Here is a 72,089-nt window from a genome sequence, read left to right on the forward strand (position 1 = left end):
TAAAATGGGCCGTGGAAGACGCATTGGTAAATCTGCGGCCACCTTTGACTCCCTTTCCCAGACTTGGCTCTGTCAGCCCAAACTACCCAGCCACGAACACAGCGCCCTTCTCCCGACCCTCTCCAATTCTCCCACGCCAGCCTGGCTTGCTGTTATGATCTGCCAGGGATTCAATTAGACTTTTACACCTGACTAGCTTTGGCGTGAATGCCTGGAAAACGAGGGGGGTGGGGGCGACAATAATCCGAACACTCCTCTTAAGTTGTGATTAGAAAGGCAGGAGGGCGACGCGGCGGCGGCGGCGGCGGCGGCGGCGCGCGCGGGGGGGGGGTGATCAGCAAGCCTCCTTTTTGAGTGACGTGGTGAAGGGCCATTGGAAATCTTGCAGGGGAGCTCCCAGGTCTGTGTGAAGCTCCTTTTAAAAATCCTTCCTGAATCCTCCTCGCCCAGTAGATGGCAGCTTTGCAGGACCCGGAGACAATTGGGAGCCCTACCAGGCAGGAGGAGAGGCCGGAGTCAAGCGAGCGCTCCCCTTCCGCTCTCGACTCCAGGCGCGTTCTGGACGCTCCCGAGGAAGAGCCTGAGTCCCGCTCGCCAAGGCCGACGGCAGCCAAGCCAGGAGACGGCAGCCCCCGCTGGAAAGGTACGGTCCCTCCCCGGCTTTCCCCTCCCCTCGGTTGGACAGCAACGCCACCCGGCGCCGCACCTTTGCCCAGCGGGGCAAAGAGCCCTGGAAACCCTTCGGCAGGCGCGCGGGGTTTTCCAGGGCTTCTTGGCGAGCCCGAGCGGGAGGGCAGGCGCCCGCTCACCGGCCAGAGGGATCGTTCTGGGGTCACAGGGGAGTTTGATGGGATTGGCTTGCGTGGCTCCTCTCGAGAGGTGCGAAGCCCTGGCTGGATCTGCGGTCGTCGGGGCTCATTGCTTCGCCCAAAGTTTCCCAGGTTGACGCTGGGACCTTGGTGGTGCCTTTCCTTCGATCCTCGGGGACTGACTCGCCCAGAGGCGTCCGATCTCCCACGGCTCCCTCTAGTATATCGCTTGCCAGATGGCTGGGCTGCCGTACATTCCGCCAACTCTTTCTCCTTCCCTTTGAACGAGCCGCTTTTTTTGTTTGTTCCAGGTTGCCTTCATTTGGGAAATACTAGTTTGCCCTGTAAACGTTGGTTTTAAAAAAAAAAATTCCTTCCCCCCTCCCTGTTTACTTAAATAGAGACAAATCTCTTGCCTCGCATTTCAAATGTAACGTTTAGCAGATGGTTCGAGGAATACAATTCAGGCAAGCAGATTCATTTGGTTAAAGGCTTTTTCGCTCACGAGGAGGCGGCCGGCGCGCCACAAATGGTTTTAATACTCCCGCTTCGAATCTTCAAACTTGTCAAGTCTCTCCATCTCCTCTTTGAACTTTCTCCCCTGCTCATTTTTCTAGGGGAAAGTGAAGGTCAAGGTTTTATCTGGGTTTTGTTTTCTACCCCGCCCCCCTTTAAAAACTTTCTTGTCCCGCTCTTTTCTGCTGCCCCTCGCCTCCTGCTCATTTGCCAAAGGGCATACATACAGTTAGTAATGCATTTCTTCGTTTGTAGTGATAGGGTGGTAAATTTCACCCCTATTTACATAACGATGTTTTAATAAGCTAAACAGCCCTGGTGAGGCCACGAGAGAAAGAAACAGGGCGCGGGGGGGGGGGGAGCGGGGGGGGCAGAGAGACCAAAGGCGAAGAGAGGACTGGTGGCAAATATTCTGCTAATAGCCGAATGCAAGGTGGGGACATTGTTTGGGTTTTGTTTTGCAGCTGGATGATAATCGGTAAAGAGAATTAAAAAATGCTGGGCATGAGAAACGCCGTCTCAGCGCAGGGGGTGAGCTAGATGGCCCCGAGAGATCCCCCTACGCTTCCCTATTCATAGGAATCCACTTTAAACTCTGGCAAACGACTTGAAGTTCAAGATACTTTGGATGCATCGTTGTTAGTATTATAAATACACATGGAGTCGCTCGAGTCTCTGCAAATGTTCCCTCTGAAGCTAGTCAGCATAGGACTTTCTCCCAAGAAAGTGCGCATAAGGTTGCAGACTCAGTAGGTGCTGAAGTGCCCAGAAACGCGCACCGGGCGACATGATTTCAGCCATGGCCTTTAACGGGACTTCATAGGTAGATGGAAATTCGCCTTCAAGTTATGGAACGCCTTCACTGAATTATGGAACGCGCCCTCACTGCTGGTTGTTTCCCTGACCAAACCAGCCAGTCCCACCCAGTCTCCCTCTTAACCCCCCACCCACCCCCGGTTAAAGATCTGCCTAAACTCACGGGGCGAGAAGATTTGCATTGGCCGAGCCCTGTTGATAAATCGGCGGCTGGGCAGGCGGGACCTATTTGTGCCTCCGGCGCGCTGCGAACCCAAACGGAGACCAGCCTCTGCAGCATATTTTAGAGCCGGTCCCTTCATCCGTCTCTCAGCCAGGGTCTTCCCTCGGGCCACGGGAGAACGGATAGGCAAGGCTGGGCCAAGGATCAGCGCGGGAGCCCGCCGAATCCTTCTCTCCCACCAAGAAAAGTTCCTGTTTGGCTAAGGCACATCTCCTCCCTCGTCCCAGGTAATCAGGCCATTCACAGGGGAAAAAGCAGCCCTTCAATCGCGCGAAGTGTGTGGGTGTTTGTACTAAATCTGTATGTCTGGCTTGGATCCAGGCAGATGTACATTTGCATATGGAGGGGAGGGGAGAGCGGGAGTTGCCGAAACTCAAGACACGGGCTTTCTTTGGTGACTGTCGGAACCTATACGTCCCGTTTCTATGAGGTCCGTTGAACTTGGGGAGACGTGCGCAGGATCGGGTTGCACACCTTTCACCTTTTCACCTTAACAGCATACTCTAATCGTTTCCAGAGGTGTCACAAGACTCTGTTCTTTATACTCCATTTGGAAGTCCGTTCTTTTGTTAACAATGGAAATTACTTCTGAGTAAGAAAAACTATGCACGGTTACCACGGAGTCAGTCCCATTCTGCTCAATTGCATTTCTGAGTATGGCTAAACTTACTTACTTGGGAGCAAGCGCCATTGAACGCAATTGGACTCACTTCCAGGTAAACATAGGATCGCGCTGTTTCCTTCTTGGAACCCGTTGGAGTCGGATCCTAAGGGGCCACTTAAGATCAGGACGCATGATTTATTCGCTAAGAAGTTCAGGGAGAGTGAGTAGAAATTGTGCGACTGTTTCCAAAAGGCAGAAAGAAGGAAAGAGCTTTAAAATACAGGTCTACTGATTTTTCTGACCAACACCAATGGCACAAAAAGTAGCTTTGTGTTAGTTTTTTTGTTTCCCTCTCCCCGTTTAAAGTAATACTGCGGAGAAGGTGGGCAGGTCTGGGAGACGCAGAAAAAGTGTGGGAAATAGTTTTCAGAAACTGCTGCTGAGAGGAGGCAGAAAGATGGAAACCAACCTGAAGAAGCAACACTCCGATGTTAAAACACATTTTCCTGAAAGGCTGTCTCGGCGATTTCAATAGGGGTAATATATATAAGGATGATCTGCGTGTTAAGTTACTGTCTTTTAGATGGACGTTGAAACCAGCGGGATTTGTGAACCTACCTGCTAGGTGGAAGGTATTTGCCACCGGGTCTCTTAAGGAGGGAGGCCCCGCAATCCCGCGTCCTTAACAAGCCCCATCCTGGACTGAGGTCCACTCAGGTCCGCCGGCCTCCCGCACTTCGATTGGAGACACGTTTCACTGGGAGGAAACCCAGTGTTTCAAGGGGACTTCGTTAACGTCCATTAGATCGGCCTCGAAATGTCAGGCTGTCCTCTCGAGCAACAAGTCCTGTGGACTTTCCCAGAGAATAAATGCGTCGAAGGACCGCAGCCCGAGTCGGACAGCTGCGAGGCTTCTCCTTCTAAAGGGCGAACTGAGGGGTGAAGAAAAGGCTTCTTGAAAGAACAAAAGTACCCTACCCCCCAAAAAGGGTTGTAGGTGATTCTTTCCAGGAATCCCTTCTCTTCTTACGGATGTATCGATCAATAAAGAACTGCGCTCGAGATACTGAACTTTTAAACTCTGATTCTGCTAATTTTATCCCCACACAACCGTGAAAAGACAGGCCTGGAATTCTCCGCCAGCAACGTGTCGCAGACACAGGTTGAGCTGTTGTCTGGGTCCAGTAAAAAGTTATCCCCGGCCCCGTTAAGCCAAAGTACTTGGGTGTAAGCCGGTGTGATGCCACTGACGTCCAAAAGCATTAAAAGGCTCCCATCCCAGCACGGAGGTTTTACGGGATTGGAGATCGGGCTCGGTAAACGGGTCTCGTGCGATTATTAAGTAGAGGGTAAAACTGATTCTGAAGGTGGATTGGATTTAAGGACAGCCGCCTCCAAAACGAATGTCGTTGAACTTGTAGATCAACGCCTCGGTACAAGGGGTGGTTTGTTTTTAAGGGACCGGGACTCCAAGCTGAATCTAATTAGAGATGTGAGGGATATCCGTTTGTCCGTAAGACAGTGCGAAATAGCAGATTGGTTTGCACGAATAGACCGTGTATATGCAGAGGTGAGGACACCAGCGTGAACGCTGGGAAGATCGCCCGTTAACTTTTCGCATCGCTCTTCCCCACGGTCTTACGACAACTTCCACCGCTCCGGTTCTTTCCGTCTGTTTAGATCCGGATGAAAAATAGACGCCCCCTCCCCTCCCCTCCCCTCCCCTCCCCTCCCCTCGCCCTCTACCTTTGCTCAGAATGAAAGAACTCTACGGCTGCAAATCGATCTTCTCTCCGGACCTCTACCTCAACCGCACCCGGAGGTTTTGTTTCTACTAGCCATATATATGATATTGCCCAGTATTCTAGGAAGGGAATAATTTTTGTCACCGGCATAACTTTTTTTTTTTAAGGAGAAATGTGGGCGAGGGGAGGCAAACACAAGATAGAAGTTGCGTCCTCTTACTGAGGCTCTGTGGAAGCTGTGTTGAAATACAGCCGCAGAGACCACTTTTGAAAACAGAATCTCTTTCTCATGTCCCGATGTTCACTCCTCCTCCCCATTACTAACGTGGAAGCAAATCCCAGTCATTTCCATCAGGACTCTCTTTTCCGACCAACCGCGCCATCCGGTTCAGGCTGCTTGCTCCTTCAGTGGGTCGTACTCCTACTATGCACAGGACTGCAGCTTAATTTTTTTCAGCTTTAAATGACTTGGATTGCAGATTAAGGGGCGGGGAGGGGAGGGGCGGCGGGGGAAACAAACTTTTGACCGAGATAAAAGCAAAAAGAGAGGTGCGTTGTGGTGGAATAACAAAGGTCCCCCCCCACACACACACACACACTTTATTGGGTGGGAGCAGCAATTTTGCAACACGTTGGTCAAGAGTGAACGCTCGCGCTTTTGTTCCGCTTTAAAATCTTTGACATCTGTTTTGTTCGCGGAACTTCACCCTGCTCTGTCCTGTCTCTTCACCCCAACAGCTAGGATAACAACGTGGTCCTCAGGTTCGCGCTGGCTCCTATTGTAGATATATCCGACCGACCTATCGCCCCCTCCCCTCCCACCGCGCTGCCTTCCCTTTCGGTTCCACTTGATTCACTCCTCAAATTTTCCATGTAAATGACAGTAATAAATATCTAATCATGTCCCGCAGCTATATACGGCTTTCTGAGCAGCCCTCATTAATGAAACATCAAAGCAAGGGGTGGGGGACATATATATATATATATATATATGCGCAAGAATTGTATAGAACATGGTTTGCTAAGTAACACAGTTCACAAGAGATCGTGTCAATTTCAGCGTCTTCCGTGTGTGTTTTAAGTAACCAAAAATACTTATTTGGGACACTGTTTCATGGCTAGGTTTACGATAGTCATGATTGTGACTATAAATGGGGGGAGGAGGAATAATGGTCTGAATAAATAGAAATCGCCATTTAAAGAGGGGGGCGGGGAAAGGACGATCCAGGAGGCGATTCTCCTGCGCAAGCCCCTTCGGGCTGAATGGGAGCAGAGAGAGAGGGTCGCTCTGTTCAGTGAGGCTTGCGCAGGAGAACTTCCCGGCGGATTCTGCCACTTCTCTTCTGCAAGATGGGAAGTAAGAATCTTAGTTAAGTCCTTCAGAGAGAGCTTCCAAAATAAAAACATAATTTTCAACGCTTTTTTGCGGTAAAACAACAAAAACCACCTGCAGTTTGGGTGGTCTCTATTAAACGGCCTGTTACGGGTGGAGGGAGGAAGAAAACTATCCGTACCTGGTATTGGGTCAACTCTCTGTGGTAAAACGATGCAAGGTTTGGAGTCACTCAGAACTCTTCATCAGGCTTCCACCTACGGAAAGGATCGAGGCTACATCAAAGGCCCCGGCGCGCGGGGTGGGGGGGACGTTATGTACTGACAGAAGAAAAGATAAGAAGTTAGAAGTGGGGAAAGTGAAATATGGAATGGATGTAACGCTGAGAGCAAAGGTTGAAATGAGAAATAGGCAAAACCAAAAATAGAAAAAATCCAACACAACATAAGCAATGAAAGCTCAACGAACTACTCCTTTTGAACCAACAAAAATCTCGCCCTGCTTCATTTGTTGTGCGGAAATACAGTAACTAGACTCCTAAAAGAAATATTTGAAATAAAGTGGTTTAGCGAGTCAGGATGGGAATCCGTCTCCCAAGGGATTGTTGATTCCTTCCCAACAAAACTGGCATATGCCCATCAGTGGCGTGACTCCCAAACAATTAACTGGACCCACAAAGCGCTGTTAATGCCGACGGGGAGGGGAGTTGAGATAAGTCTGAAATTAAAGCATACGAGTTTGATATTGTTCTCCTAAAGCTAAACAAATGGAGTGATTACATTCTCTCCAAACGCATCAGTCACACTACATTTAGCAGCAGAGAGCTAATTATCCCAATTAGGAGGCTGATTTATAATTAATGGCTTGGACCAAGTGATAATTGGATGTTAATGGATAACAGTTTTGTCTGGAAGTAGCCCCTAGCTTCCCTAAAGGCACGCGTGCCTTTCCTTTTCCCTTCCCCTTGGCTCACAGCAAACAGTTCCTTGAATCAGTGAGAATAGCAAAGGCTTGAGGGAAGGTGAGTTTAGTCAGTCTGGGCAGCGTTAAGGGGAATCAGTGGGACGCTGAGACTGGAAATGAACTGTTTCAATTATATATAAAAAATAAAATCCTAGGGCTGAAAGGGATGATAAATTATTTGTTTGCATATATCTTCCAACTGTACCCGGTCAATCTTTTTCTCTCTCCCTGTTAATTATGTGTATAGGGCTATATCCACTTACCTGGGAGTAAGTCCCATTGAACTTTAAGTATTTAGTCAGAGGACAGGAAGGCCTGGCGTGCTATGGTCCATGGGGTCACGAAGAGTCGGACATGACTTATCGACTGAACAAAAACTCCAACCCAGAAGCCGCTACTCAAATAACAATTCCTCCAAAGCGGCTCACAGCATAAAACTAGAAATACTAGAATATAGTTAACAGCAGCACAAAACATTAATATTGAAAACAAACGAATTAACACAATCACAAATTAAAAGTTCAAAGTCGGCCAGAGAAGAAGATGGTGCCACAATTGCACTGTAGGTTTCTGAAATTAACTGGATATAGGATTGCAGTAAATTCAGTATTCTGGAAGCGAGCCCTATTGAACTCAATGGGACTTTCTTTTGAGTGGGCATATAGAGGATTGCTCTGTGAATATATGTCTAATCCAGAGCTTGTCTGGCTGCCTGCCCATTCTTTGCTACTGTAGCATTAGATTTCACTGTCTTGCTGGTGTGTCTCAAACGTTTGAAATTTGGAATATTTCAGTATTGGTGGGGGGAGGCGGGGAGGAAATAACATGTGGTGAGGCACTCAAAAGAGGCCTACACATAGCATCGTAATGGTGAAAACAAAAGAGAGAAAAAACATTCTGGCGTGTGCAGAAATGAAGTGAATATTTGTAAATATTTCTAAATAATGTGGATGAGCCCAGGACCATTGGCCTTTCCCACTATCGTACTATGTCTTGTTCAGCATCTTGTTCCGGGCTCTTGGGTGAAGTGACCTGCTTCAGCTAGCACCATGGGGGACAAGAGTAGGTGAAGTTATGAATTTGTCCCTGAATGGTGCAGCAAGACTTTTAAAAGTGTTGGCCTTTGCTGGGCACCAATTAGACTCTGCTTCTGGCAGCAAAAAGTCTTGTGCTGGCCATGATCATGTTCATTAAATATAAAACAATGACTCTCCTCATTTTCTTCTATCACATGTTGTGGAGTATGTCATGACTCCCTGCTTTGAGAGAGTTTCTTCCCAAAATACACTTGCCTGTTCAAAGTGTGCTGCAAAACCAGGGGAGCAGATGGGAAATTGATGTGTTCTCCCCTCCAGCTTTCTCTAAGCTGGTGCCCTCCAGACATGTTGGACTACAACTCCCATCCTCCCCAGACAGAATGGCCATTGGAATTGTGGTCAAACACATCTGGAGGGCACCAGGTTGGGGAAGGCTTAGATCATCAGAGTATCAGTCACTGGCACTGGAAATACGCACTTTTACCATGCAAACCATAACAATTGCCATTGACATCCCCACATGTGTCTGGATAACTTTTTGGTCACACATCTGCAAAGTCATGTCTTGATACAGAATACTAGATTCTGGTCTGGATTAGTGTTGATGCTAACATTGCATCTTTGTACAATGGGACATGTATTTGTGCACAAGAATGTGTGTATAAGGATGCTGGAGAAATCTGCTGCAGACTCCAATGAGTCCAGATTCCCAAGAATCTGACCTGCGGAGTCCGCAGTGGACCAGCCCCCTTATCTGCACATCCCCTGGATTTCACATAGGACAGTTCTCTGGCTTTATAAAAGGTGAGGGTTTTTTGTTAATTTATTTATTTCTATATGGTGCAATAGCTGAAGCTCTCTGGGCAGTTCACAAAAATTAAAACCACTATTATGAGGAAAATTATGGCCATAATTGGCATATTCTATGCTATTTGCAGTCATAGAGCACTTCTACTTAAATTGTGGCTGTTTATGGGTGCAATTTAGGTAGAAGTAAGTGCTTTATGGCCACAAATAGCATAAAATACACAAATTATGGCCATAATTTTCCCACGATAGGTAGACTAATGGCAGCTGCCATTAGCCCATTTCACCTTTTACAAAGCTGGAGAGCTGCCATGCAAAATCTGGTGGACTCACCAGGTCTCCGGGCCCCAAGCAGCCTGGATTTCTCCCTGGCAGCCCCCCCCCCCACCCACACACCAGACATTGGAGGATGTGCCCATCCCTAATTATGTATCATGGGAATGGTCTCACCAAAATATCTTATATGTCTTAATACATACTTGGGGAGCAGATGATAAGTACCTTTTAGATATGCTCAGGCATTATGTTATATAATATGAACATTGTTTATGTCTATGCCACCTTTCAGCCAAAAAGTCCCTGTGTCAGCTCACAATGTTTAACCTACAAAATCCCAACAATAAAGTGCAATTTACAAAAGTTTAAGTCATCAGTAGCTCAATAACATCTTTAAAACAAAACAACAACCCCCGACCTAAGCACACCCTTCCCCTGCCTAAAAGGGGAAAATAGTCTCCCCCAAATGTCCATAGTAAACATTCCCCTGCAATAGGGTTGCTGCCCCTTACTCAACCACTCAAAGGCAGCCCACCTTCATGAAAACAGCTCTGTATAAGAGTCCCAGGCAAGATGCGTGAGGCAGAGCAGATGGAAAAGCACACCCCTGGTGGTTCCAAATGCAGCCGTCCATTCTCAAGTTTCATGCATGAGTGCAGACCTGCATGTACAGAAATATAACTTGTGAATCTGCTTTGACACTTATATAAATCACTGGTAATCTCTGGCCACCCCAGATTAATGAACACTGTCTTCCCCTCACATAACATCCTCCTGAAAAATCTGACCTCCATGGTGCCATCAGTTTAATGCCCAGATCTGATCCTGGGCCTCATCTACACAATCATTTATTTATTTAGTTCATTTTATTACACTGATATCCCACCTTTTTTCCTCCTTAAGGAACCCAAGGTGGCATACATAATCCTCCTCCTCTCCATTTTATCCTCACAACAACAACCCTGTCAGGTAGGTTGAGCTGAGAGTCTTTGAGTGCCCCAAATTCACCCAGTGAGTTTCCATGGCCAAGTGGGGACTAGAATGTGGATCTCCTGACTCCCAGTCCAACACTCTAGCCACTACACCACGCTGCTTTATGAATGTACTCACCTAACAGGGGCAGTATCACTTCAGAATGTGTATTAACAATAGATCTAGTTAGCACGATGCTGTTGTTTCATGGAGCACACTCCAATGAACAAAGGATAGAGTTCTATCTGTCCACTTTGCAGACTGCAGTACCTGTCATAGCATAATGCCTATTAGCGGTGCCCTCAAGGGACAATATCAGAGACTACTGGAAAAGGCTCCTTCTGTTCTGGATCAGGAGAAGTGGCCACTGGCAGGAGAGTCCAGGAACATTTTTTTTAACACAGCATTGGTCTCTGTAGCCTGTGGATAACTGTAATGGGTTTTGTCCCTAGAGTCATCAATCTCTCCTAAACACCAAACACATCATAACAAAAGCCAGAGAAACAAATTCAGTGCCCAAACCAAAATGAAGACTTCTGGCTATAGCAGCTCAGCACATTGTGTGAGGGTCAGGATCAAATTGATCAAAGCCAAACAAGCCAGCACATCTGCATGAACATTACTGCAGGAAACAAAACTTCCAGATGAGCTGCCTAAAGTTAGGTTCCTAAAGCTGTGCTAAGATACCTAAGCACCAGTGGCAAAGCTTTTTTCTATTTATCACTTATTTAGTAGTTCTTTCTCTTGCTTACATTAGGATTTGCAAGCAGTGGTGGTGGCGGTTGTTTTTTACTGCATGGAGCATGTAGATAAAAAATGTATGAGTGCAAAGGGGCCAAAATATTATCAATGATATATACCTTCTGGTAATGGACCTAGTTTTCAAAGAAGTCTGCTGAATTTCAGTTGCTAGCAAACCTTCAAATCCCTGTGGCTTTTTGTTAAAAGGTCGATTCTCACAGTTTTGTAATTTTAGCTTCTAGATCTCATGGTTCTACTGTCAATAAAAATGAATTGTAAGGTAATGGCGCTAATCCCTGGGTTATTTAAACCATGGTTTGTTGCCCTACCCTGGGTTTGTTTGGCAGACAATCAAGCAAACCATGGTTTGTTTTCTCAGTCTTTGGATTTTCCCTCCTCCTTTCCCTGCTCCTTCCCTGTATCCCAACTGCCTATGTGGCACTGCAGTAGTGGCATGTATTGAGGCTGTGGCTTTTTTACTGCTCTTCCCTGCTGCCTCTGTAGGCCTGGTGATTTAAACAACCCACAATTCTGGGTTCGCATGTAAGGACAACCCATGATTTAAACAATCCACAACTCAACAACAAACCATGGGTTCTCTTCATGGGTTGTTTGTAGTTAACAACCCATAGTTAACCCATAGTTCCAGGTTCACATGTAATGACAACCCACAATTCAACAAACTATGGTTAATTAAATAATGGTTTGTCGTTATGTGCAAACCAGGTAATTGTGTGAAATATTTTAATCAATATTAGGCCACTCTGTTACTGTGGAAATAACATAAGATTGTACCAAGTGCTTAAAAGTACAATATTTTCAGGGTTGTTTATTTTAAAAACATGAAAATATCGACATCTTTAAAGCTTTAAAGTCTGATCCACACGAGGTTAAACCAAAACATATAGATCCACACAGCTGATTTATCTCAACAGAAGTCAATGGAGTTAGCAATACATCATGTCCCTATTTTTTCTTCTTTATGGTGCTCCCCAACACGCAGAGAAGTTAGGGATGTATGGATTTTGTTAAATCCCTTCCGTGTGTGTTTCATTTATTGACAGGTGCCTTTTGTTCCATCATCTGCTCATTGATGGAGTCTCTCAATTTCCCCAACTTGCATTCATGTGCACTTGTGCAAATGTCCACTTGTGCAAAAGTGCACTTCTGAAAATATACAAATCCCCCTTAAATGTGCAAATCCCCCCCGCCACATTTTCACACTTTAGCCTATGGGGGGAAAGTGCATTTTCAGTGGGGGGTTTGTTTATTTGTTTGTTGGTATTTTACTACAAATTTGCATAAAATTCTGGAAAGTAAAAAACTGGCCCACAAGTCTGTGGAATCTGTGCAACTCAGGAAAAAACAGTCTGCAGAATCCTCAGGTCAGATTAACAGAACTCTAAACTCATTTGAATCTGTTGCAGGTTTCTCCAACATCCCTAAGAGAGAGAGATGTAAAAAGTGTCTAACATGTTATTATGGTAACATGCTTCTGCATATCAAACCGGTGAAAAGTGTACAAGGGGGTGCTCTTCACCAGCTCAATATATGGTGGAAAGAAAAGTGTTACTGGGATAACATACTTTGCACATGCTTCTCCTTGGTAGGGACTACTATGCAAAGATACAAATAGTGTCTAATATTGTATGTATGTATGTATGTATGTATTTCTATACTGCCCAATAGCCAAAGCTCTCTGGGCAGTTCACAAAAATTAAAACCACAAAGTACAGCATAAAATACAATATAAAATATAATAGCTTAAAACTACAGTATAAAAGTACAACCAGTATAAAACCTAGCAGCAATGTAGCAAATGTAAAATAACAGAGCTAAAAGACTAGAATGCTAAAATGCCTGGGAAAATATAAAGGTCTTCACCTGGCACTGGAAAGAACACAATGTAGGCACCAGGCGAACCTCTTTAGGAAGCTCATTCCACAACTGTGGTGCCACGGCAGAAAGGCCCTCTTCCCGGTAGCCATTTGACTCATTTCGTTTGGCAGGGGCTCCCAGAGAAGGACCTCTGAAGATGATCTCAAGGTCCAGGCAGGTACATTTGGGAGGAGATGATACTTCAGATAACCTGGCCCCAAGCCAGTTAGGGCTTTTAAAGTTAATACCAGCATTTTGAATTGGGCCCCGATACGGACTGGCAACCAGTGCAGCTGGAAAAGCACTGGCATAATATGATCATGTTGGCCAGACCCCGGTAACAATCTCGCTGCCCTGTTTTTGAGCAGCTGAAGTTTCCAGACCATTTTCAAAGGCAGCCCCACATCTAACACACTGCAGTGATCCAAATGAGAAGTTATCAAAACTGTAGCTAGGCTATCTCTGTCCAGCTAAGGGCATAGCTGGTATATCAGCCTAAGCTGATAAAACTGGTGCTCCTTGCCACCAAGTTCATCTGTGCCTCAAGTGACAGTTCTGGGTGTTTGAAGCCACTCACTGATAGTAATGGAATTTATGTTCAAGTAGGTTTGCTTAAGATTGTTTTCCCGTATCAGTTTAAATTCAAGAAACTTGGCTTGATTGGTGTTGTGTTGCAACCAGGGTATAAAAAGCAGAACCTCTCTTTATGACAGATCCAGATGAAAAGCATTAACGCTGATTCTGTCTGTATAAACCATCTCCCTAACAGGTCCTAGGAAAGCGTGCTCACAGCAACATGTCTCTGGAAGCGTATAGTCACAAAGTGTCAGAAACCCCCCCCCCCATCATTCAAAAGAAGCAACTTAAGTCTCGTTGATTTCAATGGGTCTACTCTAAGAATGACTAAGTCTAAATCCAACTAAGGGCGCAATCCTAACTAGATAGGTGGCCGCCTCTGAACTCGGAAGTGACCGCCTATCCAAAGCAGAGCAGGAGAAGCACGGAGGAGATTGTTCCCTCCGCACTCCTCCTGCCCTGCTTTTTCGGCTAGACAGCCGATTGAGGCTGTCTTGCCGTGGGAGCACGGAGAGGGGAGGGAGGATGCTGAACAACACACAGAATGTGGTATACAGGCAGTTACGATCTTCCCACCCCAGAACGCCCCCAGCCCCACCCCTTTCCAGCCGCTCCATGCTCCTCTTGCGAGCGTGGAGGACGGGGCTGTTCCGCACTGCCTCCGAGGCAGCGCAGAAGTGGGGGAAGGTCGGTTCCCAGAAAACAGGATATCCTAGGGCTGTCTAGCCGCTGTCTAGGGGCCACAGGATTGCTCCCTCTGTGTCAATGGTGCAAAGTATAATGTATAATAACCACAAAGAAGCAGTCACTTTAAAATGGAACTGTGCAAAATTATTGTCAGACATTATGTAGCGAACAAGCCTATACTGGCAGAGTAGATTATCTTTTTCATCTCAGGTTCCTGCAGTGCTGTTGAGCATACTGGATATAAGCATAAGGAGAATGCACCGCTTGCCTCTGAGTAGTGCACAGGCCATACAGCAGTCTCATCCTGCTTACAACCAAATTATTTTACAGTTTTTAAGTTCCTTGCTGCTAGATATTACCTTTTTTACCTAGACTAACTGGGTGTTTCTTCAATGGAGAAATTTCTATCTGGACCAAACTACATTCTGACCCGTAAACATTTTGGGTTGGATCCAGACTTAGTCAAAGTAGATCCATTGAAAACAACAGGACTGCTGTTAGTAATGACTGAGTTTGGATACAACTCTTTATGTGGAAATACCTCTATCAATGGTAATTAATGATAATACTCAAAGTAAAGTGTCTCGGATGTCTCTTGAATTTAAGTGTTTATATTACTGCACTGTGCATTTTTCCTGAACTATCAGCTTTGTTAATAGGCACAAAATAATTATGAAAGCACAAGACCCTAAATCTCAGTTACTTGTGCATTCGTCATACTTGAATGAAGCAGTCTTTATGCATTTACAAGGGAAGACCCTAATATTATTGAACAACATTAAGAAAGGAAGCAAGCAAAGTTCAGGCAAAAAAGTATTTTTCTCTCTATGAAAAAGCCCTAATTGGGAGTTCCAAATTTGCTTTTGAGCCAAATGGCAGCATTCAACGGAAATGCTCCAAAAGCATACTGTCATTTTACACAAGTTGTTATCGGTGGAAGCTGGTAGCGCCAATGTCAGTGAGGCAGTGAATCTGTTCCAGATTTCAGTCAGAACACTAAAGGAGCTTCACGCCTCTGACCCCTCCTGTAGTGTTCTGACTGAAATCCAGAGCGGATTCACTGCCCCACTGACATCGGAGCCACCAGCCTCCACTGGCCATTACAATCAATAGGCCAGAGAAAGACACGGACAGAAGAATACAAAGGTCAACTCTGGCCTCTGTACCTCATACATTTAATTTTCTCCTCAATTTTTTAAAAATATATTTTTCTGTTATAGACGCTGAGTTTGAACTCGCCCATTTAAATCTGTATGTGCATTAATTATATAAAGGAACAACATCTTGGGTAAGATTTGGTGCCAGCAGGCATGCCTGCTATTCCAGCAGTCTCCTTTCATGTGCACTAGAGATGTTGTGCTTGCAGAACAGATGTTCAACACATAACTGCATTGTGTTTTGTGGTTTTAATTGTTGTGAACCTCCCTGAGAGCATCAGCTATTGGGTGGTATAGATATGTAATAAATAAATAATACATAAATAACTGCCTAGGAAAGTAGAGTTCCTACCCTCCTCAAGGAACCCTGTCCACATTGATTCATCAGCCATAGAACTCCTGCACATTACTGAGATTTCTAGGACACACTCTAGAAACCCTCTCATTTTGTAATGGCATTGAGAAAGCTTCTTGGGCACTCACTATTGCCCCTTTGTGGAATGAGAATAGTATCAATTTCCCCCAGTCTGGTGCCCCCCAGTATGCTGAACTATAAATCCCATCATCCATAGCTATGGAGGACACCAGTTTGGAGGAGGCTGCTCTGAAACATGTACAGCACTGCACTGGCCTGTGACTTGATGCTGCAGAAGAAGGTTGGCAATAGCAGACAACCAGTCTGAGCAACTTGTTTGCCACTGCAGATCTCATTGGAGCACTCTTCATAGAAAACCCTGGTTGAAATCCACCATCCTATGGAATCCCTGTTGCCCACAGAAAGCAAGAGCAGATTCACTTTCAATTCAAAGAGCCGAGCCTTTCAATGTACAGAAACCCACATGGAATCCTGTTGCCCACAGAAAGCAAGAGCAGATTCACTTTCAATTCAAAGAGCCGAGCCTTTCAATGTACAGAAACCCACATGGAATCCTGTTGCTCACAGGTAACAAAGGAATCACACATGAATTTTGTGTGTGTGTGTGTGTCTATGTCTATCTGACAGGTACACTGTCCAGTACGCAGATGATCTTGAAAGAGCACCCATTGAGTATTCTCTACTGCCACCCCACCCCCACCCCTGGTGCCACCACCTGTTTTTTCTTTTCTTTTAAGGTGCCGTGTGGAAAAGGTGATCAGGTAACAAGTAAAAATTTGGAGTTCTGCCATCACTCCCTTGTGACAATGCCTCATGGCATTCCCTTCAACTAGGGCTCCCCCCCCCACCCCCGAAACTGACATACGAATACAGCCGAAGCATGTACATGCATGTCTGTTTCAGGATGCAGGGGGGGAAATGCAATAGCTGATAGTTTTGGTTTAAAAAAGAATAATAAAATAAATGGCCAGGATAAACTTTTAAAGTGATAGTTCATGCGCACTGATTTGAATATTCAGTACTTCAGTATCAAGCAGGGATGGGAGAATCAGCAATGCTTGATCTCATTAAAGTTCTCTGACTTCCACCTTGAAGCTTCGTTCACCTCCTTTCCATTCTGATCGCTAGCTTTTGTTGCTGTTTGAATGGGGAAAGTGTGTGTTTGCAGTGCACATTTTTTAAAAGTACGCACCCAAATGCGCACATCCCCTCATTGCCTAAAGAGTGACAATGTGCATTTCCCCCCATGTGCTTCTTCCTTTTTTAAGTGCACATTTTTTAAATGTATGCTTGAGTGTGCAAATGGGGCAAATTCCTGTATATCCGTAGTATCGAGTAAAGACTTACAAATTGGCTGTGTTGTTGTTATTGTTTTCATTTGATTGTTAGTTTTGTGTTTGCCGAAGGCCTTTCCACGTGATGCCTTTGTAACACACACAACCAAAGTCACTTCTGAGTAGAAATGTATAGGATTGCACTGCATGTGTGTCTTACACACACATGCATGCACACGCACACGCACACACACACACACATAGAGGAGTAAGCCCACTGAGTTCAATAAGACTTGTTTCTGAGTAGACAAGGTATCTATAGGATTCCGCTCTAAAACACTGGCAACTGTCAATGTTTTATATGCCAGTCTAACCAGTGGATTCCACTCTAACAGGAGCCCTTGTGGGATTTTGCAAGCATCACACTGGCCCAAGCAGAAATGTTCAAAATGCAGACTATACATTAGATCTGAAAAATGACACTTCGGCAAATGAACAGTAGTAATCAATCCTTGCTGCCTCAGAAGTTGTCAAATTGTAATGCCATTCATATGAAATACTTAAGAAAAAAACTGTCCTGAAAAATTTCAGTATTAAGACCACATAAGCAAAGCCATTAGAATACAATATCAGCAAAGATTAGGATACAATGTCAACAAAATTTACATACAGACAACAAAAATGTCTGTATGTAAATATACACCTGTCTAGGTCCCATTCGCAGCTCCTTTATGTTGGAGAGAAATTAGAATTCAAGTCTACTAAAAGCAAAAGGACAAACAAATAAATATATATTGAGGTTTAAAACTGTTGCAGTATAACCAGCCTTGTGTCTTGTTTTCCATTGCAACTTTCTTTAGGTATTTTAAAGGAAATCTTTTGAAACCTGATTTATTGTGCATATAGAGTCAACAGTTTTTTGGATGAACCTGAGAGCAAAGTTGCAGTATTTATTTATATCCCCATCAATTATGAAAGAGGGAATGTTTCCATAGACATCAAGTGTCCTCTCAGGACCAACAACATTGATTTAGGGCTCAGAATTCATTTATTTTATGGGAATTTGGGGGCCTTTGGACCTGAAAGATTCAGGAAATAGTGGCAGGAAATGAGAGAAAACGTCATGCAGAAATCATTTATTTAGAAAGCCCTCCCAGATATGTAAGGATCTGTCACCGCATGCATATAAACGACACATGTCCCTGGATGGAATATGTTTTTCACTTATAGGTGAATGGAATAATACGTTAAGAAAGAGAGAGAATGTTTGTCTTGTATAGCAGGGGTAGGCTATCTTCTTCTTTTTGTCGAGGGCTGGCCTCCTTCAGTGGTGATTTGCCAGGGGCCACTTGCTGGCAGTGGGTGGGGCTGAAGCCAGCAGTTGGTGGAGGCAGGGCCAGCTCCAGGTTTCTGAGGGCCCTTGGGCAAGATTCCCCCACTGGCCCTCCTCCCTCAGTGAGCCTGCCTTCTCACCACCATTGCCACCAGTCGCGCTTTCTCCTCAGCCTCTTTCTCATCATTGCCACCACTTGCTCGCTTGACAGGCAGAGAGCCAGCCAGCGAGGAGGCAGCAGCAACTCCTGCTCCACCACTACCATTGTCTGGGCAGGAGCGAGAGGCAGGTGGACAAGCTGGTTGCAATGGTGAAGAGGAGGAGAAAGGCCAGGGGACTCTTGTCAGTGTGCCCCTCCTGGCGTGTGGCCAGTGCCCCACCATGCCTACCCTTGATGCTAGCAAGCCCAAAGTGGGCAGGGCAGCCCCCTTCTTCTCTCACTCTTTTTGGACACCTCTTCTTTTCTCCTTCTTTCCACTTTCCTTCACGTCCAGTGGGCTGCCAGAGAAGGGACAGATCACTTGCAGAGGGCCTCTGAAATGGGTCCATTTGGCCCTAGGGACCTCAGTTTGTCCTGAGTGATAATATCAAGGATGAGGAAGGAACCTGAAGATTATCTCATTCCATGTTTTGCTGTGATGCAAAATTCTCTCTCACACACACACACTCACACTCACACTCACACACACTCTCTCTCACTCACACACACACACACACACACACTTTCATTGCAGATCAGACCATTTAATGAAGATTAGAATACCAAAAGCAAAAGAAGGAGCAAAGAAAAGGTGATGCCCTGCCCTATGGTGACTACTGACAGCATGGCATAAAAACACTAGAAAGTGACCTATGGCAGTCAAAGGAGAAAGGGGATCTGAGCTCTCTGCAAAAAAAGCTCCAAATGGTTACCTATGCAGCGTCTGCCCTTCTAATACCCATCTCCAGATCTTCTGTGATCTCAGTTCATAGTGGCAATGGGAGTTTATTTTGTTCTCCTATGGACCATAGAAGGAGGCTTGGAAATATCCTGGTGGTGGCTGAGATGAGCTTGGAAACAGTGGTGGTGTGGAGAAGAACCAGATGGTTACCGGTGATGGTGACAGAAGGAGAGTTGGGTATCCGGAAGTGGTAACAGCGACATGGTTTATAAGAGTGCCAGAATTGATTTGCGTATTTGGCAAATTATGAACAGGGTACCATTTCAGGTTTCAATAGGGGGCAAGAGTTTCCAGTAGGAGGAAAAAGATTCATAACACGGTTCATATGCTTGATGTTGGGTACGTTCGATGTTAAATAGCAAGAGAAGGGGGGGAGTGTATGCCAACAACATTTATTTGCATTTCAGTTTTGCACTGCATAATTCTTGGTTGTATAAGTGTCCGGAAGAATAATCATGTTGCCTTGAACATGGTGAAGAGTGGATGGGGCAGCCAGTCTCGGTGCCCTTCCTGAATGGTGCCTCTGATGGCACAATTCCGGGGTGCAGTTCTCCAGTGGGGTAGAAAATCAAATAGGGATTTATCCGAATCAGTGGTGTGGAGAAAGAAGCTGCCATTAGCAGCACATACGTGAGATCAGGGGATGGCATGATAAGAGTGTGAAAAGGTCAGGCTGGAACAATACTGTGTCTCTGGATTGGGAATAAGTTTGATACGTGGATCCTGAATGCCCCACTGGGCTTGGGGGGAATGAGCTAAAAGTATTTTTAACAACCTGTAAATCAAACTGGAGATTTTAGGTGCTTTGGGATGAGGCTTTTTTTAATGCAATTTCCCTGCCTTATTCACAGAATTTTACAGGGGGTCCAGACAATGATGCCTTCCATTTGTAAAAAAAAAAACCCATATTTTCCCACCGCTTCTTCCATCTTTTTTTCTTAACAGAAAACCTGTTAAGGACAAGATGGAACAGCTGCACAATGTCTTTTGATTGGTAGCGCTAGGAGCTGTCCATCTTCAATCCCTGTTATAGGGAGAAAAAATATGAAAGGGCTACTTCTGATGAGCACAAACACATCTCTTGGATCCAGAAGTCCCATCTGCTAGTGGAAAGCCTCTTCCATTCATGGAAGAACTGTTTCCAGCTTCGTGGGACAGCACTGCTTGAGAAATAGGACCTTAAATCCAGAGAAGCTCTTCTGAGAGAAGGTTTTGCACAAGAATGTATACAGCCCACCAGAGTCAGGGACCACTCGAGTCAGGATTGAGGGGGCCCTAAGCAGTTTGCCAGTTGATGAGCCCCCAGCAGCTGTAGTTGCAACAGCCATTATAGCTTCTCCAAAATGTAGTGGCCCAGAAGTTCCATCATTCTGTGGCGTGGCAGATAGAAAACCACAGCAACCGCCATGTTGTTGTTGTAGTTCTTGACTCAGTCACAATACTACCAAATGCTAGATTTATGGTGTAGGTACTATGGATTTATGGTTTAGGTACTAAACCATGGAAAACCATTTATGGTAAACCATAGTAAACTATTTATGGTTTAGGTACTATGGATTTATGGTTTAGGTACTAAACCATGGTAAACCATTTATGGTTTAGGTACTGGATTTATGGTTTAGGTACTATGGTTTGGCAAGTTGGGACCACAGTATAAGTTGGTTTCCTTTTTTTTTTTTAAGAGAGGAGGGCTTTGCCCCCCAGTACATGAAAATTGTTACAACAGATGCTGAGGGGTGTATGCTACAAGCAGCACCTAGGTAGGAGAGAGGCCACAGACTTGTCATGATTTCTTTTTGACATAACTAAGTTCTTTCTTAAGGTAGCTGGATATGTAGTTAAGGGGGTCAAAGGAAACCTATATATAAACCTGTTTTTTCAATATAAATAAATTGTCCCTGCCTTTGCTGTATCGTTATTTCATGTTTTTGTTTCATTTGCTATGCAAAGGAGCAGGATAGACTAGGGATGGGTGACCCTTGGTGTCCACCATAGGGAAATCCAGGCCACTTGAGCTCACCAGGTTTTCCCAGAGCCCTGCATGCACCTGCCAGATTTTGAGGGGTGCCTTTCTGCTTTTAAAAAGACAAGGTCTGCAAATGGCTTCTATGGCTGCGATGTATGTAGATATAAGTGCTTTACAGCTGCAAATGGCATAAAATATGCAATTTACGGCCTGATTTTCCCAAGGTCCACAAATGGCAGCCACCATTTGCGGACCTTGTCTTTTTAAGCTCTGGAAGCCATCCCACCTGGGGTCTGGTGGGCGCAGAGGTAAGGGGGCCCAGTCTGCTGTGGACTGGGGATCTGGCCTTACTTGAGTCTGTAGCAGATTTCTCCAGCATCCCCAGGACAGACATAACCTAATGGCTTGGATCCTAACATAAGTGAACTTAAGGACATTCGTGGAAGGAATGTTTCCCACCCCTCCTCCCTCTGCAGCCACTTGTGCCCCCCCCAAAGCCTCTTTTGAGGGTGGGGGGCCCTCCTGAACAATGTTGGATTGGCCACAGGAGGGCTGATGGGAGAGAGAAAAATTGCCCCCCAAACATTCTTTCAGTGAACTTCCTTATATTAACTTAACTTATCTTCGGATCCAAGCCAATAACTTCAATACGGGTTTAAGTTTCAGATCAGTGTTTCATATCCAGAGTAATGTAAGCTAGAGAGCAATCCTCAGAAAAACCCTTCTGAGGTTGGAGACAGCATTCTGACCTCAGAAGGGGGAGCTGGAGATCCTTCCACCCCACCCCCACTGCCTTGCAGGTAGCATGGAAAGAACCACACTGGCTGCCCTCCAAGGTCAGAAAAGCGACCTTGGAGGAGGAGGTGAGGGTGCGGTCTGGTGGGTGGAGGGAGGAAGGGAGGGAGGCTCAGAATTTATCCTGAGCATCCTCCAGCCTTCTTCCCTCCCCTCCAAAGCACCCTCGCCAGACAGGCTGAAAAGCCCACCTAGCGAAAATCACCAAAGATGGAGGACAGAGAGGTGGAGATCACCTCCACTGCTCCTCTCACCCTGCCAGCTTCGGCCCGGCAGACATAGGAATCTCAGAAGCCTCCGAGTTTGGAAGCTTCTGAGCTGCAAGGGCACAATTGATAGGTTTGCACCCATAGACACAAATAATATGGAAAGGACAACAGAATGACCACAATCATCACGGAGTAACTGATAGATCAATGAGAAACCGGAAGGAAGCACTGAAAGATCAAATAAGAATCCATTTGGGTCTAGTCCTTTTCAATCCTCTGAAGTTCTGCCTTGGCCTGGCCCCAGCTGATTGCCATATCTACTTATATTCTAATGGAAATAATTCAGAGGAATGTTGCAAACATTATTACAGTAGGGAAGATGTAATATGAGAGGTTAAGCAAATAAGTATGTTCAACCAAATTACAATCCATCTCCAGATGTTTAAAGTGCTGCTAACAACAAAAGACGGATAACAACAGTTCCCTGTCAGACAGGACTGGGGTACCTGTGGCACTCCAGCTGTTGCTGGATTCCAATTCCCAATCAGCCCCAGTCAGCCCCAGTCAGCCTGGCCAGTGGTGAGGGATGGCCACAGGTTCCCCACTCCTGCTATAGGCCAAGACAAGCAGGGGAGGGGGGTAATGGGTGTGAAATTTAACTGGAGTTGTTAATGTTAGGGTTTGGGGAAAGCATTAATTGAAAAGGAGAGGGCCAGTGGAACAAATTGCTTAGGAGAGATGTGACATTACTTTCACTGTAAATTTTAAAGAAAATTATAAACATCTGGTCAGAAGTCTACCCATTCCAATCTGCCTCAGCCAGCTTGGCCAGTTTTCTGGGATGACAGGAGTTATTACCAGGATGACAGGAATGATCACCCAACAACATCTAGAGGGCCACAGGTAGGGAAATATGAGAAATTAATTTCAGTTCATTTTAATCAAGATTTACCCAGTTCACATTTCCGGACTGAATGCAGACTCAGACACAATCTGTAGTCAGAGTCTGTACATTTCCAAGCATGCAATGTGATTCGCAGACCAAAAAAAATGCATTTGACAGCAGGCGTACATTTGAAAAATACACATGAAAAAAATGAGTACTCTTGAAAAATGCAGAGAAATACACTTTAATCAATGGGAGAAGAATGTGTACATTTCAAAGATGTATACAATTGATGCATATATTTTGAAAAATACACATGAAGATACACATAGAAAACAAAGTTTGCAATCTGACACAGATTCCAGTTGGAATGAGCTTTGAGAATAAATTCAGAGAACTTATGCAAGATTGAGTTTTGCTGATTCACATATCCCTAGCCACAGCTTTGCCACCCTGGTTTAGGATCCAGCAGCTCCTTTCTCAATATTTATGTAGGACAGCTGGATGCATGATATGCCTCCCCACTTTAAATGTGTGATATAGGCAGTTAAATGAAGTCTTTAGTTGTCATCACTGACTGAGCTGGGCACTTTCCCCAGGCTTCTGCCAGCATATCTGTCATGGCATCATTGTATCTCGCATTCTGCCAGCTTCCACAAAATCATATAGACCCTCAGCCAGCAGATTTTCACCCTAAAGAACTGTCCAGGTTTCCATTTCCTTGAGATCCACATTCGGGGAAGTCTTTCCTCATGTTAGTCTGAAGTCTTGATGGAAGCTTTTGGCATCTATGGCTGTTCCTAGGTTTTCCAAAGGCAAGGAACAAACAATGATATCTCAGTTTTGTCAGGAGTAGTTAACTGATCACCTCATGGTTGGGGTTGCCTCCTTCTTGAAATGAACTTCTTTGAAATCCCAACCACCACTAGGGATGTACGAAAGGGACTTACCTTGTCCAGCAGCTTTTTTCGCGGTGGGGGGGAGGCGCTTCGCTTCTCCCCCCGAAGTTCATGCGAGTGGGGGGTGTCTTCCCGCCTTGCCCGGCTGAAATTCAGGCCGGGGGGGAGGCTTCCCGCCTCACCCCCGGCCGAAATTCAGGCCAGGGAGAAGCACCCCGTCTCCCCAGCCGCGAACTTCAACAGAAAACTAAAAAAAACCACAACAACGCCCCGTGCTAGGCTACGTAACGATTTACGTAGCCTATCACGGCTAGATCTGCAAAGTCAGCCGTGATAGGCTACGTTAATCGTCACGTAGCCTATAACGGGTGACTTAAAAAAAAAAGCGCGTACGCAAATGGCGGCCCCCATAGGGAGCCGCCATTCGCGTTCCTTATTTGGTCGCTGTAGTCTACGTAAAGATTTACGTAGACTACGGCGAAAATAAGGGCAACACAAATAGCGTTGCCCTTATTTTCGCCGTAGTCTACGTAATCTTTACGTAGACTACAGCGACCAAATAAGGAACGCGAATGGCGGCTCCCTATGGGGGCCGCCATTAGCCGTACGTGCTTTTTTTTTTTAAAGTCACCCATGATAGGCTACGTGACGATTTACGTAGCCTATCACAGCTGACTTTGCAAATCTAGCCGTGATAGGCTACGTTAATCATCACGTAGCCTATCACGGGGGCGTGGTGTTTTTTTTTACTTTTCTTGGAATGGCTGCCGCCCCCGCCCCTGTCGAAGCCCTGCCGAACCACCGCTGCGACCCGCCACCAGGAGCGACATTCGGGAAAGGTAAGTCCCATCCCGGGGGGGGCGGGGGGCAGGCGGGGGGAGAATTTCTCCCCGAAACTACTTCGGGGGGCCGAATACGTTGGCACTCGCCCCCCCGAAGTTTCGGCGAGAAATTCTCTGACACCCCTAACCACCACCAGTAGGCTAGTTCACTGTGGTGAAAAGTTGTAAGGGCTAAATCTATTTCTTCTCTAGATTCTGTAAGAAAAGTGCTTTCTAGAGGTGAAATGAAATGAAATGAAATGAATGTGTTTTTCTCCCACCTTGCCATTAATATTTATATCAAACCCTCTGGGGAACCTTCAGGTTTATGCTTCATCCTCTTGAGAATCTTTCCTTTATTCATTTTGTGCTACATGCCTTGACTAGTTTCCTGACAAATCAATAAGCATGTGATTAGAGCAGCAATTCAGTCATTTCAGCTGGTTGGTTTGGATATTTTGCTTGGTCAGTGGACATGAGAACCCGTCTTGGAGAAACAGAGGTGATTTTGCATCTGGACACTCATTCAGGTTTAGCCCATTTGAAGGGCATATGAAAGTGGACCTAAAAGTCTTCACTAAAAAACAAACTAAACTAAACTCCTGAGAAAAATGCTTATTCTTATTGCCACAACTGGATTCCTTTTCAGAAATTGGTATCTAGAGTAAAGGAGATGGAGGGGAAGAGAGAAGATGGTATGCATGGGTCACTGGCACGTAGTCATGTAAGACACTGATTGGGGAGACATGAGGAAAGGAACAAAGCTTTAGAGAGTGAACAACTTTCATTTACATGACTTCTGAACTAGACCTTTCAGGGCATCTAAGGTCCTCATTTTCAGGGATGAGTAACTGCATGTCTCTAAAGCTGGGGTAGGGAACCTCCAGCAACCTGTGAGCCTGATAAGGCCCATGGGGGTTCCCCATCCTGCCCAGCTGTTGCTTCCCATGGCCCTGCCTCCTCTGCCAGGAAGGGAAAAAGTGCTTATCTTTGATCAGTTGCTGATCAGAGATAAGAGCTTTTCCCTGCAGGGCAAAGGGGGTGGAGCCAGGGAAAGAAGCTGCTGAGTGATTCAGCCTTGTCCTGCAGAGGCTTGTCTTGCTTACTTCTGAGTAGCCATGCAGAGGCGTGCCCTGCTTACTTGTCCATAGACATGATGTTCAACTGCTATTTGAAAGTGCTGCTGAGGGATTCAGTCTTGCTTCCTTCTGAGCAGACATGCAGAGGCTTCCCTGCTTACTTGTGAGTAGACATGATGCTCATGCTTACATCTGAGTGGTCATGCACAGGTTTCAAAGAAGCACTTTGAAAGTGCTTCTGAGTGATTCTTTCCTGCTTGCTTCTGAGTAGGCATGCAGAGTCTTGTCCTGCCATAGGCACTAGAATGCTGCAGCTTGTGAATCATGGTAATATCATGAGTGCACTAGTTTTGAGATCCAACGGATATGAACATCACTGCTAATATGTGCTTTCAAATGTCATTCTCTTGTTGTTCATGCTGGCATCATCTTTCATCTTCAGATGGGTCCCCCAAAGGTTTAAACAATGAGCATCAACCTAATCTTTGTAGGACAGTAAGTCTAAGAATAGCAAAAATTAGTATGAAAAAGGTCTATTTTTTGTTTTGTATTTTTGGCCAAATGACAATGCAAAGTCCTACTGAAGCCTACTGGTCTTAGAAGAGAACCACAGGGTAGTTTTGTTTTCGGTTTTTAGGATTTGGCTCTTGGAGCTCCAGATTTTATTGATTTATTTAAATATTTTTAAACCACATTTCATCCTTTCAGATATCAGGTTGATGTACAAGAGTATAACTAAATTAATAATACAAAATGCAATAAAATACAATTAAACATCATCATTGCTAAAGAGAAGGCAGTGATCACAAAAAGGCACACAAACCATATCAACAAATTAAAATGCCTGAGAGAACAAAAAGGTTCTGAACTGGCACCAAAACAATTGCTTCATTGGCACCAGTTGCACAACCATACGGAAGGTATTCCATAATCGGAGCCCCTTAATAGAGAGTGCTCTTTGCCTTGTCATCACATGATGTGCCTGAGGTAGCTGGGAAAGATCCTCCTCTGATTATCTTAAATCACAGGCAGGCTGATATAGGGGGAGGCACTCATGCAGTTATTTGGATCCCAAACCATTTAGGGCTTTCAAGATAGGCACCAGCACCTTGAACTGGGCTTCAGAATGGGTGCAGTATGGTTCTGCCTGGCTGTACCAATTACAGCTTTGGCTGCTGCATTCTGTACTAGCTGAAGCTTCCGGGTCATCTTCAACAAGCGGAGGCCCACATAAAATGAATTATAGTAATCTTTGGGAGGTTACCCATGCTTGAACTACCATGGCCAAACTATACACTCCAGGAATAGTCATAGCTGGGGAACCAGCCAAATCTGGTAAAAGGCGCTTCTAGCCGCTGAGGCCACTTAGTCTCCAAAAGACAGTGCTGGATCAAAGGATTGCTCACAAGCTACATACCTGCTCTTTCAATGGGAGCGCAACCCCATCAAGAACAGGCTTTGTACTCAGTTCCTGGAGATGAGAACCAGATATCTACAGGGCCTCCTTCTTGCCAGGATACATTTTGTGTTTATTGGCCCTCATCCAGCACATAACCATTTCCAGACACTAGTTGAGCACCTGACTCAGATGACAAGGAGAAGTAGAGCTGAGTGTCATTAGCATATTGATGCTACCTCATTCTAAATCCCCTGATGACCTCACCCAGTGGCTCCATATGTTAGAGAGCATGGGGCATAAGATGGACCTTTGCAGGAACCCACAGCTCAAATGTCATGAGGTCTTTCTTTAGTATGATTTTTAAATAAGAAAGAACCCTCTCAAGGCAGTGTACAAGAAAAAAAACAGTACAAAACAATGCAAAACAAATATAAATAAATATTCAATAAACATTATAAAAGAACAAAAGAGAAACTCCGATGTTACTTGGGGTAAAGGAGAACACCCCCCTCCATGTTACTTTCTGAAACTAACCCTGCAGGTAAGAGCAGAGCCACATTATCACCATGCCTCTGACACCCAATCCACAGAGCTGATCCAATAAAATACCATAGTTAATGGTATGAAAAGCCACTGAGAGATTATGGAGAAGTAACAGGGTCACACTTTCCCATTTGTGTCCCTACAGAGGTCAAAGAAAGTGCAGTCCAGCCAAATACCATCACACGAAAGTGCAGTCAGATTAAGATGCAGTCCACTCAACCAGCTTATTAACCCTACCAATAAATTATTAAGTGCTTGATTAAAAACACACTAAACAAGGTAGTAATACTGATTAAATAAAGCCTAGACTTACTATCACGCATCCATGAAGCAATAACGGGGACTTCAGTATTGTGCTCTCTCGTCTCTGACTTTCTTGAACACTATTTCCTCCAAACTCTCCTGACTGTCATTCAGGAAACAACCCAAGGCCTAGCTGACTCCCTTCCTCATGAAAAAGAAACCTTCATAAGGATGCTTTTGCCTTTGGGGTCATCCGAAGGGTTCACCCTTTCGGGTTGCCCCCTGTGCCAGGCCCCAGAGGTAAACTCCTGCCCCTAGAAATGGCATGGAGGAGAAATCCTTGCCCCACATGTGCCAGAAGTTGGAAACCCAGTGCAAGTCTCTCAGTGGGGAACTGTTTTTCTTCATCATGCAGCCACCTCACGCCTCTGGCCATCCTGCATGCCTTATACAGTGGCTCATTTAGAAGCTGGGGGCAAGTTGTTAAACACAAAAGTATATCTCCAAGTTCCTGAGCATTCATTTAACATCACAATATTGATCCTAATCTCACTTGCATTTATTTGTTATTTATTTATTACATTTCCAGATGGCCCAATAGCCGAAGCACTCTGGGGGGTTCACAACAAATAAAGACATGAAACACAGCACAATAAAACGTAATATAAACGTTTAAAGGTTTAGAACTGCAGTATAAAACCAAAATGAAAAATAAAAACCAAAATAAAACATAGCAGCAGTGCAAAGATTTAAAATACAGTAACATATTTAAAACAACAACAGAAACTGAAAGACTAAAATGCCTGGGACGATAAAGCCTTCACCGGGTGCCCCAAAGACCACAATATAGGTGCCAGGCGAGCACCTACATTAATTGTAAGTGCTTCTATTTTCTGTTAACTTTCTCTTCACAAACTTTCTTCTAATTCTCACCCACTTGAGACTGGCAACATAGTGCATACAGGAGCTCCAACTATTATTAATAGGAGAGGTGAAAGTTCAATCCCCCATTGTATCAAGGACAACTTGAAATCTGCTCTTTTCACTGCACAATGTTAATTTATATAATATACCACCTAATCAAACTCCGCTGCTTATTCTCCAATTGGCTGTGGCATTACCAATGCCCTCCAGCCACCGAACGACATAAAAGATGCATTTGCAGATTTTGAAAATTAAAGCCATCTATACAGCCAGTGGGGAAGATCAGCTTATTTGGTTGCTTAATGAAATATAAAGATTATTTTAACCAATGTAAGCACAATTCGACAGCTTGCAAAACACAGCTGCAGCTTGACAAATGGCCTTCACCATTTACAAAAGAAAATTGCTGCATGCTGTCTTTTAAATATTTAATTTATTTTACTTGGAATGTGCAGGGAGGTAAATGGGAAGTTAACTGTGCCTCACTGTGATTCTGTTAGCCTGCGTTCTCCCCACAACCCCAAATGAACAGATCCCAGAAGTTGCTCACTATTATATTCAGGTTGGAGATAACATGAAGGCTAAACCATTTTGGCATACTTCTCAGCAGACGTGCTATTAAGAGTAGGAATATCACTAGTTGGGTACATATATGGACAGAGATTTTTTATGATCAGTTACATACAATATGATGTCTCTATCATGGCCTATTTGTCAGAAAAAGTTCTGGAAAGGGTTTTTTGGAGGGGTACTTCTGGTGGAAACTTAGAACTAGAAGACAAGGATTTTCTAGTTTCTAAGATGAATTAAATCATCCCTGAGAGATGAAGATCAGTCTCCTTAAAACTTCCAAAGAAAGAAATGTCACCTCCTTAAGCAACCTGCTCCACTCAGAAATATTTCCTGATATCTAATCAGTTTTCTACTTGGAATTTAGTTACTTTTCTCCAGTTTTCTTTGGAGAATATCCTCTCATTCTGTCAATTGCATTTCCCCTGCCCCCAAACCAGCCATCCTACTCTGACGAAGAAAGAAAGTAATCTTGGTTTGGCAAGATCTCTGCTTAATAAAACCGTACTGTTTTCTACTAATCCAAAGTTTTCTCTTAATGCGTAAGATCATTTTTCTTAATAACTTTCTAGTGGCGGGTTAAGCCCACAGCTCTACCTATGATTTCCCAGGACCTCCTTTTCCTGGTTCTGCGCAATATCCCCATCATAGTTTGTATGGCATACTTGACACAATCTTGTCTTTTTCCAGTCTGCTGGGGCCTCATGCTATTTTTTTCCCACCATTTGCCAATAACTAAGATTTCTTCATATATGGTCATCTCTTATATATTTATATATGGATTTGTGCCACACCCTCATGATGTCTTCCCATTTCCATGTAGATGCCACAAACAGAATCAGTGTGGTGATGTGGTTAGAGTGTTGCGCTTGGACTCTGGAGATACGGGTTCAAACATTTCTTCAGATAATGAAACCTATTGGTTAACCATGAGCTTAAGTTGTCACCATCTCTGAGCCTAACCTACCTCCCAGGTTTGTTGTGAAGATTAAAATAGGAGAATCACACATAAAATAGGAGAATCTGAGCTCCTTGGAAGAAGGCTGAGATACAAATATGTAAAAAAAAAATACAAGGCTTTGTTTTTCTCTCTCCTTTGAATTCACATCAATGGGATGAAAACATAAGAGGCATAACTCAAAGGATATAATCCAACCCTATTAGCCGCAAGCACGAAGGATGCCACTGTGCTGTGTATTATACATATAAGGATGCAAGGGCCCTCACAAGAACATGACTGAAATATAGGAAGCTGCCTTATATGGAGTCAGACCCTTGGCCCTGTATTGTCTACACTGGCTGGCAGTGGCTCTCCAGTGTTTCAGGCAGGATTCTGCCCTAGCCATACCTGGAGATGGTGGGGATTGAACCTGGGGCCTTCTGTGTGCAAAGCATGCTCTACCGCTGAGCTACAGCCCCCTCCGCCATGATCCCATCCAACCCTATTAGCCACAGTATTGAGGATGCACTCTTACGGCATGAGGATGCAAGGTCCTTCACAAGTACTGGCAGTATAACCTTGATCTGGAGCGGCAGCTTGCATAGGTGGCAGTGTTCTTTATCCACAGCAACAGTGTGTGGCTTGGCTTCCACATTCAGGAGCGGAGGATTCTACCTTTCCTTCTGTGCACTTCCTGGACAGTGTCACACAAGATAATGATGAAGACCTATTTGGGAAGTCAAATGGCAGAGGCTGTTGTCTGCCTGTGGTTCTGAAGATGGATGCGTTAAGAACATAAGAAGAGCCCTGCTGGATCAGACCAAGGCTCCATCTAGTCCAGCATTCTGTTCACACGGTGGCCACCCAGCTGCCTACAGGAAACCCACAAGTAGGACATTGAATAGAAGAAGCCTAGTTGTCACAATTCCCTTGGCCCCCTCTTTCCTTAAGCACTCACAAACACGCAAAAGGAGAGGCTTCAGTCTCACACCTTTAATTCATTATTCACAGGTTCATTACAGATGTAAATCCTCCAAGACTCTCTGGCTACAAAGGAATGCCTCCAGGGGATTCAAATGGGATCACCGAAAGTTGCCCACAGTTTGAAAGGGCGGCTGTCTGGCTAGGCTAACTTAGGGAGGGAGGTCCCGCCCCTCATGTGCCGCTTCCCTGCGTAGCCTCTCACGCATTGCTAACTGGTTCGACCGTCTGAGCTCCGCCCCTTACATTTCCCTCTTAGCTTTGCATCTTTGCCTCGCATCTCTTAGGTCACAGTCCTCAATCCCTTCCTCCTCCTGCTAGCTGCTTCTCACAGGGGGGTGGAGGGTAAGGAGGAAGTTTCATGCCCAGCCATCTGGGAGTTGGTAACCTGAGAAGCATGCCTACCCATATCTGAACTGGCTTGTGAAAAAGCCTCCCACAGTTCTGGCTGCTCCTTTTCTGAATCTGAGCTGCTATCTCCCTGCACTCAAATTCAATCCTGACACTGTGGCTTGCTTTCATCAGAGAGCCTTGCAACTGTTAACATGCCCTATACAGGGATGCCTTTGAATTGAGTTTGGAAGCTGCGATTAATCCCAAATGTGGCTGCCATATAGGAATGTTGGATAAATCCACAACAGAATCAAACGAGTTTGGATTTCTATGAATTCAATCTGCCAGTTCCACAGAGAACCGCTTTTTCCTGAGTTGCACAGATTCCATGGACCGTTTTATTTACTTTCTGGGATTTTACCCAAATTTAGTTGTAGAAAAATATGTAAAATAAAAAAACACCAGCCAAAAAGGTGAATTTCCCCCATAGGCTAAAGCTTAAAAATGTGCATGGGGGGTGGGGGTGGATTTGCACATGTGGGGGGACTGGGGCATTTTTGCAAGTGTGAATTTGTGCCAATACGGGAAATTGGAAAAAATCTGATTCTGTCAATGAACGGATGACAGAACGAAAGGCACCTGACAATCTGTGAAATGCAGACGGAACGTATTTTACCAAACCTGTACATCCCGACTGCCCTATCGCTAACTGGGGCAGCACATTTGGAGCACTGCATGGCTTCATATCAAGTTCGCCAGCTCCCAGTTGCTGCGTAGCAATCAGGCGTTGGGGGTGGGGATTCCAGTCCATACCTTGTTAAGCACAGGGAAGCAGGGAGTGGCGGCAGCAGGAGTAGGGATGGCGGAGAATTTCTCCCCGAAACTTCGGGGGGCCGAGCGCCAACGTGTTTGGCCCCCCGAACAAGTTTCGGGGAGAAATCCTCCGCACCCCCCCCCGCACCCCGCACCCCCCCCGGGACGGGACTTACCTTCCCTGAATGTCCCTCCCGGCGGCGGGTCCGGCTGGCAGTTCGTCCGGTGTTCGAGCGGGGCGGGAGCGGCAGCCGGTCTTTCGACCGGCTGCCGCCCCCGCCATTGCAATGAAAGAGAAAAAAAAATAACGTCCCCTGATAGGCTACGTGACGATTAACGTAGCCTATCACGGCAAGATTTGCAAAGTCAGCCGTGATAGGCTACGTGAATCGTCACGTAGCCTATCACGGGTGACTTTAAAAAAAAAAAAAAAGTGTGTACGGATAATGGCGGCCCCCATAGGGAGCCGCCATTCCCCTTCCTTATTTGGTCGCTGTAGTCTACGTCAATGTTTACATAGACTACAGCGAAAATAAGGGCAACGCTATTTGCGTTGCCCTTATTTTCGCCGTAGTCTACGTAAACATTGACGTAGACTACAGCAACTAAATAAGGAACGCGAATGGCGGCTCCCTATGGGGGCCGCCATTCGCGTACGCGTTTTTTTTTTTTTTTTTAAAGTCACCCGTGATAGGCTACGTGACGATTCACGTAGCCTATCACGGCTGACTTTCCAGATCTAGCCGTGATAGGCTACGTGAATCGTCACGTAGCCTATCAGGGGACTTTTTTTTTTTTTTTTTTACTTTCGTGTTCGCGGCTGGGCGAGGCGGGAAGCCTCCTCCCCAGCCTGAATTTCGGCCGGGCGAGGCGGGAAGCCTCCCCCCCCGGCCTGAATTTCGGCCGGGCGAGGCGGGAAGCCTCCCCCCCCGGCCTGAACTTCGCGGGGGGAGCAGCGAAGCGCTCCCCCCCACCGCGAAAAAGCTGCGAGAAAAGGTAAGTGACTTTCGTTCACCCCTAAGCAGGAGGCGTCCCAGCCAGCACTGCTCAAGAGCGTGGCTGCTGACTGCATGGATGTACAGAGGGGAAGTCTCCCCCTCTTCAGTTGTCATGCAGTGGCTGCCAGCTGTTTTGCCTAGCAAGCCACCTCGCCAACTACTGCTGTTGGCAGGCCCAGTTCAAAATGATGGGGGGGGGTTAACCCTTAAAGTCATAAGCTATCTAGGATCAGGATATCCGAAGGACCAACTTCATCCCTACGAGATTATTTGATCACTCAGCTAATCATCGGAGGTCCTGCTCTACAGCACCAGACCAAGATCTTTTACTGCCTGTGGCAAAGAATAAAATGGCACCCCCTCCCATTCCACATGCAGAAGCCACCACACTCGAGGACAGCAAGCTAGCTTCGGGTTGCGGGACAGGCTGCATGACACCCACAGCTGCATCTTCCAACACCTCACTGCTCCCCACCCCCTAGCATCCTCCACCAGAGGCAGCTGCCTTACCCTGCCTAACGATAGGTCTGACTCTGACCCTGCTGTTCTCTCTGTACATCACCAGCATCTAGAGTGCAGCAGGCGGATATGCAAGCATGGGACATCTAAGACTGTGGAACGTCCTCCAGAGGGTGGTATTTTTTGTTCTTCGTTGTCTGGGTTTAGGCAACAAGTGAAAATGCGTTTTTTTTTCTTTCATAGGCTATTCAGGTATAAATAATTATTTGTTATTAACCTGTTGAATGCTACTTGCTGCTATTCTTTTTGTTTTACTGTTGCTTTTATTCTTTTTTGTTGTTGCTAGCCATCTCATATATCCAAAGGGATGGAAAAGGCTGGATGCAAATATTCTAATAACAAAACAAACTCCCGAACTGGACACTTATCAGGGCTTTTTTAAAGGAACAATTTGAACTGCACAGTGATCTGTCACTCTAATTCATGCTCGTAGCATGCACCACTACAACACACCCATGCATTTTCCTTGTATGTGCGCACACATGCATGTGTTGTTGCTTAGGGTCACATTCCTTGACATATAAAAGCCTACACAAGAGTGGCGGAAAAAGCATCAGAACTGGGAATTTAATAGCACCAAGGAAGGAGGCAGAAGGGTGTTATATTCTAGCTTCACACAAGAGGCATCATGACCTCCAGCAAAACTTTATCTGGAGTGAGGGATATGAACAAAACTGCGACCAAGGGGGTGGGGGGAACCAGGTGCACAAATACAGTACCACAGTCCCTATTAAGAATGTCATATTGGATATTTCCTGGCATCACCACTGTGCCATATGACTTGTCAAGAAATGGGTCCCCAACTTCTAGAATGATTTCCTTCATCTTGGAAACATCTATAGAGACGAGCAGTGGAGTCTGCAGGGAGTGTCTTTGCCAAGGGAGGAGAAATGGGTATGCTTGACCAGGATTTCGGGGTCTAGTCTAGAGGAGCCTGGATTACTCACTTTATTTTCACATTTTTATCAGTCACATTTTACATTAGCTAATACAAGTTTAGCACGACTGGAATTTTGAGCAGCATAATTGCTCTTTTGCAACTGCACATTTGTTTCCTGGAACTGCATTATTTGTGTCTCGTTGTTGTTGTTGTTGTTTTTAAAGCCCTGGACAAACTTGTCAAACTTGTACCCAGAACAGCATTCCCATGATTAAGTTTTGGGTGTGTGTGTGTGTGTGTGTGTGTGTGTGTTGGGGTGGGGTGGGGGCATTTTGGGTATCAACCATGAAGGAGAACCTATTCTTTTGAAAATAAATTGAATTTGTATTACCATAGGAGGAGTATGTAAGTAGTCTTTATCTTATCTCCTGAGCCAAGACCCATCTGCATAAAAGAGAGCTTCATTGACTTGTCATTCATCACTCTCCCATGGTCTTTTTGGATACATGACACGTGTACTAACAACACACATAACCATGATCCTTATGGGACTATTGGGATATACATATTTGTATATGTTTTATCAGTGATTTGTGATTGCATTTATTTTATTTATATCCCACCCTTCCCCATAGAGAGCAGGGGTATTGTAGATTCATTACTCTCTGGAGCAGGGTTTATATTATATTTTAGACAAGTGGGACCTGAAACAAAATGTGAAAATGCACAAATCCCTCCCCAAATGTGCAATTTCCCCCCAAATGTGCAAATTCGCCTCCCAAAATGTGCAAATCCCCCTCCCAAAATGTGCAGATCCCTCCAAAATGCACCTTTTAATGCTTTAGCCTATGGGGGAAATGTGCACTTTGGGCCAGGTTTTTTTTTTTTTTTTTACATCTTTTTCTACAGCTAAATTATTGTAAAATTCCAGAGAGTAAAAAAATGGTCCACAAGTCCATGGAATTCGTGCCACTCAGGAAAAGCCAGTCTTCTGCAGAATCTGCAGTTCAGATTCACAGAATCTGAATTCATTTGATTCCTTTGCAGATTTCTCCAACATCGCTATCACCTTAGCATTTTTTTTCCTAAAGGATTTTTGTACCTCTGCAAACCTGGCCATATTGGTGCTCTCCCTTTTATACACTGATGGTGCCATTTTGGCTACATAAGGGCCAGCGCACTGAGAACTGAGATCACTATTAGTATATATGATGCTCTTTTCTTTCTTTTCCTTGCCTTTTTTGGCTTAGGGTGTGTGAATAACGCCAAACAGGTTTGTTATTAACATTTTATTGAAAAGTTTTCTTTTGTCCTTGCTTCCTGATACAGAAAGCACAAGATTGTCAACAGGCAATATAGAATGGCATATTATACAATATAGGACTGGGAATAGGAATCTGACATTTGGGATCTACAGGGAAAAACAAAACAAAACAAAAATGAAGGGGAAAAAAAACCAGGACAGTTATCGATTCATCACAACGCTCTCATTTTGTGCAGATGGGATATTGCACTATAATCACTGAGAAGGATCTACTTCCAGATGAGGCTTTTATTGTGCTATCACCCTGCCTAATTCATAGAATTTTACAGGGAGTTGAGATGTTTCCATTTGTAACCCTCATTTCCCCACTGCTTCTTCATCTTTTTTCTTTACCAGAAAAAAACAGTCCATTAAGGAGAGAAAGATGAAGTAGCTACACAATTAATTTTGATTGGTAGCACTAGAAGCTGTCTGTCTGGAATCATCCCCTATCATCTGAAGCTAACATGCAGCTGGGGTACCTGGTGATGACAGTGGGATAACCTCTTTTCCCTTAATGTGGAAAGGCCCCAAAAATTGGGGTGAACAAGTGAGGGTCAAGATTCAATGAGATTTCTAAGGCTAGAGGTGACCTATTTTCCTGTGTTTGAAGATGACTAGTTAGGAATGAAACACGTCATTCTTCCTTCTGGTGAAAGCAACCAGTGGAAGTCAACTTTTTCTTGCAGCAGTCCACTGATGTATGTCAACATCTGACAATGGAAAATAACTACATCAGTTTGACATTAGTTCAATTCCGTTCTGTTTATTCACTTCTCAAAACCATAGGTCATAACAGTGGGGAAAAATACAAATGAAAAAATAAAACTTCAGAAGAGCAGTTGTTTTTATGATAATGAACCACAGGCCTAGATAAAACAATTTGGTAATGCATGTTTCAACATAGGCAGAGAAGGCATCTCTCTCAGTCACATCTCTCTCTCTCTCCTCTAACAAGAACAGTTTTATATTAAGTGTACAAGGGTTGATTGCACGGTTGCAATCAAGTTAACCAAGCCAGCTGCTGCCATGTGGTCTGATGGCAAATTGTGAAAGACTTTAAAAATATGTCTTCAAAATATACGTTGGCCAGGATTCACATTTAGAAATCTCAGCTTTGCAGGTTGTTGCTGCCACAATATGACATAAAATCAGATTCCAATACAAAATTGTCACTCACCACTAACCTCCATACAGAGGGACAACAGGTAGTGTAACTACTAAAGCAAACATCCTATAGACTAATCATGAAATCATTCCCTGAGTGCCAGTCCCTGTGCAGCCAAAACAGAAACATCCACATGCAAGAGGGGAGGTATGAACAGGCTTGGTGGAAACCCAAGGTTTGTAGAAGTACAAAAACCCCTGGGGGGGGATCCCAAAAGAGCCCAAAGAAGACTGAACATGCTCAGTGGCCACTGAATACTGAGCGTCTTGTCCACTGGTGGGGGGAACCAAAAAACCAGGGGGATGGAACAGAGTATCATAGAAAAGGGCATGGCTGGCTGGCAGCCTGAACCCCAGGCTGCACTGTTTTGTTGCAGGAGCACTTAGTGGTTTGTTATTATTCAACTTTTATATTCCGTCCTTCCTCCATTGAGCTCAGGGTGGTGCACACAGGGATTTGGGTTACCCCATTTTGTCATCACAACAACCCTGTGAGGTAGTTTAGGCTGAGAGAGAGCGCCTGGTGTAAGATGACCCAGTGAGCGTCATGTCTGAGCAGGGATTTTAAACCACATCTCCCCAGTCCAAGTCCACTGCACCAAACTGGCTCTCTGCAAACAGTGTCTTTATTTCCTGGTCCCGCCCCCCACTCTTTTTCCATAGACCCCAGGGCGGTGTGCATGGTGTGCCCCTGTTTCTTCCTTTACAATAGCACCATGTGATAGCCAGCCTTATCCAACCTGGCGCCCGCCAGATGTGTTGGACTACAGTTCCCATCATCCCCAGTCAGCATAGCTGGGGATGATGGGAGCTGTAGTCAACAGCCCTGGAGGGTGCCAGATTGGGGAAGGCTGGAATAGGTTAAGAGATAATGTCTAGCCCAAGGTCATCCAGTTTAAGGTTGAGCAGGAATTAAACCTGAATCGTTCATCCCTTGAACTCCAACAAAGAACAAAAGTATATCTGACTGAATTCCATGTGAGATAAAATTGCATTTCCTTAAACATTATTCTTTGTTTCACATCAAAGGTTTAATTCTAATCAGAACAGAAGCTCTAACAGGTCCTTCCTCATCTCTCCGTTGCTGCAGGTCTTATGTCACCATGCAGCATTATGGAGTGAATGGTTATTCTCTTCATGCTATGAATTCTCTGAGCGCCATGTATAACCTTCACCAACAGGCAGCACAGCAGGCTCAACACGCCCCAGACTACAGACCGTCTGTGCATGCCCTCACGCTGGCAGAGAGACTGGCTGGTAAGAACAACTTATGGATTTTGCACTTGTGTTGGGAGACTGTACAGATTTGTAGCCTGGATGTGGGTGAAGTGGCAATTGAACGATGAACGGACCCAAGAAATGGCACTTTCAAAGTTCCTGCAGACTAGCACAGACCAGAGCTGGAATGGCTGCAAAAGCTCTATTTGTCCAATTGTAGAAAATGGTGCTGACATATGACACGTGTGGTTCTGACATGGTCTCCAAAATAGTGAACAATCGCTGGCCGTTACCAAACAGTTTGATATTTTACCTTCCACTTTTTTCCCCCATGAAACCCGTTTATCAAGAGAGTGAGACTTGAACTGTAAACATCCAGTTCAAGTGACTCACCATCTCTCTGACTCTCATCCCCATCTATAGAATGGTAATAGTAATGATCCATTTGAAAGCCAATGCAAGGTTATAAAGCCTTGGGTGAACAGGCAGTAAAATGTGGTTCACTGTAAATACACATAAAGTGATGCACATTGGGGCAAAAATCCTAACTTCACATATGTACTGATGTAATTTGAGGTGGCAGTAACTGACCAGGAAAGGGATCTTGGGGTTGTAGTGGAAAACTCAATGAAAACATTGACCCTCTGTGCGGCACTGTGAAAAAGGTAAATTCCATGCTATGGATCACTAGCAAAGGGGTCAAAAATAAAGCTGCCAGTATCACAATGCCTCATAAAAAGAGGAGGGGGCAGGAAAGTCAGCTTCCATCTGGCTCCTTCTAGGGGCAGATCTCTGGATCCAACCCATTATAAATGAACTCCACTTCTGAACAAAGTCTGTCATGAGTTTGTCTACCTCCTCTTCTTCTGACAATACTGAGCAATATGGTCATTGAATGTACATATTGACGAACTGAAAGGGGTTACATTTTGCATATATGGAAGCATAATCTGTGTTTCTGGGCTTGTTCTCGGGGTTATGGGTTCATTTCTAATAAACATCAGCAAGAATTGCAAAACAAAAGCCTACCAGTGGAAGCCTAGACAAGTCTACTCAAAAGTAAATCCCATTCAGTTCGATGGGGCTTACTCCCATGTAAGTGGGTATAGGATTGCAGCCTTAGTTTGTCCTACATAAGTAACAGTCAAACCCTGCGAGTTCTCTAGTTGCCCTTCACCTCTGTGAGGAAATGTAGTGGTGATATCTCTATCTTCTAGAGCAGGCATGGGCAAAAAGGTGGATTTGCAGATGTTTTGGACTTCAACTCTCAGAAGCTCCTGCCAGCATGGCCAATGATCAGGAATGTTGGGAGATGCAGTCCCAAGCATCTGGAGATCTACTTTCTGCCTTCCCCTTTACTAGAAATGCTCAGTAAGTCAGTATTTCAGCCCAGAACCGCAGAGTGCTATCTTGTTAAGTTAAACCAGAGCGGGAAACCTATCTGTAGCAGTGGAGGCTGGTGGCTCCAATGTCAGTGGTGCTGTGAATCTGCTCTGGGTTTCAGTCATAACCAGTCGGAACTCTAAAGGAGCTATCCAAGGTGCAAAGCTTCTTTAGAGTTGGGTAGCTCCTTTAGAATTCTGACTGAAAACTGGAGCGGATTCCCTCTCCACTGACTTAGAAGCCCACCAGCCTCCACTGGTCTAGAGCTAACTCAAGCCCTGACCTACAAGCCTTCCTGTTCATGATTTTACTTCTATTGATAGCTGCCCAATTGTTTGTCTTTGCATGATGCACACAAATTACACTAATTAAATTGGCCACTTCTCTCGTCTTCCAACGGCTGTACGTTTCAAGACATCATTTTGGAGGCCCGTTATGGCTCCCAGCACCGCAAACAGAGGAGAAGTCGCACGGCTTTCACGGCCCAGCAACTGGAAGCCCTGGAGAAAACTTTCCAGAAGACTCACTATCCAGATGTGGTGATGAGGGAGAGATTGGCAATGTGTACCAATTTGCCAGAAGCCAGAGTCCAGGTACTGTCATTCAGTACTTCCCATGTTAATACAATAGCCCCCGAAAAACCTCATCTGGAAGCACCCTAACAGTAATATCAACACCATCCTGGGATTTTCACAGAATGATTCCCTCAAACAGAGCAGTTCAGGGGTTCATTGTTGGCAGGAGGAGATGGTAATTAACTCATTTGAATTATGGCGTGTTTTCTAAGGTATCTCAAAAGAGCCAGTGCGGTGTAGTGGCTAGAGTGTTGGACTAGGAGTCGTGACATCCGGGTTCTAGTCCTCACTCAGCCATGAAAGCTCATTGGGTGACTTTGGGCCAGTCGCAGACTCTCAGCCCAACCTACATCACAGGGTTGTTGTTGGAGAGGAGGAGGATCACGTACGTCACCTTGGGTTCCATAAGGAGAACAAAGGGCGGGATATAAATAAATAAATAAATAAATAAATAAATAATCCCGACCTATAATAGTAATATGACACAAGTTTAATGTAACACTATAATATTTTTTTCCCTCCTTCTCTGCTAAATGAAGGTTTGGTTTAAAAACAGAAGAGCTAAGTTCCGGAAGAAGCAGCGCAGTCTGCAAAAGGAGCAGCTACAGAAACAGAAAGACTCTGAAGCCAACCACAGTGAGAGCAAAGCAGATACCCCCATCTTAGAAACACAGACTCCAACTCCTGATGCAGACAAATCTCTGAGCCTGCCAAGTGAGGTAAACACAGAGCTCAACCTGACTCTGTCAGAGCAGTCAGCAAGTGAGTCCGCAGCTGAGGACCAAACAGACAGAGAGGAAGAGTTCAAGATCTCACTGGAGGAGAACAAAGCAGATAAGAGCCCTGAAGCTGAAAACAAGATTCTGAACAGCAAGCGGGCAAGCCCAAAAGCAGGTGAGGAAGAACACCAACTTGCTTCTCTGTGAGTACGCTGAGTTAGATGGCAGGAGTTTCGATGTGAACAGAACTTAAGGGTGGGTTCAGAAAAATGATTTTCTTGCAACATAAAATGACTCCAACCAATCTCATTAAAGCAGGTGTGGGAAATGTTGAGGGATCTGGGCACCATTTTTGCCCCCTGGTTCCCTGTCCTGTAGGCTGCACTTTGCAGGGCATTGCACTCTCTGCAGGGTGCCTGGGGAAAACCAGCAGTTTGCCCCTGAAAATTGGCAGCAAAGAACTACAGAGCACTAAAGGCTTTAAATTTAGTTTGTCCTCAAGTAGCTATGGAGCATTAAAGAGCCAAATTTAGCTTTAGAAGATGCTAAATTTGACCATTTTAGTGCTCTGTAGCACTAAAACTGCCAGTACTCCAACTGTGCTCACATCGTATAAAAGCATTATGATACTGGCAGATTTATTTTTGACCCCTTTGCAGGTGATCCATAGCATGGATTTTACCTTTTTCACAGTGCTGCATGGTGGGTCAGTGTTTTCATTGAGTTTTCCACCACAGCCCCAAGATCCCTTTCCTGGTTAGTCACTGCTTGCTCAAATTCCATCACTACATATGTGAAGTTAGGATTTTTGCCCAAATGTGCATCACTTTACATGTACTTACATTGAACTGCATTTTATTGCCCATTCACCCAATTTGGAGATATCCTTTTTGAGCTCTTTTGGTGTCATCAGCAACCTTGGCTATATCACTGCTCACCCCCTAATTCTAGGTCACTTATGAACAAGTTTAAAAACACCATTCTATGATTCTATGATTCCCAAAACAGATCCTTGAGGAAACCCACTTACATCCCTCCATTGCAAGAACCAACAATTTATTTCTATTCTCTGCTTTCTGTTCTTTAATCAGTTACCAGTCCACAAGAGAGCCATCCTCTTATCCCATGACTGCCAAATTTATCAGATTAGAAATTACTCAGAAATTAGGAACAGTGTTTCTATAGAAAGACGTACTAAGAGGGTTTCAAAGCACATTTGGTGGTGGTGGTGTGTGTGTGTTTCTCAAACGATCACTGTGATCATACTAATGAGAACTCCAGGACAACTTTTCCATATATGACATGCCTGTGGTATATAGGCCATCCTCAGCTACTTTCTACAAGCAGAAGCCCCACATCCCCTGTGGTGAAGTGTGCTTTTTCAAAATACAATTGAATACAGATTCACTGGCAGCTTTAGCTTGCAGTGAATAGCTAGGGAAAAAATTACATAAGCTGTTCATCCTCAGGTATGTTCAGTCCAGGCAAGTCTGAAGCCATGCAGTAGATACTTGAAAGCTTACTGCATGATGCCATCTCTGTGCAAGGTAATGAGGCTGACTGTATGATTAACTTTGTGTTACCACACAGTAATCTGAGGAAGGGGAGGGGTGGTGGCAGTGAGCATAACTGCATGGTGTGGGGAGTGTACCTTTAAGTGTCACATGAAAAACTTATAAGTAGGTACTAAGTCATTTCTGCTCATCTGAATCCACCCAACATCCGAAAGTCCAGGGCCCAGATCAGACAATACCTCTTTCCCCTCTCCCCGCCCCCACCCTCGTAATCGTCTCCTCACAATCTGTGGGGGAGTGTGGTCACACCTTCTCACTCCAACCTTCAGGCATGCCTGTCACTGAACATCCATGCATGGGCATAACTTCTGAATAGGGTGTGCATGCATGTGTAAGAAATGAGAAAACCTGGCGTGAAAGGAAGAGCAAGGGCTTTTCTACATGAGGCATTGATTGTGCACTCATCATTCCCTACTCACAATTGTTTACGGAAACTTTAGAAGTTATCGTGACCCTCCAGTTTCGCTCCTGTGTCTAACCAGCACTTTTGCTGAGTTTTTTTAGAGAAGGGAAAATGTGGCGTTTAATTGTGCAAGCAAAAGAAAGTGTGATTTCCTCTTGTGTATTTGTGCTATTCCACTATACCACAGTGCCACCTAGAGGTTATGTAGTGGAAAAACAGGAAAGGAAATTCTCCTCTTGTAGGAAAGGAAACACTCCTTGTGTAGTACTAGGACCTCAATTCTGTGACAAAACCAAAGTAGATACAGCAGATTAACAGCCTCGTGTAGAAAAGCTCCAAGTCCTTGGTGCTTCTTCCCCCCTGCTTCTCACCCCTGGCATGCTGTAACAACTAAAGCTGCCTTGAATTGGGGGCAAACTGGATATAATGTTTCTTCTTTTAATTCAAATGAACTCATTCTTTCCAGGTTTGAACTGCCTTCCTACTTGAGACCACTGTTGTTGTTGTTTTTAAAACTGACTTGATTTTGCTGTGTTCAAAACTGCAGATTCCCCCATCAGTGCCACAGCCACGCCATCTTCCAGTAGCGGTCTGTCTCAGTCCCACTCCTACTCGTCCTCGCCCCTCAGCCTCTTCCGCCTGCAAGAGCAATTCCGCCAGCACATGGCCGCCACAAACAACTTGGTCCATTACTCATCCTTCGAAATGGGGACCCCTTCCACCATGCCTTATTTGGGCATGAATGTCAACATGACACCCCTCAGCTCACTGCACTGCCAATCGTATTACCAGTCGCTCTCGCACGCCCAGCAGGTGTGGTCCTCTCCGATCCTACAGGCGTCATCCTCTCTTCCAAGCCTGAACAGTAAAACAACCAGTATTGAGAACCTACGGCTGCGAGCAAAGCAACACGCTGCTTCTCTGGGGCTGGATACTTTACCAAACTGAGTGTCTGGCAGGAAAAAAATGGTAAGAGCCCCACCAACAGATGACCCCAAGAAAACGCACCAGGTTTCTGCCACTGAACGGGCCAGTCTTTGATGTGCGACACACAGCTCTCCATTTTGTCCTCCAACGAAGGTGCTCCCACTTGCAGGAAAACGTGGACTAAAATCTCCTGTTGTTCTGGTTTCCACGTCAGGCGTTGCTACTGCCTGCTTTCCACTGGCCTGTTTAAAAATAGCCTACAGAAAGGAAAGATGTTTTAAATGTGAAATTGTCTTCAGAACTGTGAGTCAAATATGTAATATTCGGAAAGATTCTTTAGATGATGCTATGATAAATGTGTCAATTGCTTTGTTTCCCTTGGTGGGGGGAGGGGGGAGAGAGAGGGTTGTGCTTCATACTGTATATAGCTTATATGATGCTGGAACTGTTCCTCCACTTGTGTGTTAACGTCGGTGTTGCCTTATGCAGAATTGTGAAGCGCCTCCTTTCCCTTTTCTTTCACATTTATACTTATATAGTAGGTAGAATCAACACTGTAATAATAAAAAGCCAATTTTTTTGTCAGCTGATTTTATGTGGTCAATGTTCCAGATGCAGAAAACTATTCTGCACCCCTAATGCTGTCTTCCCCTCAAGTTCTCCATAATCACCACATGTTATGAGTGCAAGGAGATTCTTAAGCTTTAGTTCCTGTTTAAGCACTTCCAGTAGGACAGTATCCATCTTCTGAAGCACCTCTTCAGATGAAATGAATGGGAGACATGAAAGCAGTAGAATTTCTTCTTTACAAATTCCAAATATTTTCTTTTAATTTTCTTTTAATCTCTCTCTCTCTCTCTCTCTCTCTCTCTCTCTCTCTCTCTTTGTATCGTGCCTGCTGAAGTGGGAACACACTGACAGTTATAGGTTGGATCCAGGTTCTGCCTTCCATTGACAGAAGGTGCCTCTGCCTGATTCGGGGGGATCCCTCTCTCTTCTGCATCACAGCACACCCAATTCAGCAGGGTTGCCCCACCCTCTGTGTAGCATTTTCAGGAGAGTGGAGGGTTGCCGTGGGGAGGAGCGGGCAGGGCAGTCACCTTGGGAGCCCTGTTTGGGCCAAAAGGCAGCTCATAAATGTATAAATAAAATTAAAGTGTAAAGCATCTGCTTCCTCCAGCTGACTTGCATGTACCTAAAGCTGGATCCAACCCTATGAAGGTTTTGTGTAAAGAATCTGAGACCAGACTGGAAAGTGTGTGTGGGTATGTGCACACGCATGCTTTTCTGCACCAGTCGCATGCAAGGCTGGCCCAAAACATCTTGCTGCCTTTAGCTGGAGCAACAAATGGCATCCCCACCCATATGCCCCCAAGTAATAGAAACATAGGAAACCACCTTATACCGAGTCGGACCATGGGTTCATTTAGCTTGGTATTGTTGACATTGACTGGCAGCAGCTCTCCAAGAGTTCAGGCAAGAGTTTTCCTGCCCCACCTGGAGATGGGGAGGGGGGAATTAAACTCAGTAGTGCAGTGGCAAATTCAGAAGCGCAGGGTCCCTTCGTGACAGTCACAGCCACACCCCCTCACAGCCATGTCCCCTTCTAAGTTTATACAACCTTGTAAGATATACAGCCTTCAACTGGGATCCAAAAAAAGTGCAGCTGAGAGTAAGGCAGTGGTATTTCAACTGGATGTCTGAGAAAAAATGCAGGGGTGTTAAAATCTTTTTCACCCCCTCACTCAGTCACTCACTCAGACACAAACATTTTAGGTTTTCAAAATATGATATTCTATGGAAGCTTCACCCTCTCAACTCAGCCCTCATGGACAGATCCCTTCTCATTTAAACATCCCCCTTGCACACTCCCTTAGCGCCCCAACATTACCCATTAGCCTTTCCTAAGCTCCTTCATTATATCTCCCCACTCCCCCTTCAACAGAAACGTCCACACACCCAGCTGGATTGAACCACACACACACACACACACACACACACACACACACACACAGTGGTGTAGTGGTGAATTTGGAAATGCAGGAGCTCATTGTGACGGTCTCCAAGGGCAGTCCAAAAATTTCAGGCAGGTGTGTCGATCCAAATCAACAGACCAGTTCTAGGAGTTTTCCTCTCCACCAGGAGCATGTCTTTGGTAAAGCGAATAGTTCTTAATTGCCCATTCCAGACCAAGTCATCCCAAATATTTTGTATTCCAACATGGAACAATATATTGTTGCTTGGATCCCCCCACAGCTACAGTGAGGATCGCAGCTAAGCTCAGAGGGAACAAGGAATTCTGAGGGGGGTGGCAGATCATCGAATCATAGAATAGTGGGGCTGGAAGGGGGCTGGAAGGCCATCGAGTCCAACCCCCTGCTCAATGCAGGAATCCAAGTCAGAGCATCCCTGACAGATGGCTGTCTAGCCTCGTCTGGAATGCCTCCAGTGTGGGAGAGCCCACCATCTCCCTAGGGAATTGGTTCCATCGTCATATTGCTCTAACAGTCAGGAAGTGTTCCCTGATGTTCAGCCGGAAGATGACATCAGAGTCCCTGCTAGTGAAAAAGTGTTGGGGCTGTGTCCCTGCGAGCCCTGCCTCCACTACACCACTGATTAAACCTGGGACTTTCTGCATGCAAAACAGGCGCTCTGCCACTGAGCAATGGTCCCTCCCAAAGTACATAGCACCCAAGGCCAGTCAAGTTATTTTGGCACCTGAACTAGAAAGCCCACAAGCGCCTCTTCCCCCTGCACACACCCCTGCCTGCCCTGGCAGCAGAATACAATAATAATAAATTAACAGCACAATCTTGCCTGTCTGTGTGGAAAGCTCCAGTGCCAGAGCCTGCAAGCCTGGGAGAGAGGAAGAGAGGATGGAGCAGCGTTTTTGTTTCTTTCCCAGTGTCCTTTTTTTTTCTTTTAACATTTCTCCTCCTCACTGTTGTCAGAGAGAAAAGGAGCTGTGGCAGCTCCAGGGCTGCTCTAATGCTTCCCTTGTTCTGGGGGTGGGTGGATCTGGGGATGTTACTCCCCCTCCCATGTCAGAGTGATAAGGGCTGTGGAGGTTTCCACAGGGATCAGGAGGGGGGGTTCCATGATTGGACCTCGCCCTCTGAGGTCCAACGTCTCTGTCTTCCCTTGGAGGGGAGATCCAATCTATCACATGGCGCCCTCCAAGGGAGTATTGTATTGCACCTTAATAAATAACCAACAATTTGCTACCTTTTCATGACACCCGAAATCAGCTACCTGAGGAGGCCTCCTCATTCTGCCTAATGGTAGGGCTGGCCCTCCATTCTCTGATGAACGTTGTGATAGATTAAAGATAGATTTAGCAACAACAAGAAGAACAGCATGAAGTCTCCATGCCAAATTATTGCTAGCTTCAGGGTAAACCCTGCTAAGGGCTGAGGTCCACAAGGGTAGACATGAACTAAAACGCTCTCTTAAAGATATTTAAAGTGCACCATCCAAGATCTGATTTATGTGCAGCAAGTGACCACAGGGACAAGTTATCATATATTGCAGACCTTTGCATCAAAGAAGGATTTGATGGATGGCTCAAACCCAAAATGAAGGAATGGAAGATTTGCATCCAGACAATGCAGAGACAAAATCTATTGCTGAGGAAAGCCAGCACAGGCCTTCTGCTCAGCTTGTTTCAATCCAGACAGGAAGTAACACTGGCACATTCCCATATGCAGAATTCAGTGGGCCATGTGAGTTCAGTCGGACTTACTTCTGAGTAGACATGCATGGGATTGCACTGTTAATCTCCTGATATTTTTAATGTGTCCCCTCTACACCTTAAATAGTACTAAAGAAAACTAACTAAACAGTGTACTGATAGTTTTTAAAACAAACAAACAACACTAAACTGACATTTTAAAAAAAACATATAAAAGCGGTTCAATGTAGACTTAAACTTAGCTTTCTGATATCCAAAACATCATTCATAAAGATTAATATCATATTCCTGAACACACTTATAACATTTCACCATTTGTATTAACCTTTCCCTAACAGTTCAAACACAAGTTCAAGGAGGAAAGTCTTGGCTAAATTTCCTAATTTTCCAAACTTCTTATAATGCCAATGACTGAATGGTGGAGGTACCAAAAGACTGCAGAACTTCTGAAGATAATCTAGGAACAGCATTTCTGTACAAAGCTGAAATGCAAAGCTGCACCAGCATTTTGATTTTGGTTTTGGTACACCTGCCATCCACTACTATTAATGGATTGTGAAGATAGATAGGAACAACTCCCAAAGTGGGTGGGAGTGGGAGCATTAGTTGTGGCTGTAGGGTTATGAGTCTGGTCTCCCAAGCTGGGCCAGCTCAAGGTATTTTGCTACCTGAGACAACCAGCGAGATGGTGCCTCCCCGCCGCCGCCACCCCAATTCCACTTACAGATTCCAACCAAACTGACAGCTGAGTCTTACTTCAACACTGGTGATGGAACAGCATCCTCTACTGCACCTGAGGGCAGCAGGCCAACTTAGGGGCTCAGGGAAAATGCGTGGGCTGATGCCACTGACCCCAACATCTGCCGCCTGAGGCAGCCTCCCCACTTTGCCTAATGGTAGGGCTGGCCCTGCTCCCAAGATTGGATATTTTTCTGTTACTAATTGCTTTCATTGGGTGATGCTCAATTATGTCTGTCCACCAATAGAAGTGCTTCTACCAGTGGAGTCCCCTTCCCCCTGCAAATCCCCATGCCGCCACCCCCATGCCCCTCAAATTTGCTCCAGAGAGTTGCAGGACCCTCCAGAGAAGATTTGGGGGCATGCAGGGGGTAGAAAAGGATGGGAAAGTTCCAACATTGGATGTAGTCCATTGGATGGATCTAGGTATAGTTACATTGAGGTGATTTATGACTACAGTCTGATTGGAGCTACTGTCACAACTGATGGCACATGGCAAATTCTTACAGTGGGCCAGTTCACACGTAACAAGAAGCCACCAGGAATGAATTTTCCCACAAGGCCTTTTGTTGTGGCTGCCACCACCATGTTGAATATTCAAGCCACAGCATGGGGGCAGGGGACGACAACGACCATAACTTGTCATTACATGCAAACCCAGTGAAGGTGGATTGTTGGGGTGGTTGACAAGCCACCCAAAACCCATTGACTGTTTTAGGGTTGTGGGTGTCTTGTTAACCACCCCAACAACCCCCCTTTGCCGGGTTTGCATGTAACAACAGGCTATGGTGTGCCCCCACTGCGGCTTCAATATTCAAAATAGTGGCAGCCATTGTAAGAAGAAGCTCCACAGGGAAATTCACCAATGGTGGCTTCTCATTACGTGCAAACCAGTTTCCACCCTCTGCAGGTACAAGAAGAAAGAACACGTGGGAGATATAAGCCCTATTTGGACTTATTTATTTCCATGATACTCTCTCTTTTCTTTCCTTTTTGCTTTTGTTTTCAAATTTAGGATGACTAGATGGTCCTTATTTTAAAAGACTGATCCTTATTTCAAGACATTGCAGCTCCACAGAACATATTGGACGTCTCTCATTTCACACTTTATTTAAAATTGAACTAGAAGCCTTATTTAAACAAAAGACAGCAGGAATGGCAAAAGGTTTCTTTAAAACTACTCTGGCAGGATGTTTCTTAAGGAGTTTAGCAGAAGTCACTAACAGCACTATTCATGTCCAGTAAGTCCAGTTCAGTTTAATGGGGCTTACTCCCAGGTAAGTGGGTATATGAATGCAGACTAAACTTACATTATAATGAGAAGCAACAATCAGGGTGGTTAAACATCTAAATTTACTGTTAACCTTGACTAGGATTTGTTCCTAGTCAAGGTTAGCTCTTATGTCGGTATAGCATATATTAAGATAATTTGGATAAAACTGGAGCAATACAAAGGTGAAGTTTCACCATTCATTGATAAGAGATTTGCATTTTTTGTTTCCTTGGTATAAAAAATCATTAATGTTCCAGCTTCTTTCTAGAGTTTGGAGAAAAAAGAGAAAAGGCTAGGAGACTCATATTCCACTCCCTGTTATCTTTCTCCTAATAGTAAGATGATCCATCCCCCCACCAGTTCCCCCACCAAAAAAAGCTTTGTATGTGCATATAGGAGGAACACAATTCAACCAAGAGTGCAATCCTATGCATGTTTAGACAGAATGAAGGCCTACAACCCTCAGCATGCCTCAGCCAGCATAGGTGGCTAGGGGATGCTGGGAGTTGTAGGCCTTTTTTCTGCCTAAACATGCATAGGCTTGTGCCCCAAATAACTTAAATAAGAAGTATTTGCATACCTAGATGAGAATTCCTTCGGAAATGAAACAGGCACGACTTCTGCTTCATTCCTTTTGAGGATGAACAAATAGAATATAATCTAAAGTAAATGCCCTATTAATTTTCACGTGGTAGTTTTGAAAAGGAGGAAAGTTCATAACACATGCACATGTATGCATGCACGCATGCACACGCACACACACACACGCACACACACACACACACACCAGTACAAATATTGGAATGATCATACCGATTTCTTGGAAAAAGGGCAAACTACTACACCTGGTTTAGCTGTAAACCAAGAAAGGAATATACATGTGAGTTTATTTATATGCTTATTTTTTCTTGCTAGCATTGCCTCAGATTCCTTCACCTTGAAATATTATTGCCTAAAATCTGCATGAACTCACAAAGCTGTTCTAAAATGAGCTTTCCATTCCAGCCATTGTGAATGCCATCTTGACTTGTGTTTCTTACTCCTAAATATCACAAAACATCTCCTCAGGTTAGTCTAATCCAGGATTGATTTTGTGATGTGTAAAACGTATCTCTTGTATTTTGTACTAAAATATCCATTGCTGTTATTGTATTTAATATTTAAAAACAGTGACCTTGGTTCAAGCAAAATGTAGGTCATAAGACACTGCAAAAATGATTTCCCATCTTGCAGAATTAATGCTCAGAAGCAACCCATCCATGGTCTCCAAAGTATAAATTGTTTTTCTGTCTAGTAATTATTGCAATGTTTAACTACTCTCTCTTGCATCGAAGTAACCAAAACAAAAAAAAATTATGTTGCTCCAAATGTTTTCATTGAACAAAAATGTTCAGAAATTTGATTACAAAAGAATATACAGTTGCCAAAATAACTGAAGTATATGCTTTTAAAGAGTTATATTTATCAAATTCATGTCAGTATTGTTTGATTTTAATGTGGAAAAAATTAAACCACTCAACTTTAATGTAATCAGGGGCAGTATCCAATGCTATCACAGCACTTGTGCAAACCAACCCTAGTGTAACATCACTAGCACTTGCTACACAAAGGGAAAAGGAGTGAATTACCACCAAATTCTGACAGCGAACCACCACATTTTCACTTTGCTTAGCAAGTGCTAATGATATTGTATTTATTGGCAGCATCCAATAAATTACTTTATTGGATACTGCCCAATGTTTCCCAAGAAACTGGATAATTTTGTAAAGGAAGAATATTATTTTCAAAATGGCTGAGTATCAACTTATTGGCTGGATTGATTTTTCCAGCATAATGGAAAATGTCTGTCTGATTGACAAATACTGCGTTGCATAATCGAAACATATGTGACACTTACATGTAACCATTCTTTTGGATGGTGTTGCTGGGAGCATCACTACATTCCTAACACTATCTCTAGAGCAGTCTCTTAGGGCGCAATCCTATAGCCTGCGCCCTCGCCACTCAGAAGCCCCTTAACTTGGAGTCTTCTGAGATTCCTATTCCCCGCTGAGCTGAAGCTGGCAGAACGGGAGGACCAGCAGAGATTATATTTGCCTACCAGCCATCTGATTTCCTATATTTCCTCTAGACAGGCTTTTCAGCCAGTCTAGCTTTAGCAAGGGTGCCTCAGAAGGTGATGGGGGAAAGAGGCTGGAGGAGGTTCAGGATAACTCATATTTTGGCCTCCCTGGTCTCCTCCCCTCTCTGCCCTTCAGAACGCCCCTCACCTCCTCCTCTGAGGTCACTTTTTCTACCTTGGAGAAGCAGCTGGTGCCATTCTTTCCATGCCAGCTGTGAGTGGGGGAAGGGTCTGGGGTCAGATCTCCAACTCTCCCTTCCAAGGTCAGAGCACTGTCTCCAACCTCAGAGGGGTTTCCCAAGCCATTCTATGGGCCCTGGGATGCTCACCCAGGGACCATAGGATTGCTCTCTTCGACAGTTTAAAGGCTCCATCCCGTATTGAACTGGGGAGCATTCTGAGCATCGGTCCAAATCTCAACGCTCAGAAGGGGATTCTTCCCAATCTATCTACCTTAAGACTGTGATCCTAACATTTCTCAAAAAAAGTTTTATTCAGCTGAGTGGGACTAAGGACTACTCCATACCAACAGCAGATGAGTTTTTGGACTATACTACTTCAGATTGTGGGTGGGGCCTCGCATGATTGAATGTTTCCCTATACCAAGGGCTGCATCCCATTGTGGCTAAACTTCGGGGCGGGGGGAGAGATGCTAGAAATAGGTGTGGCCCCTGCAGAAAGTGGGACCAAAGTGGGGGCAATGCATTCATACACATAATACACTCGCACCCATTCACTCATTGCTCTCTCTCTCTCTCTCTCTCTCTCTCACACACACACACACACAGGGCGAGAGCGATGGTCTTATAGGCCCCTTCCAACCCTACTATTCTAAGATTCTAAGAGAGACAGCCAGCCAGCCAGCCAGCAGAACACACACACAGGTGCACAGCAATTACACTTGGAAAAATTAGGCTTGGCTCCAATGGAAGACTTTTTTCAAGCCCAGTTCATGCAGAAACATAGTGAGGAAGTGAGGCTGCAGTCAGTTGGGGAGGCCCCACTGGGCCAGAGCTGGCCCACTGTCCAGAGGTTCCCCACTCCTGCCCTGTCCACCGCCAAATCTCTGCACATCAAAAACCAGAGGTTAGAACCCTTCCCCCTGACATGCTAGTTTTTTATGTGCACAACATATTTTTGTATGGAAGAGCATTCAGTCGTGTGAGCCCATCAGCAGTCAGTGCAGAGACAATTGACTTCACCTGCTGTCTGTGAGGACCAGGCCTTACCTCCAAGAAAATGTACCAAGGATGGGGGTGCAAATTGTTTCCACATGTGTGTCAACAGTAAGTTAAAATGACCCAAGAGACAGTGATTTCCACCATCACCTCAGACATCTTAGGTTGGATCCTGTACACCCAATGTCTTTAGCTAGTCATTTATTTCAATGGGTCCTCCCTACGTATGATTCAGTCTGGATCCAACCCATTCTCTTGTTTGTTTGTTTGTTTGTTTGTTCATTTCAAAATACCTTGATGGTGTGAAAGGCAGATCACAATGCCCCCTGGTCAAAGGATGACTAAGGCTGAATCTATACATAGCAGTTGTACCATTATCATACTGCAATGACAACTATTGCTGCACATGTCACCACACCAGTGGGAACCAGCAGTTATCACTGCAGTATGATAGCTGTATAACTGCTATATCTATATTCAGCCTAAAATGGACTTTCTCCATATTTACACAGTATTGTGGCTGAAGCACACAGTAGCCTGAGCCTGCCTTTACAAGGGAGGTAGCCACCTATCTCAATAGGATTGTCCCCTTAGTTAGTAATAGCTATAAAGATTTGTTTTCAGTGAAGATAATGGACCAATAGTGTAGCTTGATAGGGTTGGTGGCACCTATTACTTGGGCTATGAAAGGTGAAAGTTAAATCCCTTCTAGAGGGATGCTGATATTTAAGTGGGATATATGTCATACACTGTGCTCCAAGTCAAATGTTAATGATCCTCTCTGGCTTTTGAAACTCTTGCTAGCTAATGAGAAGGTACAACCGGTACCTTCAAGATATATCTGAGAGTTTAATAAGATTTCAGATCCTGGTGTGTGGAGTCACTCCATGCTACTAACCCAACTTGGCCAATGAGTTTCCAACCACAAACATGCATGTCTGCTATATCTGGATAAAGAGCAAAGCATTTTTAAAAGGGGAGAAACATCAAAGCTATGTACCGTATAATTTCCTGTAAAAATTAAGCTGTATTGTAACAGTTTTGTGCAGTAGGATTCACTATCTGGCAATGCAAACATGTATAATATTTATTTATTCTGATAGTTTAAAAATAAATACAATTGTATACCTTTGAAGCAGGCTGCAGCATGACGCCATGTACCCAACTTGTGTCCGTCTTACTTTATGTAAAATTGCCTGTTTCCATATTCGGATAATTAAAAAAAAGTGAGGAAAAATGGTTTGTATCTTGTTTATCAGGGCACCTTTTGCACTTCAAGTAGAAGTATTTGCTTTCTGTTTTGACTGAAGATTATGAGAGTCTCTCAGCAGTGCACAGAACTCCAGCTGCAGGATGGCCCTACCATTGGGGAAAGTGAAGTGGCTGCCTCAGGCAGCAGATGCTGGGGGGTAGGGGTGGGGACGGCAGCAGCTGTGAGATGTTGGAGGTCAGAGGAGAACAGTGTCCCATTGCCAGTACTGAAGTAAGATTCAAGGTCAGTCCAGTTGGTTTCAGTACATAGAATAGGGATGGAAGAGGGACATCAGTAAAAAAAAAACCTGGGCCAGCTTAGTGCAGCTTAATGATATTTACTGTTCAAAAGAGAAAGAAAGGAACTCCCCAATTCAGGACCATCCGGATCATGCCATGAAGGGAGGGTTGTTGTTTTTAACATTTTCCCTCCAACATGGTCCTAATTGGAAACACACACACACCTGCACCTGCTATTTTTATTTTATTTTTAAATCACTGCACAAGGACAAATGGCGTGAATAATGTCCCACCTAGTCAGGCTCTCAGTTTCTTGAAAACATGTTGTTATTGCTGTTGTTTTAGTCATTTTATCTTTCAAAAACCAACTGGTAATTTAGGGAAACATTTAAAATGTTCACATTTCATAGTTCTTTTAAAAAATCTATTAAAAAGATCAATATTTGGAAGCAAAAATGCTGCTGCTTTTTCTAAAAGAATAAATCAAAAGTCAAGGAATATTGGAAGCTGACTTATTTCTCCATATTATTATGTTATTACCAGCTCATGACTGGTCACTCACAGAAGTTTGTGGGTCCTTCTCAACCTCCAGGGCATCTCCCATGCTTTCTGACCTTTATCCCACTTCTAAAAAGATCGGAGATAACCCGATAAAGACTGTTGATCTGATATATCGGCAGTGTGGATATGAGGAGTTGCGCAATAACCACAGCACCATCTGGTGGCTGTAAAATGAAGCATATAGAATTGGCTGAGTACTTGCTGAGAAAGACACCCCCCCCCCCAACAGCTGGTTTCAGCCTGTGTAAGGAGCGGACCCTAATTCCACAAAGAATCTGGAAGCAGAAACCCCGGTAAGTTGCAGGATAAAAAGCCTGGTCTGGTGAAGTCCTTATATTGAAGATTTATATTGATCCATCCAGCCCAGTATTGTTGACAGTGACTGGCAACAGCTCTCCAGATTCAGGCAGGAAATTTTCCAGTCCTACCTGCAGATGCCGGGGATTGAACCTGGGAACTTCTGCATGTAAAGTATGTGCTCTGTCACTGAGCCCCTCCCGATGATCTTCCACTGAAACATTGATCCCACTCAACATAAATCCATCTGAAATTCTAGAGCACACAGAACATGGAATAATTTCATTTGGAAGAGGCATAATACAAATATTGGGTTGTATCCAGACTTGCACTCACCTCTGCTGGCACTAGAGGAAGGGGCGAGGCTGCACTATTCCTAATTCTTCTCCTCTGTGCAGCCTCCTGTGCCCTCTAAAGAGCTTTTCCTGCATATTGAGGGGCCCTCCAGCATACTGTGGGAGATGGCATCAGGGGCTGCAGGGGGAAAGGAGAAATTGGCAAAAACTGCCAGCCACCCCCTTCCGCCCCTGCTGGATTCCAGTTCCCTCTGCAAAAGGAAGGGGCCTTTCTGTTCATGGGGGGTGATGTCTGGATTCATGCCTAACTGGACAATCCTATAAAGTCTGCTCAAAAGGAAGTCCAGTTGAAATCAATGAGGCTTGCTCCCAGGTAAGTGGTATAGGACTGTAGTCTTAAAGCCTTACCAATCAAGAACCAAGTGAATGTAATGTAACGCATTGCATTGACGCTGACTCTTGCCATTATGAAAGGCCATCAAAAAGGTCTACCAAATCCACAGCTATTCCTACAAGACAGAAGTGGGTGGGAGAAATGGGATGAGTAATGGGATGAAAACTTGCTCTGAGTAATTCATAACTTGGAATTAACAGCAGATATGAATAATTTCCATACAGGTGAGTATAACATCAACTAAGGGTATGAGTATATAATGGGTACAGTATGGGGTGTGGGGGGAGAATTGGCATTAATTCTCTTCAGTGGACAGTCTGCTTCAGATTACTCTGCATGTTGTATAACTGGGTGTCCTTGCTAACATGATGAAATGTGCCATAAACATCAGAACATCAGTGCTGTATTAAATCTGCTTTTCATAATCTCTCATTTCCCAGACCTGAGATGCCTTTATTCAATTTCTTCCGACTAACTTGATATGGAAATCCATATAAACGTAGCAATGCATAATGCTCAGGAAAACACACTTATTACTGATGTTTCTCTCCAGTGGCTAAGTTGTTAGTGCAATTCAGAGTAATTCCATTATTTCTAAACTGTTGCATCATTTCTAAGAAATGCTTAGTGGGTAGCATGCTACACGTTTCTTTTTGATTGCCAGTCTTGATGCATCATTTTTCACCTTTATCTCCATTAGATCCATTATGCTCTTACCATTTGCTCTAGCAACAAAAATAATAACCAAATGAAATTCATCTCATGTAAGAGTAAAATTTAAAAAATAAAACAGGAGCTTATTGGGGTGCTGATTCCCCCACGGCACATTGGGTGGATTCAAGTGTCAGTCGCTGCTTTTTCCCATCCATGTATGGTAGATCTGCAGCTGGAGTTCCAACAGGACTAGAGGTCTAAACCCTGATCATCCTTGTCACATCTGCCTGAATACACACAGAGAAGGCTTCTGCTAACAGACATGCCATGCAATCCTATACATATCTACTCAGAAGTAAACCCCATTGAGTTCAATGGGACTATCTTTCAGGCAGGCTTGTATAGGATCGCAGCCTGATTTGTGAATCCTGGCACAAATATAAAATTCATATTCTAACATGGCTGGAGACCAAATGGGATATAAAAGAACAGCATTATTGATAGCTCTCATATTGCGGGTGTAAGGAGGGGGGAATAAAGAGACGAGTCACAAGTATTTGGAATAAAATCTGGGCCACATTTATTGAAATTATTTGATCTGAGAAGGGGAAACTAAGCAGGCACCTTCTCAAAGCCAGCATAACCTGGTGTAGTATTGGGTGAGACATTCACCCCCAATTTTGGGTTGGGAGGCCTTCCCCTGTCACCTCCCCTCGAGCCACAGAACTCATAGTGGATGAGAGGAGCTGGCCTCAAAGGTAATCCCTATCTCCCAGCTGGGGCTGCAGAACCCTTAGCTGGAAGCCTCAGGCCTTATCAGTCTCCTGAAATGGTGACTCCAAATGCTCACCAGCCCTAAAAATCTACCAAGGTACCTGCATATACCCACCAATTTAAATGTGACCAATTAACCTGAGTAATTAAATAAAACCACAACAACCTAATAAACTCCCGTACCCCACTTACAGTGTGAAGTAGGCAAAAGACACACAGCCCATGCCAATCAGACTATGAGCCAAAATTCCTACTCGGCCCCCAAAAGGACAACCAGCAAAAACCCATACTGCATCCGGGGTGGGAGGGAGGGGTGCCCTAGCATAAAACGGCCAGTAGGCCCCTCCCCTCCACAGTGGTGCCACCTAGAGAATGCCAATTGTGTTCCCCTCGTCTCTCCCTCCCCCCCAACCCACCAAATCCTCCCAACAGCCAGGCAAGCCAGACACGGGGGGAAGGGGCTTGCTATAGTAATTCATCCTATTATTGAGATATTATTATGTTAGACTCCAGGTTTTTGTCCTTGGTTATGAGATTTCTGTCCTTAGTGATGTGACTCAGTTCATACTGGGCTTGACCCAAATAATACACTCCCACTTCATGCTGCTGTGCCATATTCATCCACACGTACAGATTAGGAGGCATGGTGCTCATCGCCTTAAACCCACATCTTGTAAGACAATACATAGTATTCCTCCTAGATTCTCCTGACTGCACACACCTTACACGGCCAGTGCTCTTGCTCTACCTCCTCTATTGTGTTGTCTGTTGAAACTTGCCTTCTAAATTCAGGTTCCACAGAGATATTGGTAACTCAGCTGATTTCTTTGAGATTACGAGGACTCATTGAAATCAGTGGGACAAGTTGGTAATGACTAGGTTAAATCCATTGCTTTCAGTGGGTCTGCTCTAAGCATAACCAAGTCTGGATCCAACCCTAGTTTTAATGGCCTTCACATTTGCATATGTTTGTTGAACATAGCAACCATTTCTGAGCAAGCTAGTCTTCAGGTTATTCCTACTGGGTACTCTGGGCATGAGCTCATCTGCAAACACCAATTTGCTCCATAGTTTTTTTCAGAGAGAATTTGCTGGCTGGCTCTCTACCATGACAATGAGGCTTTCCCTCTTTCAGCTGAAATTCATTATAAATACATCCTGTTGCTAATACTAAGTAAAATAGCACTGTGTTAAAATTGTAGTGTATCCACAAGAAAACACATGGAGGAAACAATAAATGGAATCATAGAGGAATGAAAGTGCTTAATATCCAGCCAGCTACATCTATAAAGCAAAGGTCCCCGTGTTCACAGTGGGGAGGAAGGCAAGGCTGGCCCTCATTCTTCACCCATGGACCTTCATCTGCGTTGGTGGAAAGGAAGATCCACTAAGTCATATGAGCCCTGCAACACCCTCCCACAATCCATAGGACTGTGGCCTTAGTTTCATTTTTGCTTTCATTATTATAAAGGAACACACACATCCATTTGGGGGATCTTTTCAAACTGTACCTCAAAGATTTGACTATTTTCCATCCAGGTCTCATGCAAAATCTCTCAAAGAGTGTTTTAAAAAAACATTAGGGAAACTGCAGAAAACATGATCATTTTCTGTGTATAATTTGCTTAGTTGTTTGACAAAAGGTTCTTCCACAAAGAAGATACAATTTTCAACCCCAAAACTGAAACTCATGAAAATTGGTCTTGGCTCTAGTTGATATGCAAGAGCCGATAGGACTTGTCTATGGAGAGAAAATTCCTCCAAGGTCACATTCAACCAACACACCTTTAAACTATACATAGTTTATATACAACATTCAGAATTATTTTGGTTTAAATTTTCCCCTTTGCAGTTTCCATGCCAAATCTTATGTACAGTGGTTACCAAGGGGAGGATTCCAAACAGTTCCAAATAATAAAAGACCTCCAGAATTGGTAGAATCTGCTTTCTGACAGGTTATCGCCTATGCCAAATGAGACAGAAATACAAGTAATCTTGTAAAATGAAAGCCAAGGACAGACCTGTCCCTGTCTTAGATGAATAAGTATCCCATTACATTGAGGAATGACAGCCTCAGGCGATGATTATGCCACTATTATATTCTAAGCATCCAGGGTTTGTCAGAATGAATACATTCTAGTAAAATAAAATAAAAAGCATCCAATTTATAGCCAAGCATATAATCTATTATTTTGCTTAATACCTCTTGCTTGGTTTTACAGATTATTGGACAAAATAACATAACACCATGTTTAAGCATGTGTTTAGAATCTGATATAATGCATGCTCTCGCCAACCCTTGTACTTAAAAAGACATAAATAACCCCATTGAACTCTGTGAGTTACACTGGTAGAAAGCCAGCACAAGGAAGATTACAAGCAAGATCAGGGGTATTTGAGAATGATACATGAACATTCACCATTTTGTTTACAGTCAATTCCACTGAGAATTTTTCTTTAAATACCTCCCTGGTCTCACAGGCAGATTTTCTTATGGTACACTATCTATAGCAAAACACCAGCAAAAGCATGTTCATGACAAATAGCTATTTGAAGTATACTTCCAATTCAATGGGCAGGACGCTGCTCCTCTGGATCTTTCCTGGGAGTGGATTTACCTTTCTCCCACTCAGAGCTGGATTGGGAACACAAGGATGATGACACATAGTCTAAGCAGGTGGAGTGGGTACACAGTTTTATAAGGGGGCTCCACCTTCTTCCAAGCCTCTTTTCCATTCTGCACAGCCCACCCTCCCCATCCAACAGTGTGATGCTTGCTAGTCACCTCTTTGAGTAGAAATTGTGTGTGCCCAGATAGGCTTTGGTTGCATTTTTCCCACTTACTCCACACCATTAGCAACAAGGGTGGGCAACATTCTATTTGACCAACTGGATACTTAGTTTTGGTTACAATGGCAAGTAGTCAGGGCCAGCCCAAGAGATTTTGCTGCCTGAGGCAAAGAACAAGATGACGCCCCTTTCATTCCATGTACAAAAAGCCAACAGGACTGGCCAATGAATCTGCCTTCAACACTGATGATGGGACAGTGTCCTCTATTGTACCTGAAGGCAACAGGCTAACCTAGGGGTTGCAGAATAGGCTGCATGGTACACAGCATTCTCCTCCAACACCTTGTTGTTGCCTCCCAGCATCTGCCGCCTGAGGTTACTGCCTCACTTTGCCTAATGGCAGGGCCAGCCCTGCAAGTAGTACAGTATCAAGGCAGGTAAAAGAGGCAACTTTGGTGATCACCCTGAAGCACCTGGAAGGTGAAAGATCCCTAACTCAACCTACCTGTCATTGCCAGCCAGCTCAAAGAATATAGAGAAAGGCTATGCGGGCTTCAGCAGGGACGGGTTGAAGCAGTGATAGGCCCCTCAGTCCACTCCCACAGTGGGCAGGCAATGAAAGGTATAGATTGGTGACTGGTTGATCCAGTGCTTCCAGCCAGGGTGGTCTTTTCCAGATGGAGACAATGGGATGCTACCAGAAATCTCCTGATGTCAGGTAGTGCCTGCATATATCTGCTGCATTATTGTTTGTATCATTACAGATCTCTGTTACAGAATAATAAAAGTTGTGAGTTACCCAACTTATTTGATTAGTGTTTTCATTCTTGGGGCATGGGCGTGGGGGAAGGTGTACAATTTAATACACTTGAATTTCAAACTGTTCACACCATTGTTGCTTTATCAATCAACAGTTTGATATTATGTTTATTTACTCAGAAGTAAGTGTGCAAATAGAGGAGAGCAATTATGTTAGGCATAGAGAAGTTTAATGACACAAGGTATCTATGCGACAATGTGCCAAATACATGGTTAAAAGCAAGAACTTGATCAGTAGGCATGAAAGCAATGGTACAAATGATATGTTAGGTAGTTGGGATCTAGACTGAATGTCAAACAATAAAATACCAAGGAAATATTCCTTGATGAGATGCATTCAAAGGACAAACTATAGCCAACACTGCTGAGTTATATATCAAGCCCTAACTGGTGGTCATTCAGAAGGAGGAAAAGTAGTGATGCTGCTACCAAAACATAGCAAGCTGTGCTATGAATATGAATCTAGCCTGCTGGTAATGCCCATAGGTGCAATGAGTCCTGTCTCTAATGTGCCAAAACTGTAATATGTTCATTATTAGAACTGAGATTTATTACAAGCAACATTACTGTTGTTGTATCTGCCACCTGTTCCTTCACAGCCACACTGTTGATCTATTTGTAAAAAGAGCACATGACAATGGCCAATGAGAGCACAATGTATGGCAACACATTTCTCTGCTCCTATCTCCCAATACCTCCCTCCCCAGGATCTTCACTCCTCCAGCTCCACCATCCTCAGCTATTTTCAAAGGCCTCCTGCTCCCTAAAAGACTCTGTCCTTTCTCCCTTGCTGTCCTGTATGCTTGGTACAGCATCCCTGAGCACTTGCATGATGCCATTTCCCTTCCTTCCTTCCTTCCTTCCTTCCTTCCTTCCTTCCTTCCTTCCAATCCCACCTTTTCAGCAATGCCTTTGGCACAATCCTCTGGTTTCCATGCTGTCTACCTTAATTAAACCGAAAGATATGTCACTAAAATAATCACACATTCTTCTCCTGTTTTCCCCATCCTCCACTTCCTTTCTCATCCTCTGTTGTACACTCCCTTGTGATTACTGCTTCCAGATGGACTGCTCATAGCACAACCAATCACAGGGCATTGTGCAGCAATTCCATCTTTTTTTTCCTTAACAGATTTTCTGTGGTAATAAAAAAGATGGAAGAAGCAGTAGGAAAACCCAGGAGAATTATGACTGGGAGATGACATCTCGACCCCTATAAAGTTCCATGGATGAAGCAGGGTGATGGCATGATCAAAGCTTTGTCTGGAACTGAAATCAACCCTGTTTCCTTATGCCAGGGATGCTGAACCTCAGGCCTGCAGGTCAAATTCAGCCTGTCTGAGGTCCCAATCAGGCGCTCCGTGTTTTCCCTGATGGCCACGCCCCATCCCCCTGCATGGCCCTTTCCCCCAGCCACTGATCATGTGGTACTTTCCTGGCTTTTGGTGTGTGTTTTTCCCATTCTAAAAGGTTAAAATGCCTCTCTTAAGGCTTAATTACTGGCAGTAACAGGTGTAAGCTAAAATATGCCCGTATGTTTGGAATATTGGCCCTGCCCCTTTTGCCTCTGGCCCCACCCACTGCTGGTACTTGGCCCCCGAGAGCTCCTCCAAAATTGAATTCGGCCCTTGTGCTTTGACACCCCTGTCTTGTACTCTATATAAGACTATGCACACTGATAGTATTGTATTTATTAAGTAGATGTGCCTTACTCCTACTAACAACACAAAGCCCCCATGCTCACTTACTGGGAGTAAGCCCCATTGAACATTGTGGGACTTTCAGTAAACATACATAGGATGGGGCTAAAGGCTGCCTAGCATCCTGTGTGAGGCAAGGTAGCAACACTGATAATCAGACTTTGCACATGCTAGCACAGCTGGTGTTTATGGGCATGCACTTTCCTTTTGCTTCTTCATAATCATCAGTATCCTCCTCCTTGCCCACCATATTTTAAAGGAAAAGATATACAAAATAAGCTTCAGCGATGACAACCAGAGTGCATTTCTTAAAGCTCTATTTGGTCCAGGCCTTGAGCCACAGGGGTAGAATTTTGAAAAGTGCACCTCTCTACTCTGGTGTTCCCTCATCATGCGAGAGGGAGGGCAAAAGGCAAAATCCCCACCACGACAAAAGGAACTTGAACCCCATTCAGAGTCTGACAAGAGCTAGCAGAATATGATCCTAATCCTGTTTCCAGCATTCTTCTTGCTGCTCGGCCTCTCTGTTCGGTGCTGTATTCTTCTAGCTGTCACCACAGCAAATCCCCCAAATGGAATAACTGAGCAGATAACCATCAAAGGGAAGCTGAGAAATCTACAGTAATTTCACAGAGTTATGGGAAAGAAAAGTAAGTGGGTGGTGGAGCACATTAAAAATGGTCTACAACTGTTGCCTCCTACCTCCTCCTATTGCATTCCCAAGCATTTTCTCTAAGCAATAGCATTTTAGGCCTGTCTAGGATTATAATAATATTGCATTAATTCTTAAGCATGGCACATAGGTTATTCTTGTTGGGCTAGGAAGGCAATTCCTTTTTGTAGTTGGACCCTTATGTCTTTAATAGCCCTGGTACAAGCAGAAATTCAGCAGGTGATACTTTCCCAATTATTATATCTGTGTTCCAGGAAAAGCTTCACCTGCTTAATTTCTGCTTGTCACATCAAAACATAAAAAGCCATAAAAGCCTTCCTAGCAAATGAGCTAGTTTGTGCACATTTGTGTGATCAAGGCTGCATGCTGGTACATTTCTCCTGACATCCTATTTGGAGCTTGTTACACTTTTATCCAATTCTTCAAAGAGCTCAGAGAGTCTCACACGGCGTCAGGCCCATACAGCAAGGGGTGTGTGCTGAGTACAAAACATTGTGCCAGGTTCAAGAAAAGCTGCTCCCAGTGGCCTTGAGTTTGCTAGAGGTTAGTGATGTTTCTCCTTTTCAACTCTCTAATATACACCTTGATGTATAAATCAACCGGAAGGTGAGGAATGTGTATTCCAAGGATTGTGTGAGCTGAAGACATTGAACATGTAGTAGTAGCACTTGTAAATAGCCATGCTAACAGGTTCCACAGTGATAGCATCTGATAACATGCATGTGTTGTTCAAGTTTGTGCTGCAGATTCCTCTCCTGTTAATAGGCCTGAGTTTCCTTCCATGTTTAATAATATACTCCAGTTGTGAAAAGCTTAAGTAGAACAACTGCAAAAGCAACAAACAAATGTTAACTTACATCGTGATAACCTAGAGCACAGGACAGGAAGGCCTGGCGTGCTATCATCCATGGGGTCACGAAGAGTCGGACACGACTGAACGACTGAACAACAAATACTATCATGTTAATTATATTCTGTCTGAATGTCAGCCTCCATGAAACCCAACAAGCTTGGCCAGCTTCAGCTTAAGTTGCAAACTAAAAAAAAACCTAAACAAGCTCATGGCATTTAAAAATTGTCACTTTGGGTTCTCTTGTTAGATGAGCACTTTTATCATTGTATTGCTGAGGTTTGCAGTCTCTTTCACTGCCGTTTTTTTCTTATTAAGAGTTTTCTTACAATTTAGCATCAAAAATATTTTCTAAGGCTGGGCTAAAATCTAGTGCTGTGCTGAAAATTTCTTCCACATTTTTTTTCAACCATTCTCATTCCATTTGGTAGAAAATAAATTGCTTTTGAAAATGAATTCAAAGGAGAAGAAAATTTCGTAGAAATCTCGTGCGTTGGGTTCAGTGTCCTTGTGCTTACCTTACTTACCCTGGGTGAATTTCTTATTTCCTCAGATAATAACAAACACTTCCATGTAAGCTCAGACCAGAACTATTAAACTAAAGAACTTAAAACAAACTATTGTTCCACATAAATGAGCTTTTGTGCACGCGCAATATCAAAGTGCATCTTGGGAGCTGTAGTGTGGAAATGCATTGTACACCATGATGCCATGCATCACCACGTTATGTACACCTTTTCTGACTGGTGTTTTCATAGGGCCTTTCTATGTTTTTTTTTTTTATTTTTGCACAGAAATACAGGAGGAGGAGCTTGGTAGCCCCATCGAGAGCATCTGGGTTGAAATAAATGGAGCAAAGAATAAAAGGAACCTGGTGGTCGGAGTCTACTACCGGCCACCCAATCAAGGAGAAGCCAAGGATGAAACTTTTGAAAAGCAAATAGCCAATGTTTTAAGGAAGCATGATGTAGTAGTAATGGGGGACTTCAATTTCCCCGATATTTGTTGGGAGACAAATTCTGCAAAACATGGCCCCTCCAGGAAATTCCTGACTTGTGTGGCGGATAACTTCCTCCTACAGAAAGTAGAGGAAGGAACTAGAGGATCGGCTATCCTTGACTTGATCCTAACCAACAGAGATGACTTAGTGGATAAAGTAGCAGTTACAGGAACTCTGGGGGAAAGCGACCATGTTGTACTTGAGTTCTTGGTTCTAAGGGAAGCAAAAGCCGAGTGTACTCAAACGCGTACCCTGGATTTTAGGAAAGCTGATTTTAATAAACTCAGAACAATGATCAGTAAGGTCCCATGGCAAGCAATGCTAGCGAGAAAAGGAGTCCAAGATGGGTGGGAACTTTTAAAAAAGGAAATTCTCAAGGCACAATCACAAACAATTCCAACAAGAAGAAAAGGTGGAAGACAACAGAAGAAGCCAATGTGGCTTCACAAAAAGCTTAGGGATGACCTGAAAACAAAAAAGGACACATATAGGAAGTGGAAAGAAGGCCAAGTAACAAAGGAAGAGTACAGGCAGGTAGCACAGAATTGCAGGGATGGCGTCAGGAAGGCTAAAGCGGAGAACGAGGTGAGGTTAGCGAGGGATGCTAAAAACAACAAAAAGGCTTTCTTCAGCTACGTGCATAGTAAAAGGCAGAGGAAAGAAATGGTTGTTCAGCTATTAAATAAGGATGGCAAAATGATAACAGATGACAAAGAAAAGGCAGAGGTGCTCAATTCCTACTTTGGCTCAGTCTTCTCCCAAAAGAGGGTCTATGACCCCCCTGGCAAAGGCGAAGTACAGGCTGAAGGGGCAGGATTGCAGCTTGAGATCGACAGGCATATGGTCAAGGAACACCTCATTACTTTGAATGAGTTCAAATCTCCAGGGCCAGATGAACTGCATCCTAGAGTCATAAAGGAACTGGCAGAAGAGCTCTCAGAACCGCTGTCTATTCTCTTTGAGAAATCATGGAGGACCGGGGAAGTGCCAGATGACTGGAGGAGGGCTAACGTTGTCCCTATCTTCAAAAAGGGTAAAAAGGAGGAACCTGGGAACTACAGACCAGTCAGTCTGACATCAATCCCTGGGAAAATTCTGGAGCAGATCATAAAGCAATCCATCTGGAAGCACCTTGACAACAATGCAGTGATTACTCGAAGCCAACATGGATTTGTCAAAAACAAGTCCTGCCAGACAAATCTGATCTCATTTTTTGATCAAGTCACCTCCCTTGTAGACCGTGGGAATGCTGTAGACATCATATACCTCGACTTCAGCAAAGCTTTCGACAAAGTGCCCCATGATATCCTGATGAGCAAACTAGCTCGAAGTGGGCTAGATGAAACAACGATCATGTGGATCCACAGTTGGCTACAGAATCGGACTCAAAGAGTGCTTATCAATGGGACCTTCTCAAGCTGGGGAGAGGTAACGAGTGGGGTACCGCAGGGCTCAGTCCTGGGCCCAGTGCTCTTCAATATTTTTATTAATGACTTGGAGGAGGAGGTGCAGGGAATGCTGATCAAATTTGCAGATGACACAAAATTGGGAGGGATAGCTAATACTTTGGAAGACAGAAACAAAATTCAAAGTGATCTGGATAGACTGGAGTGCTGGGCAGAAAACAACAGAATGGCATTTAATAGGGACAAATGCCAAGTTCTGCACCTAGGAAAAAGAAACCAAATGCACAGTTACAAGATGGGGGATACGTGGCTCAACCACACTACGAGCGAGAAGGATCTTGGAATTGTCGTCGATCACAAGCTGAATATGAGCCAACAATGTGATGTGGCTGCAAAAAAGGCAAATGCTATTTTGGGCTGCATTCATAGAAGCATCGCTTCCAAATCCCGGGAAGTACTAGTTCCCCTCTACTCAGCACTGGTTAGGCCTCATCTGGAGTACTGTGTCCAGTTCTGGGCACCACACTTTAAGAAGGATGCAGACAAGCTGGAGAGGGTTCAAAGGAGGGCAACAAAGATGATCAGGGGACTGGAAACAAAGCCCTATGAAGAGAGACTGAAAGAACTGGGCATGTTTAGCCTTGAGAAGAGAAGACTGAGGGGAGATATGATAGCGCTCTTCAAGTACTTGAAAGGTTGTCACAGAGAAGAAGGCCAGGATCTCTTCTTGATTATCCCAGAGTGCAGGACACGGAATAATGGGCTCAAGTTACAGGAAGCCAGATTCCGACTGAACATCAGGAAAAACTTCCTGAGTGTCAGAGCAATACGGCAATGGAACCAATTACCTGGGGAGGTGGTGGGCTCTCCCACACTGGAGGCCTTCAAGACGAGGCTGGACAGCCATTTGTCAGGGATGCTCTGACTTGGATTCCTGCATTGAGCAGGGGGTTGGACTCGATGGCCTTGTAGGCCCCTTCCAACCCTACTATTCTATGATTCTATGATTCTATGTTAATCGAACAAACTCAGTGAATGTGTGGAAATAGTGTTGTTTCGATACAGAGTGCACATGTTCAGAAAGCTTGTGATCTATTCCAAACTTAATAGAGAATTTGTAAGATGCCAGTCCAGTTTTATTAAAAAGGTGAGCATTACAAATGGATGAAGTTGTACGGAACCAGCAAGCCGATTAATTATGAAATTTGGCAGCATCGCTACTTATGAGGTGTCTGAGAAGTGTATATGAGTATCCTGTTTTTCACTGTGCAGTGATTTCTCTTGCAGCCTATAGTGTCCTCAGCTTTCCACACTTCAATTAAAGCCCCAGGGAAGACATCCTGAGGCAATTCCTCCTATAGGGCTTTTTTCTTTCTTTTTTTGGATCAGGAAGTGCAGGCAGCCTGGAAGACTGCAAAGCAATGGCAGGATGTATAATAAAATGGGGGGGGGACACTCAATGGACACCTGGCCACCACCAAATTTTCGCCACCATTTTTGTGGTGACTCCCTTCCCCCATCCCCACAATGCCCTTCAATGACACTAGGTATGGGACATGGTGAAGGATGCAAAATGGGGACCAAGCTGCCAACATAGTTGCTGTTGTTGCCACTTGCAGTAGCAGCACAAAAAAACAAAAACCTTGAGTAAAAAAGAAAGATGCTGCGCTACCACCACTGCTAATGATGAGCTCTACCTCCAAGAAACTGAGAATTTCTCCTCCCTAGGGATGTTGGAGGAATCCTCCATGGACACCAATGAGGCCGGATTCTATTGAATCCAGCCCCCCGAAATCCATGGAGGAGCAGATCTCCTACCTCACAAAGTCCTCACCAGCTGGATCCTGCCTGCCACTGGCTCCAAAGCCCCAGCGATACAGCCGCCACTGCCGTATCGCTGGCTGGACTGAAGGACTGCAGACGCAAATGGCGTCCACTATGCCATTTGCATCCCTGCTCTTTGACGTGATAGGCTACGTAAATCTTAATGTAGCCTATTGCATGAAAAAACAGGGATGCAAATGGCATAGCGGACGCCATTTGTGTCCGCAATCCGTCAGTCCAGCCAGCAATACAGCAGTGGCGGCCATATCGCTGGGGCTTCGGAACTGGCCGGCGGCTCCGCGGAGTTAACATGGAGCGGAGCCGGCCGGCAAGGATTCCGGGGGGGGGGGAGGAACGGATCGCCTCCCCACCCCCGCGGACGGCAAGGTAAGGGATTCGTACATCCCTACTCCTCCCAATGAAGAAATTCAGTGAAATTGCTACCCCCCTCAAATTTCTCTCCACAAATAGGGTGGAGAATTTCAAGAGGCCATTTGCGCACTGCTCTACTGAAATTCCCCTTCCCCAGTTTCCCCAAAATATTCTCCCCCTGTGAAAACAGGGGCTGTTTTTCTCCTTGTGATATTTTTGTGAAGTAGGGGAGAGAGAAATTTAGGGTTTCAGGGGAAAGATTGCTGCTTACCTTACTTAACCTTACAAGGTGGCTGGGTTTCTTTCCATTTTTCTTGCTTTTAAAACCTTTTTTAAAGCCTCATGCCACTTAGAGAGGATCAAGTCTCTCTCTGCAGCAAGGGTGTTGAAGCTCTTTCAGCCTGAGGGCCAAATTCCATTTTGCAGAAGATCTCAGGGAGCACATTCCAGTGGTAAGTGGGGCTGAAGGCAAAAAGAAATAGGCTGAAGGCCAGAAATACTCGCATATTTTATTTTAAAGTTCTTACTGCCCAAAAGCCTTTAGGGGAAGGATTTCAACCTTTTAGAATGGGGAAACAAAAGCTAGGGAACCACCAATCAAGTGGTGTTTGAGGGAAAGGGGGTGGGACAGGGGAAGGAGGCATGGCCTTCTGGCAACCCCAGAGGGTAGGGTTGGGAACCAAGTGGGCCGGATTTGGCCCCCAAACCTCAGGTTCTGCACCCCTGATCTGCAATTTCTCACTGGCTGCCCTACATGGAACACCTTGGGAACAAGCTGAAGCAATATGACTTTGCATTACTCTCAAGTCATTCCAGGAAGTGTGTGCACCTCTGTGAGTGAACTTTTTAAAAAAAAGTTTTAAAAGCAAGACGGGAGGGCAGGACAACCCTTGGTTAAGGGTTAGGTCACGTAAGGTAAGCGGCAACCCCCTCCCCATATTTCAGATAAATTTCTTCTTTTCCCCCATGAACTGGAGGGGGGGCAGTGTTTGGCCCCTACACATCTAATGAATGGCTGACAAATATTTTTTTTAAAAATTCAGTCCAGCCTTATTTTCATTTATAAAAAGGGGACCTTTGTCTCTGCTTCAGCAAGGGAAGATTGAAAGATCAGAAAATAAGGATGTCTGTAAGGGAAATTCATTCCATTGCAATCTGACGTTTAATGTTAGGGCTACTGTAGTGTCCCTATATTAAGGGTGAGTTGGCTGAATTGCATTCCGCCTTTATTAGCAGAAATTGGGGTGGGGGAAAATCAATTCTGTGGCTTATACTGAGAAAACAGCTCAACAGACTGGTGTGAACTTGGCAGTATAAAAGAGGTGGATTTGAGGATGGTCTATACTGATTTTGAAGTAGAAAAGGCAAGAAATTGTTTATTTATAGGACTTTAAAGTGCCCACCAGCAGTTTCACAGGAATTGTCTGCATTTTATTTCCATAGGGTTACATGGGGTTTACTTTGTAGTAACATTTCTCCATTTTAACAGTATCTTTTGGGAAAGAGCTTGTCATCTTAGATAAAGGAGAAGATGTAGAATGTGCTTTGCACCAGAAGATGTACAAGGTATTTGTAGGTGTGTCCCCCGCCCCCAAGTGTGATTTAGAAGTTTAGAAGTTTTAAGAAATAACCCACCTTTATGGAACATATCACCATCAGACTCCCTTCCCTCCATTTTATTGTATACAGACGTACTTTAAATCATTCATTTGGATGGCTGTTTTGCTTCCTCCCCCCCTTTTCCCTTCCGTGTTAAATAAATCCTAGTTCTTGTTTTGTAAGTTGCTCACTGGTTTTTCCCCACCTGCTTTCAGGGAACAGGGGTTCTGGTGGGCTGGAAGCACCACATGCTAGTTTGTGGACAGCATCTTTCTCCCTCATCCACTCCTGTATACATGAGCCCAGGTCCCATGTTTTCTACCAACCCACAGAGCTTCTGGTGTGGGGTTATATTTGGAGGTATTGTGGATGGTATTGGTTGCCAGTTGGGTATTTGTAATGTGAAACAGTAACTTCAGTTGCATGATAACGTCAACTGCAGAGACTCTGTGTATCTATTCCAGTGAATAGATAAATCTGGGAGTAGGGACTTGGGTTCACCACTTTTGCCACTGACAGGCACCCAGCTCCAAGGCAGTGGTGAAGCTGGAACTAATCACAGCATAGGATACCATACCATATGTGTGTCTGTTAAGGCTGTGGCCCTTAACAGCTGTAATTTCCAGGCAATTTGGAGCTTGAGTGAACATGGAAAGCTCTTAACACAACATGTTAAATGGGAAGGTTTTTTGTTAATTGAATTTACTTCTAAGTCCTTTCAGTCACCTATCAGCTACCTAAGTGGAGAGCAAATTTAATTCTTAAGGCTCCAATCCTATACACACTTACCTAGGACAAAGCCCCATAGAACTCGACGGGACTTACTTCTGCGTAAATATGTATAGGATTGCACTGTGTCTCATGTTTCCCCATCAAACATGCAAAGTTAACTCTTTAGTGCTCTCCAACATAGGTCAAAGATTCCAAAGGGCTTGCACTCTATTTCAAAGGCTTTCGAAGAAAGAGGAGGAAAAGATTCCAGAAATCCACATCTAAAATGAAAACAAAAGGTAACTCTTTGGGGTGTACACCACTGGAACTATAAGGGTTTAGGTTGTAATATGACTTTGGGTGTCTACAGTCATCACGGCTGACCATATAAAGCCCCATCCAATCTCAGAAGCTAATTAGGTCAGGTTTTGAATAGAAGGTAGATGAGAAACCACTTGGGAACCTCAAGAGCTTTGCTTTTCATCTGTCCAGATGGGGGGGGGGACAAGGCAAAACCTCCTGGAAAGGGAAATTTCAGAGGGTCCCCCACTGGGAAATGCAAAGAGAACAGGTAGGTACAGAATGTCCAGGGAGGTTTGTGGATATCAGGAAGAGGAGAGCAAAGCTGCCTTATACTGAGTCAGGCCATTGTCCCATCTACCTCAGCATGGCCTTTACTGACTGGCAGCAGCTCTTCAGGTTTTCAGAGAGGAGTCTTTCCCAGTCCTACCTGGAGATGCCACGG

At 44.5% G+C, this 72,089-nt stretch overlaps 1 protein-coding gene across 1 annotated transcript; it reads left to right on the forward strand.

Moving 5' to 3' along the window:
• The first annotated feature begins 38,428 nt into the window (after positions 1–38,428).
• DMBX1 (diencephalon/mesencephalon homeobox 1) lies at positions 38,429–44,715 on the forward strand. The gene is made up of 4 exons (XM_084848276.1): positions 38,429–38,589; positions 40,348–40,526; positions 41,048–41,402; positions 43,752–44,715. The coding sequence occupies exons 1-4, from the start codon at positions 38,436–38,438 to the stop codon at positions 44,150–44,152; spliced, it is 1,089 nt and encodes a 362-aa protein (XP_084704402.1). The 5' UTR covers positions 38,429–38,435; the 3' UTR covers positions 44,153–44,715.
• Positions 44,716–72,089: the final 27,374 nt, after the last annotated feature.

This window comes from Heloderma suspectum, chromosome 4 (genome assembly GCF_057233095.1).
Source record: "Heloderma suspectum isolate Gila_16-S chromosome 4, 16-S_ref, whole genome shotgun sequence".
Taxonomy (NCBI): Eukaryota; Metazoa; Chordata; class Lepidosauria; order Squamata; family Helodermatidae; genus Heloderma; species Heloderma suspectum.

Coding starts and splice junctions, on each gene's coding strand:
- DMBX1 (XM_084848276.1), top strand. CDS start 38,436: ATGCAGCATTATGGAGTGAATGGTTATTCTCTTCATGCTATGAATTCT. Junction 38,590..40,347: donor GCTGGCAGAGAGACTGGCTG/GTAAGAACAACT, acceptor GTACGTTTCAAG/ACATCATTTTGGAGGCCCGT. Junction 41,403..43,751: donor GCGGGCAAGCCCAAAAGCAG/GTGAGGAAGAAC, acceptor TCAAAACTGCAG/ATTCCCCCATCAGTGCCACA.